The following is a 54,311-nucleotide window of genomic DNA, read 5'->3' as shown; positions in this document are numbered from 1 at the left end:
GAAAACGTAACTTCCTGTTGACAGCTGCAGCCAATGAGAGGTTTCCAGCTTCGACTGCAGTCCTAAATGAGGAAGTGTAGTGATATGGCAGTGAAAGGAACCTAGCAAAAGGAGTTTGTTCTCCTCAGTGCAGAAGAGGCTATGGAGAAATTTAACAGGCGTGTTCAAATTTATTAAGTGTTTTGATAGAATAAATAAGGAGAAATTGTTTCCAAAGGCAGAGAAGTCATTATAGTCAGAGAGCAATGATTCAAGACAATCAGAGGGAAGATTTTTTTGAAAAAAAACACAGCAAATTGCTACCATCTGGAATGCAATAACTGAAAGGTTGCTGGAGACAGATTCAACTGTAATTTCAAAAGGGAATTGGGAAAATACTGGAAAAGAAAAGATTTGCCGGGCTACAAGGAAGGAGCAGAGGAACCCATTGGATACCTTTTGTAAAAAGAGTAGGTACAGGCATGATAGAACAAGGCCATTCAGCCCATACTGTAAGATTCTACAATAATTGAATTTGGGCAGCAGTCTTGGGGTTAGACCAGTGATCGGGTGGTCTGGCTCTGATTTTACCATCTGTAATGCTAACATAATGGTGTCTCAGCAGAAGTTGCTTCTACAATGAACAGAGCAATAATTCCAGGCTCAACTGAGGAAGTGCTATATTTCACAAAGCCACTGAAGTTGGCAAGTAGGATCTTTATCAAAAAGCACTTTAGGGAAATTTACAGCACCGAAGGAGAGTGTTATTCAGCTCCTTTGTCCATAGCCCTGTAGATTACTGCATCTCAAGTGTAACACCAAACGTTTTGTTAAATATGATGAGAGTTGCTGCCACCACCAGCATTCCAGGCAGAGACTTCCAGACTTTCATAACCCTTGGGGTGAAACAATTACTCCTCAACTTTCCGCTAATCTATCACCAATTATTTTAAACCTACATGTCCCCTGGCTATTAACCTCTCTGCTAATAGAAATAGATCCTTCTTATCCAATTTATCAAGGTCGCTCAATTCTATATCCCTCAATTAAGCCTTCGGTCAACCTCTTCTTTTACAAAGTAAACACCTCAACCATCCACAACCTTTTCTTATGTCTATAATTCTCCATGACTGCATGGTAACATCCTCGTAAATCTCCTCTGTACTCTCCCTAGTACAACTACATCCTCCTTATAAGGCAGTGACCACAACTGTATGCATGCTCAAGCTGCCATCTCACTAGTGTTGTATACAGTTCTAGCGTAAGTTTAAGGGGAATGTTTTAGAGTTCAGTTTTGTTCTACAGGCAGTCGCTGTGTCTGGAAAACAGGCAGCTCAGATGCTGGGAAAGCAGGATATTTACTCATTTTAGCCATGAGGTGTTTATTTAGGAAAGAAATAATGGATTTTTGTTTATAGATGAAAAGGTCCCCTGGATTTTTTGGTTTATAGGAATGGAAGGTGGGTTTAGGTATACAGGACAAAAGATCCCTAATTTGTCAGTAGAACTACTCCTGGAGCAAAGCATCCGATCCTCACATTTATGCCAAAATAGAAAAATTGTTGGCTTCATAATATCCCTTGGTTCAGGTTCCCAACAGAAGGAAATGTGGGAGCCAAAACCAGGTGAACATTCCAAGGAAGACCAAATTTTTCTTTGCACCCTAATCTCAGTATGAGTCCAGAATCTCAGAAAAGCATCCTACAGAAGGCCCCAAGGAGAGTGGTAGAGGATATATAACCTGTGGGATCAGATTAGGGTTCAACATACCCGCTGTGTTGCGTGATTAAGCATCTCTTGCCATGCTGAATCAAACTGCCGTTCCTCATCTTCCAGCAGCCTCTGTTCAGCTAGAGCAATAGTCTCCTTGGCTGCCCGCAACACCTCAGTGGCTCTTTGAAAATCCTGAGTAGCTTTCTGGGCCTCCAGCTGTGCCTTTGGGGAAAGAAAATAAACAGGACAATTAGAAGAAATAAGAATATGCGAAACCAAAAGTCTTTGACAAAGTTTGATTCAGGACAGTTGATGGGATTCAATTTCCATTCCTTCTATCATTGGTGCACTGTGTATACAATTGATAGGACGCACTACAGTAACTCATAAAGGTTACTTCAACTGCACCTCCCAAGCCCATGAATTCTACTACCAAAGAAGTGAAGAAAAGTAAATGTCATCACTTCCAAATTTTAGTCCAAGTCACACATCATCCTGGCTTGGACATGTGTCATTTTCCTTCATTGTCATTGGGTTAAAATCTTGAATTTGCCATCTAACCCTGGGAGCACCATCACCATAAGGATTGCAACAGTTCATGAAGACACACCACCTTCTCAAAGAAACTAGCCAGGAGCAATGAATGTTTACCTTCCCAGCAATACTCATATCCCAAGAACACATATATTCAAAGAATGAAGCAAGAACGTGATGGGCATGAAACAGAGTGTGGGAGTGGGAGTAGAATAAAGAGAGTCACCAAGAACCATGACTAAACAATGGTCCATTGTCATTTTTATGGAAAAGACCACCAAGGTATTGGACAAAGCACTAGCCACATTGTGGGGATTTATTTTTAAATTCCTTTTAAACTTTGTAATGTTTCTCATGAAAACAAGGAAATAGCTACCAATGATCTGACCCAAAGGTCAGGGGCTCAAGTCCAACACCTGAGACTGAAGTACATAATTTAGGCTGCTACTCCAGTGCCCACTCCTTTTGCACTGTCTTTTTGATCGGATATTAAACTGAAGCCCTATCTTCCCTCGAGTGGAATTGGAAGACCACATTTGAGGAAGAGTTAGGCAATTTCCTAACTAACATTTATTCCTCAGCCAACCTGTAAAACTGCTGTTTGTGGGAGCGTGCCGAGTTGTGTCGTTTCCTGCATTCAACAGTGACTGTACTTCAGAAGAACTTAATTGGCTGCACTCTGGAACGTGGTGTGGTTACAAAAGTCAATTATATAAATGTAAGTTTTTCTTTTATCTAGGGCAGTATATTAAAGCACAAATCCTGCCTTGAAAATATTCAAAGATCCTGCTTTCACCGCACTCTGTGGAAGAGAGTTACAAAGACACGTGAACCTCCGAGAGAAAAAAAAATTTCATTTCCATCTTAAAATGCAACTTCCTCGGAGTGACAATCACCAGCAGATTGCCATTTCACAGCCACTTGCCTTTGCTGGAATTCCAAAGTCCCCGTCTACCTGGCCTTCCTGACTCAGGCTTGGTGTGAGACAGGAACAGCGAAGCAGCTCCAGAGCGCGCGGGGGGTGTGGGGGGGTGGGTTAACCCCATACAATGTTCAGTTTGGGTCTTTAAAATTGCTACCCTGAAGTTGGAAGTGCTTTCTTTCCTTCTAACTCTTTCAGAGTAATTATGAGCGTACAAATTGGCAGGACCATCCAAAGTTAGCAATTGAATTTGACTTGTCACTTACTGGAATACAGTAAAAAGTATTGTTTCTTGTACGCATACAGGCAAAACATACCATTGGTAAAGTACATAGGGGAGAAGGAAAGGACAGGCTGCAGAATACAGTGTTACAGGGCAGGTGAAGAGATAGATCAGCTGAATACATGTAGGACCAAACTAATTTGTTTTCTTGGATGGTTTCAAGCCCAGTACAATTCTCCAGGGGGAAGTTAGTACTTCTAAACAATTGCCAAATAAACCCTTACATGGGAAATTCCAAAAGGGATTCCCTAGTGCATCATTGGGTAACTCCCCAAGTGCAATACTGAGGAGCTAGGAAGTAGGGCCCAGGGACACTTTATTTCTTATGCTGTGTCCCTGAGTTCCAGTCTCCCCCACAAGGGGAAACATCCATTAAGCAACCACCCTGTTAATCCACTCAGGATCTTATAGGTTTCAATAAGATCACCTGTCAATCTTCTAAACTCCAATGGATACAGGCCAAATCTGTCCAACCTTTCCTCATAAGGTAACCCCGCCCCCTCCATCCCAGGTATCGGTCAAGTGAACTTTCTCTTATCTACTTCGAATGCATTTATATCCTTTCTTAATAAGGAGACAAAAACAGAACAGTACTCCAGATGTGATCTCACCAATGCCCTGTACAACTGTAGCAAAACATCCCTAGTTTTATAGTTCATTGCCCTTGCGATAAACAACAATAGTCTATTTACCTTCCTAACCTTCCTACCTGGGGAGGCACAATGGCACAGTGGTTAGCATTGCTGCCTCACAGCGCCAGGGACCCTGGTTCAATTACCAGCTTGGGTGACTGTGCGGAATCTGCACATTCTCCCCTTGTTTGCTTGGGTTTCCTTTGGGTGCTCCGGTTTCTCCCACAGTCCGAAAGACTGGTTAGGTACATTGTCCATGCTAAATTCTCCCTCAGTGTACCCGAACAAACGCCGGAGTGTGGTGACTAGGGAATTTTCACAGTAACGTCTTTGCAGTGTTAATGTAAGCCTACTTGTGACACCAATAAATAAACTTTAATTACTTGCTGTACCTGCATATTAACCTTTTGTGATTCATGTCACAGGACACCCAGATCCTTCTGTATCTCAAGAGCTCTGTAATCTCTCTCCATTTGATATTCTGCTTTTCTATTCTTCCTGCCAAATTGGAAAATTTCACATTTTCGCCCACTCCCTGAATCTATATCCTTTGTAGATTCCTCATGCTCTTTTCACAATTTATTTTCCGACCTTTGTACCATCAGTAAATTTGATTCCTTCAACCGAGTCATTGTTATAAATTGTGAGTAATTGAGGCCCCAACATTGATCCCTGTGGCACTTCACTGGTTATATCTCGCCAACTGAAAAATCATTCATTTACGTTTACTCCGTTTCCTATTAGCTAACCAGTCCTCCATCTGACCTTCGCTCCCATTTTTCCCTTGGCCTAAGCATATTTTGCTTGATCCCAGAGTCCTCCCTCGTGTTCTAAACAAAGTGCCAGTGTTGCAATGACCACACTGAATGGTTAAACAACTTAGTTGCTGCTGAAGCTCTGCTACCTTCTGTCACAGCAGAGGATTGTTTTCTGAATAAAAAGATTAGCAACACTTGCCCGCAAGTGCGCGTGAATTATGAGTGGTCGGAATGAATGGCTGGACTGATAAAAGTCAATTCAGTTCACAACAAACTTCCGGGTCACGTCATATTCCTGTGAATGAATGGGCAAATCGCCTCCATTGTTGGTCAGCTGAGCAAACTCTGTTCACAAGGGAACAGTAAATCCTGCAGAAGAGCCTGAAGCAGCAAGACACATCATTCCTACACAACTGAGTAGCAAATGCAAATTATGAATTAGTTGTTTGAGCCTTTGCCCTGCGATACTTCATATCTCTTCTCATTTCACCACACAGCACTCTCTGCGCTTCAAAAGGTAATATGTTGCATGAAGTGCGCTGATGTGATAATGTGCAATATCAGTACAAAAGCTATTGCAGCACTGAAGGTACAGCACAAGAAATGGGCTCAGCAGGTCGGTGCTGCCATTTAATCTCCACAAGATCAAACCCATTAGGATTGAGGGAAAAAGTGCTCCCACAAACTAAACTTCAAAAACAAAACATACCCAACCCACCCTTAAAAGTAACATAAATAATAGGCGGATGTAAAGAGAAGTCTGGTTAGCTTCTGAGAGAATGACAGTATGAACTACACACGAATGGCACTCCAAGGGTAGGGGACTCCCACGGGTACAAAGACAGACACGTTTTTAATAAATCACCGTTATTTCAGGAGGAATTTCCCCAGTAGATCAAGCAGTCATTGCCTACAGAAACACTCAAAAATTAAGAGAAGGACAGAAGTGGCTTATTCCAAAATAGGCCAGTAACCTAGCAACCACTTCCTGTCTGAAACCTGGGCTCTCAACCCTAAAGCCACCAATGCTCTACATATGGTTCAAATATTCTAGCAATATTAAATTCACTCTGCATAAACGCACATGCATTTAATAAAGGTGCTGGAAATCATGAGGGGGTTTGATGGAGCAGATAGAGAAAATCTCTTTCAGCTCACTGGTACTGCAGGACCTGCACGCACCAGTTTAAAAACACTAAACAATTCTACAGATCAGAAAGGTCAAACGCAACAGATCTACAATATAATGGAACTTGCATTAGGGTTCAAAGAGAAACATCCAACAAGGAGATAAAATTGTTTCCTTTTGGATCATTTACAACTGAATAATTCACCTTCCTTCTCAGTGTGGTGATACTGTGCCTTTAAGAAATGTATTTGAGTCATGTATCTTGTGCAAGATTTTCTGTTCTAACACTGGTGCTGCTCGCACTGTAACCGGCATCCTGTATTGTTACTGCAGCAGCATAATTGCTACAATGTTTGTTTTAATCTAGACTAATGCTGTACTGTTGTTCTTAGAGTTCCTCTGGGGTTTTGCAGAGTAGGGCTTGATTATGATGATGACTGACATGGAACAAATCATGTTTGTTGATTGGGTGGAGCTAGGCTTACACAGGGAACTCAAGCTCAGATGCTGGTTGGAGTTGTTAGACAGCAGTGCCTCATTTTCCTCTCAGTTGGAGACTGAAATCTGTCAGGAAATAAGTCCTTTTCTCTGAGAATCTGCTGTATGAGAGTCTGCTGTATGAGAGTCAGAAGACAGGTGTTTGTTTGGATCACTGTCCAGAGCTGGTAAAAAGCTGGAAATCTAGCTTCCAAATAAGATATCTGCTTTTGGTGCTAACTGGTTCTGAAGAAGGGATTTATGTCTGTGGGGGATACTGCTAATTTGGAACAATAGAGATTGATAGCTATTAAGGATTCTACTTTGTCGTGTTTAGGTATTTTAATTGGTAAAAAGTTATGCTTTTTTTTGTTATATTCTAATCGTGTTCTTAAGTAAATTTTGTTTTGATAATAGCTTCCTAGTGGGTCAACTGAATCATACCTGGAGTGAAACACTTTATGCTCAACCTAATACCAAAATCAAAAAGAAAAGTTGGGGTCTAGGCTAACTTCATACCCTTGGACTTTCTGATCTGGTCCCTAACAACATTATTTCTACTTTATCATTATTTTTAGTTTCAGTTTAGTTCATTTTATCATTCCTCCTCTCCCCATTCTGTTTCTCCAGCCAGATGTCCATGCTGCCTGAAGATGATCCTCAACAAGAATTTCCTTCCATCGCCCCTCAGAATTAATCCCATGCAACAGATTGGAGCACCGAGACTCATTGGTTCACACATTTTACCACTCTGCAATGGCTGCTGATTGAAGGGGCAGGGTAGGCGCACAGAGGGTAATTTTAACTACAAAAAACAAAAATGGGTGGGTCGGAATCAGGTGGGACTAAAATTTTAAATGGAGCCCAATGGCCCACTCCACCCACTTCCAGTTTTAACAGAGGTGGGAATTTGGGTGGGGGACCAACCCACAGGTAGGAGACGGGTTGATCACTAATACCATATTGAGGCTGCATGCTTCATATGTAGCCTGTCTTCCAGGTTTAGCCCTTGCCTGCTGAGCAACTGAAGAAGGACAGCTTCCTGGAAAAGAGAAATGGCCTTTTGGCACTGCTTCTGGGCCAAGAGGAGCAAGAGCGCTTTCTCCCAGTCCACCTAGCTTACATTGGGGAGAAATCAAATTTGACCAATCCACCCCAGCCTGCTTATAAAAAGCAACCCCATCAATAACAAGCCATAGACTTGCTATTAGATTCACACTCAGCTGACGGTCTGAGACCATTAACTCTAGAATCAATTCCAGTCTCGGAGGATTTAGCTCATACCCAGCTGCAATCCAGGTTCTCTCAGCCAGCAGAGATTGGCACATGGAAACATGGCCATTAAATTTACTTTTAATTTTGTGTTACTAATAACTTCACAGGACAAGTACCTCCAACCATCTCCCTCAGCAAGTTTCGTAAATCCATGTCAAAAGACAACAAAAGAGGAAATTTGAACAGAGCAGTGCCCTAGCAGGTGAGGGGACTGTAGGACGGGCGCCAAACCCATATATCCTCCGAGACCTTGACAAAGCGAGGCCCAGGCAACTTTAAGATTTTTAACACCTGGGTCTCAGCTGCCCAGGCAAGAAGAGACAGTTGGCCAGGCAGCAATGGAACAGAGATTCATTAGCACCAAAGTGATGCTCGCCTGCAAGAACAAAAGTAGGATTGGGTTTGATGGAAGTAGGCGGGAAGCGTTTTAGAGGAAGTGCGAGCAGGGGAGGCCTCAACTATCCTTTTGTCATCTGCCCACAGGAACGGGCTTAAATTACTAGATGGTGGGATTTAGGCAGGATATCAATGGGTAGATAACAAATTAGAGCAGGAATGCACCATACGCTCCCTTGAGCCTTCTCTGCCATTCAATACAATCATGATTGATCTGCTGCCTCAACTCCACAGAAGATCCCGCCACCGGCCAATGACGGGCTGCCTCTGTCGCCGTGAAACACACTGCAGAAAATCCCGCCCTATGTTGCTGACTGTTCAGCCCCTGAGAAACGGCCAAATGTCTCATTTCACATTTGCTAAGTACCACTCTTCTGTACAGCACTCCGTAATCTCACACTCAGGTCAACGTTGGGACTTTACACTGAAGAGAAGCATAGATTTTGGGGAAATGTTCTAAACTGCACATCCAAACAGTAACTAAGAAAGTCCCTGTGCAAACAGCATACAAGTCATGTCATTTCAGTTGCTCTGCGTGTGCATGTGCAGCCAAGCAAATAAAATGTAATGGGGCTGTGTGGTCCAAAAGATTTAGGAGCAGGTTGCTTAGGGCTGATCTGGTCAAGCTTACAAGACAATGAAGGAAAGGGATTATGTTTAAATGGATAGTTCTTCTCATTAAACAGGTTAGGAAGGTTCAATTTTAAGCTGTGTACTGCCAAATCTAGGTTCGATGTCAGGAAGTGACCCTTTCCTCAGTGAATTGTGGGTCTCTGGAAACAGCCATGGCTTATTTGGTGTTGGATACTGATTTGTTGAATTCTTCCCAGTGTGAATTGGACCCGTTTCTGGTTAGGAAGAAGATCACCCCTGACAAACGGTAGTCACTACAAGGAATTCAGGACCGGTGTAATCGCCTAGACTCAGTTTGATCACCTGGTGGGTGCAAGGTGTAAATTGAGGGGGCGGGCAGGAGGGGTTGGGGAAGTATTTACCAGATCTATTTCCTCTAATTGGCCCGGGTCTTTGATCTATTTTTGCCCCTCTCCCAAGAGATCACGTTTCAGGTGTTGTGCAGTTTGTAGATATTGTGACGTATGAAGTATCACAATCGAGTATGACAGACTGCTGGACGAGAGAGTCTTTTTCTATCTGGTATTGGTCGTACATTGATAAATGATCAAAGAGATGGACAACCTGTTCCATTACCACCGACAGATGCTAATCTTCATTTAAGAATCAAAATATTAAAATTGGTCCCTTCTTGAGTTCATGTTTTCACATCACCAGCCACTGAAACTAATACTGACCATCATTTGTGACATCAGTTATTTATATGTTAAATATGGTATCTATTCCGCCCCAGAATTAGAGTTTGTTGGAAAACTAATCCCGGTAGCACAGTGGTTAGCAGTGCTGCCCCACAGTGTCAGGGACCTGGGTTCAATTCTGGCCTTGGGTGTCAGTCTGTGTGGAGTTTGCATGTTCGCCCCGTGTCTACATGGATTTCCTCTGGATGCTCCGGTTTTCTCCCACACGCCAAAGATGTGCGGGTTAGGTGGTTTGGCCATGCTAAATTGCCCAATGGTGTCTCAAGATTCGTAGTTTAGGGGGATTAGTGGGGTAAACACGTAGGGTTACGGGGATAGGGCCTGGGTGGGATGCTCTGTCGGAGAATCGGTGCTTACTCGATGGACCAAATGGCCTCCTCCTGCACTGTAGGGATTGTATGATTCTATAAAACATTTTCTGCTCTATAATCAAGCCTTCATAATATATTTTTTTAAATCTCATGACGAACGAATTAATAATGTACTCCGTATCAGAGCAGTTGGAATATCAAACATTGCTCTCAACCACAGCCCTGCCGGATTTCAAGTGAAGGAGGTCACAAAGTCTTCCGCAATGTGGCACAGAATGAGATGTTAAATCAGGTCAGAGCTCCCACATTCCAGATACTTCATTTTAATTCTTCCAATTATAAAAAGGAAACAATGCGAAAAAGTAGGTCATTATTTTAATCAAACGAGGAAATAAATCTACCACAACGAGGTGACTAATTGAAATGAGATTCTGTGCTCAATTTATTTTGGGAAGTATATTATATTTCTTGCATCAAACAAAGAGGAATAATTTATCAAACAATGCTCTTCCTTTGCATCCAATTCCAACTATTTATGAATGAAGTTGGAATTTTGCATATTAGGAATATATTTGTGTACTTATTGTTCTAACAAAAAGACTTAGGTCAGAATCTTACTACCGTTCACGCCAGCCGGATTTTCCCAACCCACTGCAGTGAACGGAGATTTGCCAAATTCTCTGACCTCACTGCAGCGGGACCATAGTGTGAATGGCAGGTAAGATCGAGCTCTTACATTTATATAGAACTTCTCATGATCACTAGACATGTCAAAGTATCAATGAAGCGGAGAAACGTGCTCATTGTTGTAATGTAGGAAATGCAGCAACCAATTTGTGTACAACAAACCCCGACAAACAGCAACATTATAATAGGCACACAATCTGATTTTGCGATGTCGATTGAGGGAGAAACATTGACCAAGACACCGGGATAACTCATCTGTTCTTCAAAATGGTGCCTTGAGATGCTTTACCTTCACTCAAATAGGGAAAGGTATCATCTCTGGCAGTATAGTATTCCCTCACTATTGCATTGGAGTGACAGTCTTGATTTTGTGTTCAGGTCCTGGAATTGGATTGGTAATTTCATAGAATCCTACAGTGCAGGAGGCGGCCATTCGGTCCATTGGGTCTGCACCCAACACAATCCCACCCAGGCCCTATTCCTGCAACCCCTCATATTTACCCTGCTAATCCTCTGACACTGAGGGCAATTGAGCATGGCCAATCCACCTAACCTGCACATCTTTGGACTATGGGAGGAAACTGGAGCACCTGGAGGAAACCCAGAGATACAGGGAGAATGTGCAAACTCCACACAGACAGTGACCCAAGCCAGGAATCGAACCCGGTCCCTGGCACTGTGAGGCAGCAGTGCTAACCACTGTGCCGCCCTCTCCAAGTAAAACATGTATATTTATACATGTAAAATACTAGCTGCTCTCCCATGGCATATTGAAAACATGGATCAAGACTAACTATGAAATTAAAAAATCATTTTTAAAACACTTTTCTTGATGTTAGGACATTCTAAAGCATTTTTCAATCAATGGAATGAGTGAAAGTTTTAATAAGCTGGGGGTCATATGCAATTTGTAGGGTCCCAGCACAACTGAACATCAAGGGGCAGGATTTTACAGTCTCGCTCAAGTGAGACTGGAAATTCCTGCCCGAGGTCAACGGACATTTCCGTTGTCCGTCCCTCACCAGCTCCGATTCCATGGCAGGCGGGGTGGTAGAATTCCAGCACAAGTGTCTGAACCAGTGGATTTTGAACAGAATGATGCAGGAAACTTGGGAAAGATCAACAAAACCCTACTGTGCTGATTTTTTGTGAGGTCAGGTGAAGGATGAGTGTTCGTAACAATGCAAATGGTTCAGGACTCCTGCTCATGCAATTAGGCAGGGGTAGCTCCATACAAAAACTAAGGATGCACAGAGTGCTTCCGGCAAATTAAGAACTTTTCAGTTGCTGTCACTGTTGTAATGTAGGAACCGTGGCAGCGAATCTACGCACAGCAAGATCTTACAAACAGGAAAATGATAATGACTGGATAATTGGTTTTGTGATATTAGTTGAAGGGTAACTATTGGTCAGAACACAAAGGAAAACTCCACTGTTCTTCTTCAGTAACCTTTGGATCAAACATTCCGAAGTGTGATGTTACATCAAACTAGCAAAGAGATTGGGGGACGGGTGGAAATGGAACTGACTGCACTGCTCTACAGAGTCAGCATGCACTAGAAGGGTCAAATGGCCTACTTTGGTCTCATAATGGCTCCTAAGTCATGCTTACATTGCAAATTTATTGTTTCTTCTTACTATCCAAGCATATCTCTGGAGAAACATCATTATTGAACGGGGAGAATAATATAAAGTTCATCTCCTTACCAGTCGTGTAACTCGCCTGGCTTCCCAATAAGGCTTGGAATCATCTACAGCTTTTCCCACCTTCTTACCGGCTTCATCGAGTTTAACAGTAGCTTCGACTAAAACAGTTCGAAACTTCTGCCGGGCTTCCTGTAAGACAAACAACAGATCTGGTCACACACAAAACAAAACAGCAGCAGTAAACTATTTTAATACTTAAAAAAGAGGGGTACAAGTTTCAGTCCGCAGTAAACAATGAACACTAACGCAAGACAAGAGCAGGGCAGAGTGAATCCCTACTTCAATTTACATCAGGAGTACAGCCCCCTCCTCCATTTATAGTGGAAACATTGGTGTTAACACTACTTCTCCACTATATGCGGAAAAATAGGAAGGCAATTGTTACAATCAGGTCATCTTTTCCTTGTAACTGCCTCACCTACTCGTTAGCAGTTGCATCCAGAATCTCATCAGTAAAGTAACTAAGTGCAAACAGCTATTTTTGAAAGTACAGAAGAACCTGACTTTACCCAAAAGCAGCAGAACCCATTAAATCAGTAAGAACTTAATGAGGCAAGAACTTATTGAACTGCTCAAAGGCTTAGTTGACATATAATGTATTACGTGTGGCACCTTTGTTACTGACTATGGTGCTGGTAAGTTGTAATTTGCTGATATATGTGGCTGCCTGTAATAAGTGAAGACAAATATAAATGGTGAATTCACTATAATTCATCCAGACATCTCTCTCTAAAATTATAACTACGGTGGATGAGAGCAACTGTCCCACTTATTAACACATTGGAGCTTATCCATCTCTTAACTTTAGGAAGATCATTAACTTTAGGAAGAAACTCACAACTATCAAAATTCATGTCAATTTGGGTTATCGGTTTCATTTGGGCAGTCAGAGTACAGAATTCACTGCCACACATCATTCAGAGAAAGATGGAAGGAGGGATACAAAATTAAAGGAATGAAAAGAAAGGACTTGCATTTTTATAGAACTATTCATGATCCAAGTATGGTCCAATTAAGTATTGTTTTTAAATACTCATTCATGGGATGTGGGCATCGCTGGCTAGGTCAGCATTTATTCTCCATCCCTAACTGACCTGGAGAAAGTGGTGGTGAGCTATCTTTTTTAACCGCCGCAGTCCATGTGGCGTTGGCAGACCTACAATTATCCTTCTCACCTACACTATTGTTAGGGAGGGAGTTCCAGGATTTTGACCCAGTGGCAGTGAAGGATTGGCAATATAGTTCCAAATCAGGATGGTGATGAACTTGGACGGAAACTTGCAGGCAATAGTGTTCCCATGTATCTGCTACCCTTGTCCCTCTAGATGATTTGGAAGGTGCTGTCAGTGCAGTGTATATGGTACACGCTGCTGGTACTGTATGCCAGTGGTGGAGGAAGTGAATATTTAAGGTGGTGGATGCAGCGCCAATTAAGTGGGCTGCTTTGTCCTGGATGGTGTTGAGTTCCTCAAGTCCTTTTTTTGGAGTTGCACTCATCCAAGCAAGTAGAGTGTATTCCATTGCACTCCTGACTTATGCCTTGTAGATGGTGCACATGCTTTGGAGAGTCAAGAGGTGAATTACTCTCCACAGAATTTCCAGCCTCTGGCCTCTTTTAACTGTTGTAATGTTGAATACACACCATAACAAAATTCCACAAAGAATGAGGACATATTGACTGGATAGACTGTTTTTTTTGTGATGTTGGTTGAGCAATAAATATCGGCCTGAACACTGGGGAGAGCTCCTCTACTTCAAAATAGGGCCAAAGGACTCTTTTTTAAAAAATCCACCTGGAGATAACAAACGGGATCCCAGTTTAACATCACATCCAAAAGACGGTCTCTCTTAAAGTGCAGCAGCATTCCCTCAGCACTGCATTGACTTGTCAGTGTGGATGATGAGCTCAGGTCTCTGGAATGGGCATTAAATACTGATTCAGAGATAAGAATGCTACCAACTGACAATGCTACAGGCTGACAATTAAAGAGCACAGAAATAGAAGAGAATGGAAAGGGAGAGAGGTTAGAACAGCAGACAGAGAGAAAACCTACAACACAGAAACAGGTAACTGAAGTGCTTCCCGAACTCCTGACGACAATCCACTAATGTTTATGGCTGTCGGTTTAGCTCAGTTGGCTGGACAGCTGGTTGGTGATGCGGAGCGACACCAACAGCATGGGTTCGATTCCTGTTCCAGCTGAGGTTATTCATGAAGGCACTGCCTTCTCAACCTTGCCTTCCACCTGAAGTGTGGTGATCCTCAGGTTAAATCACCACCAGTCAGCTCTCCCCCTCAAAAGGGGAGAGCAGCCTATGGTCATCTGGGACTATGGCAACTTCACATTTACCAACAGAAAATCAGCCTTAGTTCAAAGATTTCAGTGAGAATTGAGTCATATTTGTTGCTGTGAGTGAAGAGTGTTCAACTGAGAACAATCCTGTGACAAGGACAATGATGTCCATTGATAAATGATTGCATTCACAGTTATTTGCAAAGCTCCCAGCTGTGAAGTAATTAATCAATGAACAGCACTGTTATCAGGCATTTAACTCCCAGTGGTCTCCAATGCCAAGTGGGGCCAGCTGAATGACAACCAAAAACTATACACAATGCCTCCGTATTCATATCTCAATAGAATAAGTTTCCTCAGAACAAAACTAAGATTCAAATGATTAAATTAGTCATGTTCTTGTTAGAGTAGCACTCAAAAATAAACTGCAAGCAGGCCCCAATAGGCAATCTGAACAGGTGACTGACTCAGTAAAACAAATTACATTTTATTGCAAGACATTTATTGGTATTATAAGGGTCACACTCTGCCAGTTCCTCAAGAAGGGCCACGAGTGCACAATGCCTGATTCAACCTAACCCGATTATTATAGAATTTGAAACATAGCTTTGTCATTTGTACTTTGCAATAATAGTGATATTTCAATGAGAACCACAAATCATACTCCCAAATTTCAGTGGACGACTGTTCAATCTATGGATCAGGCATCCCAGCAAAATAATGGAAGTAGTTGTGTTGATTCATTCAAATGCAATTTTGATAGATTTTGTTCAGAAAATTTGGCAGCACGGTCGCACAGTGGTAACACTGCTGCCTCACAGCGCCAGGGACCCAGATTCAACTCCGGTTTCGGGTCACTGTCCGTGTGAAGTTTGCACATTCTCCCCGCGTCTGCGTGGGTTTCCTCCGGATGCTCCGGTTTCCTCCCACAAGTCCAAAGGTGTGCGGGTTAAGTTGAGTGGCCATGCTAAACTGATCTTAGTGTCAGGCGGATTAGCAGGGTAAATATGTGTGGTTACGGGAAGAGGGCTAGGTGGGATGTGGTCGGTACAGACTTGATGGGCTGAATGGCCTCCTTCTGTACTGTAGGGATTCTGTGATTTTATGATTCTAGGATGTAGAGAAAGATCAACTTAATATAAGGTAGGTCCATTCAAAAGTCTGATGACAGCAGGGAAGAAACTGTTCTCGAGTCAGTTGGTACGTGACCTCAGGTCAAGGAAGGAGAGATTTAGGGAGGAATTCCAGAGCTTAGGGGCTAGGCAGCTGAAAGCATGGTCACCAAGGGTGCAACAATGGTCAAAATTGGAGAATTGCAGAAATCCAAGGGTTTCAGAGATAAAGGAGGTGACAGAGATGAGCTGAGGCGAAACCATGAACTAATCCAAAAGCAATGGTCAGAATTTTAAAACTGAGTCATGGCCAGGTCAGAACTAATATAGTTGAGCGAGTGTACAGGTGATGGGTGAATGGGGCAGTGCTAGTTAAGATACAGCCTGCAGAGTATTAAATAATAGCTCAATCTTATGGAGGGTGCAAAGTAGGAAACACTGGAATTATCAAGTCTGGAGGTAACAAATTCAGGGGTCAAATAAAGAACCGTTCCCTATTCATATCTCAGTTTACTGGAATATATCACATGCTGTTTCAAATGCCTCTGTAGATAGTTTGCCTCCAAGTAGGTGGGCTTCTATCAAACCGAGGTAAACATAATAAACCCACAGTGAATTTATTAAACATTGCACAGGTAAACAAACCACTTAATGAACAGTATTCGGTACAAACTAGATTGCAAACTTTACCATTCTCCTTTGAATATTAAAATAAGATGTTTTTCATGTGGGACCTCACAAGCTTCCAATGATTTTTGACACAAGTCAGTCACTTCTTACATAGGGCTTCAAGACCATGGAACCAGATTTAGTTTGGCGTTTGCCAAGATTCCTCTTAAGTGCATCTATCATCTCCACTACACCACATTCGAACCACTCCAGAGAAAACCAGGCCACTGCTAATCAAATTCCAGTTCAGCAAACATTAAAATACCCTCAGATTGAAGAATAGCCATTCAATCTCTTTGTTTATATGGAAAAGGTTGGAGCACTGCTTTTACTTTCAAGGTTGAAAATTATAAAAGGTGTTGTAAATACTGCACAAATACTGAACAGGGATATCCACTACTTGCTGAAGTCCAGGTCAGAGGCATTCAAATCAGGCGATCCTGACCCATACAAAAAATCCAAATGACCTACAGAGATCCATCAGAAATGCCAAAAGACAGTACCGGACAAAGCTAGAGTCCCAGGTTAGCCATACGGACACCCGCCAACTATGGCAAGGTCTGCAAGATATAACAAGCTACAAGATGAAGACATGTAGAATCACCGGCACCAATGCACCTCTCCCCGATGAGCTCAACATATTCTATGTCCGTTTTGAGTAAGAGGTCAGTGGAAGCACGCCCTCCACCCCAGTAGCCTCCCCCAAACCCATATCAGAGGTCACCATCGCAGACATCAGATCAGCCTTCCCGAATATCAACCCATGGAAAAGGACTGGCCCAGATGGGGTACCCGGACGAGCACTCAGATCCTGCTAGGACCAGCTGGCAGGGGTATTCACAAAAATCTTGAACCTCTCTTTATACCAATCTGAGGTCCCTACCTGCTTCAAGAAGTCGACCCATCATTCCGGTACCAAAGAAAAGCCAAGCAGTGTGCCTTAATGACTATTGTCCAGTGGCTCTGACATCCATCATTATGAAGTGCTTCGAAAGTTAGTCATGGCATGAATCAATTCTAAGCTCCCAGATTGCCTGGATCCACTACAGTTCACTTATCACTGTAACAGGTCCACCGCAGATGCCATCTCCCTGGCCCTACACTCAACTCTGGAACACCTAGATAACAAAGATACCTATGTCAGACTTCTATTTATTGACTACAGTTCAGTCTTCAACCCCATCATTCCTACAAAACTCATCTCCAAACTCCATGGCCAGGGGTTAGGCTCCTCCCTCAGCGACCGGATCCTAGACTTCCTAATCCACAGTCCACAATCAGTAAGGATAGGCAACAACACCATCTCCACGATCATCCTCAATGCCAGTGCCCCACAAGGCTGTGTCCTCAGCCCCTTACTGTACTCCTTATACACCTATGACTGTGTGGCCAAATTCCCCTCCAACACGATTTTTAAGTTTGCTGATGACACCACCGTAGTGGATCGGATCACAAACAATGATGAGACGGAGTATAGGAAAGAGACAGAGAATCTGGTGAACTGGTGCAATTACAATAATCTGTTCCTCAAGGTCAACAAAATGAAGGAGAAAGTCATTGACTTCAGGAAGCGTAGTGGGGGATATGCCCCTGTCTACATCAACGGGGATGATTGGAAATGGTCGAGAGTTTCAAGTTTCTAGGTGTCCAGATCACCAACAACTTGTCCTGATCCCTCCATACCGATGCTATAGTTAAGAAAGCCCACCAACACCTTTACTTTCTCAGGAGGTTAAGGAAATTTAGCATGTCCATTAAGACTCTCACCAACTTTTACAGATGCACCATAGAAAGCATTCTTTCTGGTTGTATCACAGCTTGGTATGGCTTCTGCTCTGCCCAAGATTGTAAGGAACTACAAAGAGTCGTAAATGAAACCCAGTCCATCATGTAAACCAGCCTCCCATCCATTGACTCTGTCTACACTTCCCGCTGCCTTGGAAAAGCAGCCACCATAATCAAGGACCCCACGCATCCCGGACATGCTCTCTTCCACCTTCTTCCATCAGGAAAATATATAAAAATCTGAGGTCACGTACCAACTGACTCAAGAACAGCTTCTTCCCTGCTGCCATCAGACTTTTGAATGGATCTACCTTGCATTAAGTTGATCTTTCTCTACACTCTAGCTATGACTGTAACACTACATTCTGCACTCTCTCCCTTCCTTCTCTATGAACGGTATGCTTTGTCTGTATAGCATGTAAGAAACAATGCTTTTCACTGTATACTAATACATGTGACAATAATAAATCAAATCAAAATCAGTACCTACACATCACAATGGCTCCATGGTTTCAGATTAGTCTACAGGCTGGCTTCTGACTTATTAACATGCCGAGTCTTATCCGCAACATGTAGGCCTACAATCAGAAACTGCTAGCCAGAGCTGTCCATCAAAGAGATGATGAGAATTTACTGGCCCTACCGCATCACGGGCAGGTGGGTAGAGATCATAGAAATAGAAACCCCTACAGTGCAGAAGGAGGCCATTCGGCCCATCGAGTCTGCACCGACCACAATCCCACCCAGGCCCTATCCCCACATATTCACCCGCTAATCCCTCTAACCTACGCATCCCAGGACTCTAAGGGGCAATTTTTAAACCTGACCAATCAACCTAACCCGCACATCTTTGGACTGTGGGAGGAAACCGGAGCACCCGGAGGAAACCCACGCAGACACGAGGAGAATGTGCAAACTCCACACAGACAGTGACCCGAGCCGGGAATCGAACCCGGGACCCTGGAGCTGTGAAGCAGCAGTGCTAACCACTGTGCTACCGTGCCGCCCCACTTCATATCTAGATATCAAGCTTGAAATATCGAAATCAGAAAGATTGTCCCTCCAACATCTTCTGGGACTTCTGGAGGTTAAGGAATGTCTTTACTTGCACTCTTAAAGAGGCTGGGCATCTAGTTTGCCTTTCCAACTATGAGAAAGCTAGTTCTCCTAAAAAAAAAAGCATTGTATATGGTTCAACATACAGGGGCCTAACTCTTTATAGGATAAATTTGAGAGAAGAATATGACAGAACATTGAGCAAACAAAGCAGAGATTAACTGTAATCAAAACAGGAAATGCTGGATAAACTCAGCAGATCTGGCAGCATCTGTGGAGAGAGGGAAACAGAGTTAACGTTTTGAGTCTGTAAGATTGCAGAGAAATGAGAGATAATTAAGGTGAGAATTGACCTGTAAACTGCTTAATAAAAGCAGTTGATAAAAGACACCCAAGGAAACAAGAGAAAAGGTCTGAAGGGAAACAATGAACAACATACAGATAGCTAGTATGGTGAAAAAGACTAAAAGGAGGTCTGGACAATGAAAAAGACAAAAATGTTGCTCGCTTACTAAATGGTGCTGCATGTGATAAGTGACCAGATTGCCAATTTTAGTGCAGTTTGAGGTACAGGTTGGCATGGGCACTGGGGACAACTCTACTCTTCACTCTCACAAGTGCCCAAGCGGGAGTTGGGAACTCAGCTTTAACATGTCATTTGAAAAACAGCATCTCAGACAATGCAGTACTCCCTTAGTACTGCAATGAAACATCAGCCTGGATTATATGCCCAAGTGCAGGAGGAGTGGGGATCCACAAATGAGGCTCTGAATTCAAAGTCCAGGTAGCAAAGTGCAATTGTCATTGATTTTTCAATCTTGTTTCAGGTCCTCCTAGTTTCCTAGACTGAAAGTGATGTGATCTGCATTAATAATGATTCCCATCAACAATTGTGAATTTTAATTTGATGGTTGCCTCGACTGCCTGTCATCATGAGATTTGCCTAGTCTGTAAAGTTTTTAGAAAGCTATTTGTCGAATGCATTAAACTTATGACCATCTGTGCCTCCAAAGCAAGCAGTAGGTTTCCTCAATAACTTCTATAATTAATTTTCAAAGTATCTTGCCCTCATTAGATATTCTGTTCCCATGAAACTGTCTCACACAAAGAACTTCCCAAAATAGCTTTTACTAATTGGAGAACAGTTTGTCTTTGATCCCTTTCATTAACAAAAGATACATGGAATCAGCCTTGACTCAGTGGTAGAACTCTTGCTTTTGCGGTACAAGGTTGTGTGTTGAACACATTATCCAGGCTGACATTCCAAAAGCACTATTGAGACAGTGCTGGATTGCCTGGGGCACGTTCTTAGGCACGAGATGTTAAATTGAGGCACCGAGATGTATTTACAAGGTTCAATTGCATGTTTGAAAAAGAGCAGGATAGTTCTCCCCAGTGTCCAAGATGTTCCAAAAATAACTCCAATTTCATTAAGAAGCTTTCTAATTTATTTCCTTTACTGGGACACAGCCATATCAGTTGCCTACGGGGGGGCGGGGAATCTGGTCCTAGTCAACACTCGGGAGTGTCACTGTGACCTGAAGCAAATAACGGTTCATCTTCAGTGGCTTTGATCATGCTGAGCAAGAGCATCTGCCAATTGATAATAACAGGAGTTTTGTACCACATAATGGGCAGTGTGTCACTATATAAATTAGAAAGAGGAGGCTTTTGTCCTTGAGGAACAGAACCAGCTTGAGCGAAGTGGTGCGCCAAGACAGAACTAGATTTAACTTTACCCATCCCCTTCAGCACAAAAGCAATAGCAGAAACCCAATCTACTACCTGCACCTGCTCCATGATGACACACACTCAACAGGTACGTCCTGAGATCAATTCGAGGGTAGTTACCATTGCTAAGAAAAACTTCATATCTAGATTGTCAACTGCTTTTAAAATCCAAGGCTCTTCCCCTGAGATGCATCAAGTAATCAAGATCAAGAGAGACATGGAGGAAGTAACTGGTGCTCTTTTTTTTTTAAAAAGAGAGGACTTTTCTTTAAGAAGTTATTTGGTTTCGATTTGTTATTTTATAAATTTAATCCAGTTTGGTTCAAACGTCTTCCTTTCAAAGTTACTTTGCGGCTCCCATATAGCACTGGATTTCCTTGGCCGAATGAAGATGAACTGAGAGTTAGAAGGAATGGCAATATGGCAGGAAGGTGGTGTTGGGAGGAAGGTCAAATCTCTTCCCCACACAATGGCATATGATCAGCCACAGGAGCTTTAAAAGCATGGCAGCCCACCACGGGCAGTCAGCCAAACCACAATGGTGCACGTAAGGGTCACTTTCTACCGCTGCAGGCATTTTGCCCATGTCGGGAAGCTTTGCTGTCACGGGGTGAAATCGCCAGGTAAACCCTGATAGCCTTCCACTGGGGTCCCTTAACGGGTGCTCAATGGCCCACAGACTGCTCCCCCTGGCAGCAACGGCTGTTCCCAAGGCACCATCACCATAATAAATCCACCACCCCAGTTCCTCCCACAATACCAGGGTCTGCCTGCTTGCCTGGACCCAGCTTCCCCAGATCAAACTGCGTCAGGGGTGCCTTGACAGAGGCGCAGCTAAGGCTGCTGAACTGCTTTGATTCGACCAACAGTTCTGGGGGGTGGGGTACACACCTGTTAAATGCCACCCCACTGTCCCGCCAAAGTGGGGTTGTCTCAAATGGTGGGACTGCTGCCTCCAAAAAAAAAAAAATCAGCCTCTCATTTTTCACACAGTCCACATCAATGCCGCAGTGAACAGTTTTAGTCATCACAGGCATCAAACCAAATCAAAAGGTTTTTTAACACTGCATGTTAACAGGAAACCAAATGAAAAAAATCAATTACAGTAAAGCATAACTTTCATGTTTTGGGGTTTGAGGTTTCAAAATGTCTTTGTTCAGGATTATGATGTCTGTGATAGCTGCCTTGAATGTCTGGGTGACAAATATCTTCCAAGTAAAAGCCACATCCTTAAAGAGAAAGCCACCACATTATAAAGTAAGTTAAAGGGTAGAACGTACAAGATGGAAAAAATATACACAGTTGCAGTTTTATAAGGAATTCCACTGGAGTCTGCCAAGCCTACAAAAATAGCAACACCTCAGGATAACGCTGACCAAATGTTACAGCATATAATCACACGAGGTGCAAACCAGTCCCACTGCACAGAATGGAGATTTAACATCATTTTTACCTCGAGCTCAGTTTCCTGGCGATTAATGGCATCTGTCGACTGGTTCAGTTTCTCAAGTTCCCCCTAGAACATAAATATGAAAATGGATCAAGATTTTGAAAGGGACCAAGTCAAAGAATTAAAAATGCAACTGTCCACGTTTACAAACATCTTGCAATCACACTGCACTCCCCACCCAAATGCAAAACATACTACAGACCATTCTGAAATGTACTTTTTTCTTCATTCGTGGGATCTGGGCGTCGCTGGCTGGGCCAACATTTATTGCCCATCGCAGAGGGCAATTAAAAGTCAACCACATTGCTGTGGATCTGGAGCTACATGTAGGCCAGACCAGGTAAGGATGACAAGATTTTCTTCCTGAAAGGGCATGAGTGAACCAGATGGGCTTTTACGACAATGACAACGGTTTCAGGGTCATTATTAGACTTTTAATTCCAGATTTTATTGAATTCAAATTTCACCATCTGTCATGGTGGGATTTGAACCCGGATTCCCAGAGCTACCTGGGTCTCTAGATTATTAGTCCAGGTACAACACTACTAAGCCACAATGAGATTTTGAACTCATGGCGTGAGGGAGAATGGGATTCCACCGAGAGTGACATTCCATTAAAGGAAGCAGTTGCCAAGTAAGACTATTTCAAAAATGTAATCTTAGAAATCAACCCTAAAAAACACATTCATCTGAGGCCTGCACAGCAATAAAATCCAGGCCAAGCTTTTGAGCAAAGGCAATAGAGCTGATATGGAAGGAGGCCAACGATGAGGCCACAGCCACAGAAATGGCAGAATCACAAATTACATGGGAGTTCTTTTCCTGAGCCTGCAGGAGAGGTCCACAGGATTTCAGCGATATCCAGGCCACAGCCGCCATGTTCACAGGCTCAGAGTCCAAGATTTAGATGTTACTGGTGCCATGGCCACCACCATTTAAATGTCCTGATTTTCCAATCAAAGTATTATTCCTGTGGGAACATCGGTCATACACAGTAAGTCGTCTCACAACACCAGGTTAAAGTCCAACAGGTTTATTTGGTAGCAAAAGTCACTAGCTTTCGAAGCGCTGCTCCTTCATCACGTGAGTGGGATTTCAGTTCACAAACAGGGCATATAAGGACACAAACTCAATTTACAAAATAATGGTTCCAACCATTATTTTGTAAATTGAGTTTGTGTCCTTATATGCCCTGTTTGTGAACTGAAATCCCACTCACCTGATGAAGGAGCAGCGCTTCGAAAGCTTGTGGCTTTTGCTACCAAATAAACCTGTTGGATTTAACCTGGTGTCGTGAGACTTCTTACTGTGTCTACCCCAGTCCAACGCCGGCATCTGCACATCATGAACATCGGTCATATCCAGAGAGTATGCAGGAAACAATAAAGCTCCAAGCCGCAGTTACGCACAACGTGGAGTTCGGGGTAGTTCAGCAGTTTGGAAGTCCTTGAATGGCCTTACGATAGATATGGAAACAGAGGTTAATGCTATCAAGCAGAAAGATCAAGGCCAGAATCCTAGGCCATTCATGCCAGCGGGATTTTCCCATCCCACTGCAGTCAACAAAGATTTGGCTGTACACCAAATTGTTCAACCGCACTACAGCGTAAGCGTGGCATGAATGGCTAGTAAGATCGCTCCAAGAGTCGTACTCAGACCGACAACACGAGAAACACCACATAGAAGATAAGGGTATAAGGGCTGAGGGTATAATTCCAGTACCTCCAGTAGAAATGAAATTCCAAGATTCACAGTTTACTTTCATTAGTGATACAGCTGCAGCCATGTCTGTTATCTCAGAAGGAATGTATAAGAAATCCCTAAGTCACGTTCTCTTATGCAAATCTGGTGTGAAAATGACTAACTTAGTTCAATAACAGTGTTCCAGTGTTAGGCCAAGGTAATGCTCGGGTGGAATATGATGATGGATCTTATTGCTTGCCACTGATAGCAGCGGGAGGGAACAAAGAAGAAAGCTTAAGAAAATACAGTTGAATTGGGTCATGTTATTTACAGGAGAGATCAGCAAGAGCACCCTATGTCATTCGGGAAGTGCTGAGAGAGCACAGAGCATGGAGGACCAAAAGATAAAAGCAGTATGTTATTAAACATCATAAATGAGCAGATTATGCGAGGGCAGATTTTGAGATTTCCTATGTGGATTAATTTCTAGTCACCAAGTTACCTGTGAACTACATTACATGTAGAACTGACATACCAGTGTCTGCCAGAGAAATTAGTGAAGAAACTCAAGGATGTGCAGCTCAGTTAAGTGCTCAATATGTCTTTCTAGCTGGCCCAGGATGAGGAGAAATTGCAGCAGCATTTCACACACACAAATAAACTGAGTGTAGATCAAGGAGGTCTCCAATGGGATTCAAGAGTCCTTATTCCGCCAAGGTTTAGAGAGAGGTTAGCAGAATGGCGGGAAGAGCGCACAGATGTAATCCATACGAAAACTGTAACAAGAAGCTATTTTTGGTACCCAAGGCTACATAGAGATATTGAAGAGTTGATGGAAAGTTAAGTATGTCTCAAAATGAGAAATGTTCCAAACAAGGTTCCTTTCATTCCATGGTGAAACACAGGAAAACAATGGGAACGAGAACACGTCGATTTCTTAGAAGTGCAAAGGAAAAAGTATTTTGTTTTGGTTGATAGAGAAAGTGGATAAATGTTGAGCCCAACAGCACAAGTGCGAAAACTATTGAGGTCTTGAGAAATTGGTTCGCGTAGCCAGAGGTTTTGGTGTTATATAATGGAGTTTGAAATGTTTCCAGGTAAGATTGGAGTCAATAACCACCATCTCACCCAACACCAAGTGGTGCTGCAGGAAGAAGCATACAGATTGTGAAGAGGTTTTTGCAGAAGTATTTGCTTGGTGATGTGCTAGGCAGCAATGTCCATGTTTGTCTTTGACACGTGCTAGGTAATATTCTGTTCCCTTACAGAATAAAGATGACTTTCAATTACTAACTATTGGGCTTATACTAGGTGAGGTCCCAGTAACTGGCCACATTGCCTTGCTGAGTGTCATGACTGTGCCTTTGTGTGTGTCCAACAAAATAATGCAGATCAAGTAAAATCTAGAAGATTAGAATAAACACTGAAAGACAAAAACAATGGTAGTTAGAAGGAATACATTAGAAGAAACTGTGTGGCACGGCGGCACAGTGGTTGGTACTGCTGCCTCACAGCGCCAGTGACCCCGGTTTGATTCTGGCCTTGGGTCACTGTCTGTGTGGAGTTTGCATGTTCTCCTTGTGTCTGCAAGGGCTCTCTCTGGATGCTCTGGTTTCCTCCCACACTCCAAAGATGTGCAGGTTAGATGGTAAATGTGCAGGCTTATAGGGTGAAGACAGTCGGGGGGGGGGGGCGATGGGCCTGGGTAAGATGCTTTTTCAGAGAGTTGGTGTAGACTCACTGATGGGCCAAATGGCCACCTTATGCACTGCAGGGATTCTATGCATTCTAAACTAGAGTGAAGATTGATGTGGATAGTGTCACACTGGAACAAGTAGATAAGCTAACACTCGCAAGGTGGCTATAACGGGGTTTACGATGGTGAGTTCTCAGTTTGAGATCTTCCTTGCCTCCCCCACCAGTGATGTAATCAGGCTCACACCCAGCGAGGGTGTGAAACTGATTACCATCAATTTAAATATTCCTAAATGACTTCAAGCCATTTCTTCCAGGGTTGTCATGTGTGCGTGCATGCGAGTGTGTGCGCGCTCCACCCTGCCTACGTGTGTGCGTGTGCGCTCTCTACTCTGCTGGCATGACATCATGTCAGCAGGAATCACTACGTTTTCAAAAACGAAAATCAGTCGTGATGACCACGCTGGGGGTTCGGAGGTGAGTATAGCCCCCAGGTGGTGAGGGAAACAGCTGGGCACTGCCCTGGCACCTTTGCAGAGCTAACCTGGTAGTGCAGGGGTGGGGCCATTAGAGAACCTCAATGGGGGCTTCCCATTAAGCAGCAGTGGCTGGCGGGGGTTGTGCCTGCATTGAGCTAGGGGGAGGTTTTGTGGGGGATCCCTGATGCTCGATGCTGGTGATGATGAGGGTGGGGCGGGCGGGACTTAAGAGTTCAATTCTGGTCAGAAAGTCATGTGAAAAACAACCAAAGTGATAAGGAGAATTGTAGCTGCTGTAAAGAGATTAACTGCATTCATTTATTTGTGAAGATTGGAGAGAGATGCCGTCAGTCTGATGTAGCTAATTTGCTTGAAAGGGGAAATTTGTCAACGGGTACACATTTCCATAATCTAAATTACAACCTAAAGTGAAAGCCACAAAGACGTTTGCTGGTATTAAAGACACCACCAATACAGCAAAGTGAGTCAGCTTCTTTCATTAAGGAGATACCCAGACAGAAAGAGAAAGAAACCAGATAGGTTAATTGAAAGTATGTAGGAAGACAACTCAAGTTGTTCTGCTTCATTATTTCTTGTCAAATAATGATATTTCTGTTAAGGACATACTGGTGTTGAGGAGAAACTTTAAAACATGTAAATCATTCTGGAGGTATCAGAGTGTTTTGTTGTGATTACAGTAAATACCAAGTATGCAATCCAACTTGGTAAGTTTTCAGGTAGTGTTGATATTAGTTTGGCCATATGATTTTCTGGGAATTTATGAACATGCACCATTTTATGCTTTAACGTGCGAGTTGTTTTTGAAGTGGGAAGAGAGTGTAGAATATAGCAAGATCTAAGCATTTTGTTACATTGCCCTCTCTGTTGGGATGTGTGAATATTTAGTTCAATAATGGTTGTCTGCAGCTGAGCACGTGTTAGTCTTACTCAGTGTAATACACAACAGATCAAATTGATTTTTCTTTCCGGCTGAAATGAATACTTTAAATTAACATGCAACTATCCTTATAATTTGCAAAAATCTGTAGACTTCCATTGCACTAAGTTTGACACTAATCAACTGGCAGTAATGATGTTATGATCACTCATTATCTAATATTAGAACATTACATGGCAAGGATTAAAGAAAAGCTATTAGGTATAATAGCAGTCTTTGGCAGCAGTACAAAATGGGCTCACAGAAAATCAGCAGCCAATTTAAATTGTTCCCCATTTTGCTTTGCACACAGCTTGATCTTGACCGGAACTCCAACTTTGAAGGGGCGGGAAGGCAGGAATGAGGTAGAATATGTCTCTTGCTTATAGCAAGAGAAAACCCATCCTATACCACCCCTCATTTCCCTCTCTATTTACTTTGATGGAAAGGTAAAAATCAGGAACAGTGGCAATGGGGACTCTTCCAAACCTAAGGATATTTTAACCACTCAGTAACCAACAGGGGAAGTAGAATTCTTCTGGTCACCACAAGGAAACAAAGAAGTGGCTATAGGAGGTAAGCTGCAAAGATATCATTTCCTTAATCTGATTTTAAAATTAAAAAAATCTCAACCAACCAGTTGCTTTTGTTACAATTCAACCATGGGTCGCTCTAGATTATACCAAAGTACTGCTATCGAAATGAACTATATCAAATACAACAATGTAGACAACTACATAACTCTTTGCTATTAAGTCTGTATTACAAATGGAATTATCCAACCATTTGAATTGATTAATGTAAACAACACAACAGTGAGAATCCAGTATTAAAAAAATTGAATTATTGGATAAATTTGTATTAGGTGATTTTGAATTAAAAATATTGTTTTTGAATACTGCACTTCTCAATTCAGTTACCAACATATAAAACTGGTTGCAATATGAAGCAAAGCACAGAATCATAGAATCCCTACAGTGCAGGAGGCAGCCATTTGGCCTGCACCGGCATTGATCCAACCCAGGTCCTATCCCTGTAATCCCATGTATTTACCCTGCTAATCCACTGACACTAAGGGGCAATTTAGCATAGCCAATCAACCTAACCCGCACATCTTTGGAGTGTGGGTGGAAACCGGAGCACCCACACAGACATGGGGAGAATGTACAAGTTCCACACAGAAAGACACACAGAGGCCAGAATTGAACCCGAGATCCTGGCGCTGTGAGGCAGCAATGCTAACCACTGTGGCACGGTGCCGCCCATGATGGAATCCAGTTCCATTTATGTCCTACAACAAGAAAATCAGGAGGATGATAATAGGCAATGAAGGATCACCTATTGACTGGGAAAATTTTAGAAAAATAGAGTCAGTAACTGCAAGGAAAAATCACACACTTAATACTATTACCAATGCATTTTACATCACACAGCAAGTATTTCCATAAAACTCAAACAGATTTTTAAGAGGACTAATTTTTCCAACGAACTAGTGTGCAGTCTTCGACAAAAATAAATGCAGCTTTTCTTCCATGAAAGGAAAGAAACATTGATGTAGTACTTACTGTTCATGACCTTGTGATATCCTATAACACTTTACAGCCAACAAAATACTTTGGGAGGAAATTGACTATTGCAATGTAGGGAACATGGGAACCATTCATGCACAGCTAGGTCCTGCTAATAGAAATGAGGTGATGTTTCCATATGCAGGTTGGAGTAATTATTGACCAAAGTACAGGAAAACCTCCCCTGCTCTATCTTCAAAGTGTTGCCATGGGATCTTCAACTATGCTACCCTTGGGTTTTATGGCATCCTCCAACTTCATCATCATCATCTTTCTGTCCTGCAACCGACTCTGTACATGCCCTGTATCCTCACATCAGTGCATCTTCCGATGATCACTCCTGAACTTCACTCACTTCACCAGTATCCAAACTCGGACAGCAGCTCTGATGCTTCATGCTGATCCCAACCTACCCAAGTCATCATTACTCCAAGAATGGTCCTCTGCTTTCAACTCTCGACTATTTTCTATTATCACCATCTAATTCTTTTCCCCATTTATGTTTGTATGCACCCTAATTTTTATGTAGCTAGAACTATATACTTTAAGCTCTCCCTACATCCATTCCTATCTGCATTCTGGTTGCCACTCCACACTCGAGCTCATTCAATCTATTTCCACTGTCACTCATTTTTAACTTCTTTTCTCTTTACTCCTCTTATTCCCCTTTCTTCTATCATTGTGCTTCCTTTCACTTCTCCACTCTCGGGTACCATGCCCTCCCATCAGTACTGCATTGATAGTGCCATTCTAAATTATGTGCTCACGTGGGACCCGAACCCACAACCTTTATTTTTCCCCACTGGTAGTAACTGTCATGCTACGGATGATATAAATAATTTATGATACTAGTTCTGTGGTCTATGTTAGATCTATTTTTTTTGTGATTTACCACTCTCCAATTTGCATCTTCTAAAAACCAGTTGTGACCTCAGAGAAAGAAAACTCACTCTTCATGGGAGCTAATGAGACCATGAGGGAGCTGATTAAACGCCAGTGGAGATCAATTACCAACTTACTAGGAAATAGATGCGAAATTATGAGCATGTTGCACTGTAAACCTATGTTTACAGGAAGCTGAGTTTGGATTGAGAAGGATGTTTCCTGTTACACCCTTCTATTCATTAGAGAAAGAGACATTAATGTTTTTTATTTATTCATAGGATGTGGGTGTCAAATGACAATACAATCTGTAGCCTATCCCCGATTACTCTTGGAAGCTGGTGCTATAGGTACACCCATACTGTTATTCCCATGGGCACTGCCCACCCATGTCCCTGACACCTGGGAGCCTCGATGACCTCCGATCCTCACGGCGAGGTCATCACATCTGGTCACCGCTGTTGAAGACTGGCTGTGATTCCTGCCAGCATGAGGACCAAGTGGCGAGAAGGTAAGCGCAAGTGAGGCCAGACGATGCCGTGCTGACTGCATTAACGACATGCTAATGTCATGAATATTTAAAACGGCTTTCCGCCCAGTTCTGCGTGTGGCGAGAAACTGGGTGCAAACCCAATTTTTTGTTCCACACACAATTTTATCAGCACGACGAGCGGGTAAGGTCGCGCCCGATGTGTCAGTGGTGGAGGGACTGTGCCAGTCAAGCAGGCTGCTTTGTCCTGGATGGTGTTGAGCTTCAGTTTTGTTGTAGCTGCAGTCATTCAGGCAAGTGTAGAGTATTCCATCATCTCCTGGCTTGTGCCATGTAGATGGTGGACAAGCTTCATTCAATCAGAATGTAAGTTACTCTGCAGAATTTCCATTCCTGAGCTGCTCTTGTATCTACAGCATTTACATGACTGGTCCTGTTAAAAGATGACACTTCTGTGGCATGAACATTACTTGCAACTCACTAACTGAAGGCTGAATATTTCCAGGTTTTGCTGCATGTAATCATGGACTATTTCATTACCCAAGGAGGTACAAATATGCAGTGTCCAGTCCCAATTGGGTAAAAATCTTCACTTTTTAAGTAATGATGGAGGGAAGGTGATTGCTGAAGCAACTGAAGATGGTTGAGCCTATGACACTACACTGAGGAACTCCTGCATGTGATGTGTTCCAAGGCTGAGATGATACTGGCCTCAAACAAACAATCACAAGAATGCTTCATGCAAGGTTTGACTCCAACCAGTAAAGATTTTCCTCCCGATTCCCACAGACTTCAGTTTTGCTCAGGCTCCTTGATGCCACACTGGTCAAATGCTGCCTTGAATTTAAGGGCAGTCACTCTCAACTCATCTCTGAAAATTTTAGCCCTTTTGTCCATGTTTGGACCAAAGCTGTAGAGAGGTTTGGAACAGAATGGTTCAGGAGCATCAATGAGCAGGTTGTTGCTGAGTTAGCACTGCTTGATAGCACTGTGTGGTGAACCATCGTTGGTTCCCACTAGGTAGTACTGAGCCAGGGTCTGGCCAGTACTACGAGTATGTATATATGTTGCTGTTGGGGTTAGGGATGGGTTGTTCTACTTGTTGCTGTTGGGGTTAGGGTTGGGCTGTTACACCTGTATCATAGTTATTATGGTACATCCCAGTCGGGCTCCGCCTCCTGGGAGAGGTATAAAGGTCACTGCTCTGTCTGGGACCCCTCAGTCTGGGATCGTGTACTATACATGGTAGCTTCGTTGTAATAGTAAATAAAAGCCTTTATTTCCTTGAGCATCTCAAGCCTCGTGTGTGATAACGCACATCAATTTTATTTACTATTAATTAAACTCACGTCGTTGAAAAAAAGAAAACGATACAGAGAGTATGGAGCAAATGTTAAAACCCAAACGTCTTACACTGGATCCACCTGCAGCGGGCGCCTCTAACACCTTCGACCACTGGTTGAAATGTTTTGAGAACTACCTTGCAGCCTCCGCAGCGGTCACCACAGACGACGACAGACTCCGGGTCCTCCACGCGAGGGTAAGCGACACCGTATATCTCGCGATCCGTGCGGCCACCGACTACACAAGGGCCCTCGAGCTTCTTAAGAAGCGTTACATTAAACCGCCAAACGAGATGCATGCTCGATACCTCTTAGCCACTCGACGACGGCAGCCCGGCGAAACGACGGAAGAGTACGCAAACGAGCTCCTACAGCTAGCCAGGGGCTGTAACTGCAAAGCAGTGTCGGCAGACCAGAACATGAACGACCTCGCTCGAGATGCGTTTGTGGCGGGAATCGGATCATCTTATATCCGACTCAGACTGTTGGAGCAAGGTAATCTTGATCTCACTAAGTCGATAGAACTAGCGGATACGTTGGAGACGGCCTCCAAAAGCCTAGTATAGTATCCCGAAGACCATGTGGAGACAATGTGGCAGGAGCAGTCACTGATCCCTCCTCGTCCCTCGGGTTCGAAAAGCTGCGTGATGGTGTGCCCACACTCGGGCCTGACGACGGCAGCAGCTCCGGGCGGCCCGCGGTGTTACTTCAGTGGGGGAGTGAAGCACACTCGGCAGCGATGTCCCGCTAAAGCTGTGTTGTGCTCCGCCTGCGGTAAGAAGGGGCACTATTCGAAGGTATGCCGATCTAAACTTACTTCCAGGAACAGCAGTGCGGCCTGCGACTCCCCGGAGCCCGGTTCTTCGTCGTCGGCATCGTCGAGGGTTTCGTCCACGTGCAAGGCCAGGACGCCGCCATTACAGTCGACGGAGTCGCAAGAGATGCGCGACCACCAGGGGTCGCTGATTTTGGCGCCATCACCCACGTGCGACCTATGGGAGCAGCCATGTTGGTCGGCACCGACCGCGAACGACCAGCAGGGGTCATCTTCATCTATCTCAGCTGCCTGCAGTGGCGCTCACGAACCAACGGTGGCGTCGATCATCCTGGACCAGGCCAAGCCTCACAGACTCGACAAGTCTATGATGGACATTCAGGTAAACAAACACTTGATTTATTGTCTGTTTGACAGCGGGAGCACTGAGAGTTTTATTCACCCAGACGCTGTGAAGCGGTGTGGCCTCCAGATCCAACCTGTCAAACAGACGATTTCGATGGCATCAAGGTCCCGGTCTGTCACCGTGCTAGGGAGTTGCGTGGTAAATTTAACGGTGCAGGGCACGGTTTACGAGCACTTCAAGCTCCTGGTGTTTCCGCACCTTTGCGCGCCAATACTCCTCAGACTAAATTTCATGGTCCACTTGAAGAGTGTAACCCTACAGTACGGTGGGCCACTCCCTCCGCTTTCAGTGGGAGAACAGCAGCTTCCAAATTGCCCAACGCCTGTAGCCTCTCGACGCTGAAGATTACCACACCCTCCCTGTTCCAGAATCTTGTGCCAGGCTGCAAGCCCATTGCGACTAAGAGTAGGCGTTACAGCGCTGAGGATCGGATCTTCATTCGATCTGAAGTTCAGCGGCTCCTCAAGGAAGGGATCATACAATCTAGCACTAGTCCATGGAGAGCGCAGGTCGTGGTGGTCAAGAGTGGGAACAAACCCCGGATGGTCATTGACTATAGTCAGACCATTAATAGATACACGCAGCTGGATGCGTATCCCCTCCCGCGCATATCTGACATGGTCAACCAGATTGCGCAGTACCAGGTGTTCTCCACCATAGACCTCAAGTCTGCCTACCACCAACTCCCCATTCGCCCAGAGGACCGACAATACACGGCTTTTGAGGCGGATGGTCGCTTGTATCACTTTCTCAGGGTTCCTTTTGGTGTCATCAATGGGGTCTCGGTCTTCCAGCGTGCTATGGACCGAATGGTGGACCAGAACGGACTGCGGGCTACCTTGCCGTACCTGGATAACGTCACCATCTGCGGCCATGACCAGCAGGACCACGACACAAATCTCCTTAAGTTCCTACGCACTGCATCTCGCCTGAATCTGACCTACAACAGGGAGAAGTGTGTTTTTCGTACGCGCCGTTTAGCCATCCTCGGATACGTGGTGGAAAACGGGGTCATTGGCCCTGATCCAGACCGTATGCGTCCCCTCCTTGAACTTCCCCTGCCCACTAGCGCAAAAGCACTGAGAAGATGCTTAGGCTTCTTCTCTTACTATGCACAGTGGGTTCCCAATTACGCGGACAAAGCCCGTCCGCTCATCAAGTCCACCTCTTTTCCCCTAATACCAGAGGCTCGATTGGCCTTTGATAAACTAAAAGCCGACATCGCGAAAGCCACGATGCACGCTGTTGATGAGTCCATCCCCTTTCAGGTGGAGAGCGATGCATCTGATTTCGCCCTGGCCACCACACTTAACCAGGCAGGCAGGCCCGTCGCATTTTTTTCCCGCACCCTCCAAGGCCCCGAAATTCGACATTCAGCGGTGGAAAAGGAGGCCCAGGCCATTGTGGAGGCCGTCAGGCATTGGCGCCATTACTTGGCGGGAAAACGGTTCACCCTGATCACGGACCAGCGGTCCGTGGCGTTCATGTTCAATAACACGCTGCGGGGCAAGATCAAGAACGACAAGATCTTGAGGTGGAGAATCGAACTCTCCACCTATAATTACGACATCATGTATCGTCCAGGGAAACCCAATGAGCCCTCGGATGCCTTGTCGCGTGGAACATGCGCCAGTATACAGGAGGACCGTTTGCAGGCTCTCCATAATGACCTATGCCATCCTGGGGTCACTCGGCTCTACCACTTCGTAAAAGCCCGCAATCTGCCCTACTCGGTGGAGGATGTCAGGTCCATAACGAGAAGCTGTCGGGTATGCGCGGAATGCAAACCGCACTTTTACCGACCTGACCGGGCACAACTAGTCATAGAAACCCTACAGTGCAGAAGGAGGCCATTCGGCCCATCGAGTCTGCACCGACCACAATCCCACCCAGGCCCTACCCCCACATATTTTACCCGCTATTCCCTTTAACCTACACATCCCAGGACACTAAGGGGCAATTTTTAACCTGGCCAATCAACCTAACCTGCACATCTTTGGACTGTGGGAGGAAACCGGAGCACCCGGAGTAAACCCACGCAGACACGAGGAGAATGTGCAAACTCCACACAGACAGTGACCCAAGCCGGGAATCGAACCCGGGACCCTGGAGCTGTGAAGCAGCAGTGCTAACCACTGTGCTACCGTGCCGCCCAAAGTCAAGGCCACTCGTCCCTTCGAAAGACTGAGTGTCGACTTTAAGGGCCCCCTTCCCTTGACAGATCGGAATGTGTACTTTCTCAACATCATTGATGAGTACTCGAGATTCCCTTTTGTTATTCCCTGCTCTGATACATCCGCTGCCACGGTTATCAAGGCATTCCGTGATCTTTTCACCCTGTTCGGGTACCCCTGCTACATTCACAGTGATAGGGGCTCGTCGTTCATGAGCGATGACTTGAGGCAATACCTGCTCTCATACGGGATTGCCTCGAGTAGAACCACGAGCTACAACCCTAGGGGTAACGGACAGGTGGAACGCAAGAATGCTACAGTCTGGAAAGCTGTCTTACTGGCGTTGAAGTCAAAAAGCCTTCCAGTCTCCCGTTGGCAAGAGGTGCTCCCTGATGCGCTCCATTCCATACGCTCACTCCTGTATACGGCAACCAACGCTACTCCCCATGAGAGGCTGTTTTCATTCCCTCGGAAGTCTTCCTCTGGGACCTCATTACCGTCTTGGTTGACGTACTCAGGACCTGTCCTCCTGCGGCGACATGTAAGGGCCCGCAAGTCCGACCCGTTGGTCGAACAGGTCCATCTCCTCCACGCCAACCCTCAGTATGCCTATGTGGCATACCCTGACGGGCGAGAGGACACGGTCTCGATTCGAGACCTGGCACCAGCAGGGGACGTAGAAACCCCTGTCGCTCCCATACCTCCTGTTAGAGACCCCCCAACTATTGTTTCCCCTCCTGACACGGCGCGGGCAGCATCGGGACCATTACTTAACCCTTTTACTCCCGTGTACAGCTTGCCTGAGTCCAGGAGATGGTCATCACTTCAGGGCGTGTTGGAACTCAACGGATTATCATCACCTCGGGGTCAGCCGGCCCGTGAGACTGTGGAGGAACCGTTGGACATCGCCTTGGGGAGAACGCCACCGCGAGTGCCTACTCCGGTGTCATCACCGGTGTTGAGGAGGTCACAACGACGGTGCGGTCCCCCTGACCGTCTGAACTTATAGACTGATGACAAATTATTCTGTTTTTTTTGTACCCCGCCGGCCTTTGTCGTCAAAGGAGGGGTGAATGTGGTGAACCATCGTTGGTTCCCACTAGGTAGTACTGAGCCAGGGTCTGGCCAGTACTACGAGTATGTATATATGTTGCTGTTGGGGTTAGGGATGGGTTGTTCTACTTGTTGCTGTTGGGGTTAGGGTTGGGCTGTTACACCTGTATCATAGTTATTATGGTACATCCCAGTCGGGCTCCGCCTCCTGGGAGAGGTATAAAGGTCACTGCTCTGTCTGGGACCCCTCAGTCTGGGATCGTGTACTATACATGGTAGCTTCGTTGTAATAGTAAATAAAAGCCTTTATTTCCTTGAGCATCTCAAGCCTCGTGTGTGATAACACGCATCACACTGTCGGCATCACCTTCCATCATTTTACTGATGATCGAGAGTAGACTAATGGGATCCTAGTTGGTGGATTAAATTTGTTCTGCTCTTTGTGATTAGGACATACCTGGGCAATTTTCCACATTGTCAGACAGATGTCAACGTTGCAGTCAGAACAGCTCAGGTTAGGAGCTCAGTTGGCTCTAGACCACAAGTCTACAACATCAGCCAGAATGAGATTGCTATGTCAGTCTTTTCTTGATATCACATGGAGTTAATTGAATTACTTCAAGACTGGCATCAGTGATGCTAGGGTCCCAAGGAGGAGGCCTCAATGGATCATTTACTTGGAACCCCTGGCTGGAAGTCAGCTGAAAATGCTTCAGCCCTGTTTTTTGCACTGGCCTCATGATCTTATTGCAATGGGACAGATTCAATCTCTGTCCCAATGCGCTGTGAAAGCCAATCTGCTGCATCGGAATTTCAAATGCTATTTCTGTTTAAGCTGCAAATCAAACCGGAGATCCGGAAGTTTGAAACATGCAAAAAGAAAAAAGGAAGGAACCAGCATGTTTTAGTGATCACAGCAACCATCAGCTGGTGGTTAATAATGAAACCAGAGTCTGTGAAACTTTGTATGTTTTGCAATTACCACATGGACCCCACTATTTATGCAGAGGATCAGTGAGTGCGGTTGTGGCCAGAAAACGTGGATGTGTCACGAATGTGGAAGTACTGTTTTAAGAAATCCATTTCCCATTCAGCAGCCGACTAGGTTTAAGACTGGTAAAGATCTGGGTGGGGTGTGGCTGGTGGGTGGCATGGAGTACAGTGAGAGAGAGAGAATGACAGGAGCACAGTGGTAGAGATAGGCAGAGCACAGGAATATGGGAAGATCACACTGGAGGCAGGGAGGGAAATCATCAGATTGCGCAGAGGATTTGCTGTTGGAAGCAGTCCTGTTTCTTCAGACTCCCCCCCCCCTACCAACCCACCTCAATGCTGCTTTAAAATATATTTAACCGCTGAATTATTCAGCTCTTGCCTCCCTTTCTCACTTGGATTTCTAGGGCCCTGGGATTCAAGCCTGTGGCTATTGGATTCAAATGAATTCTAAAATCTGAAAAATTGACTTTCATTTAAATATAATCAGTGACCCATCTCTGGGGTTGGGTGTTGAATATTTAACTGATTTAACCTCACCCCTCACTCTTTTTCGCCCATTGTCGGGGTGGAAATGAGGTAAAAGTCCCACATACAGTCTGTCCCATTGCTTTACAATAGCTGTCACATTACAGGACTGTTCTCTATCCTATGCAAGTGCAAAGCTAGAACCGATTCTGCAACATTAAACAACGGAAGTAGCAGGAGGCAGTCTTCAGCTGGTTTCTTTTCAGGATTTCACCATTAATTCTCATGGTTTTGTCAGTACAACCAAACGTTTCAATTTGGTGGAAAGCCATGAGAAAGCACAAATTCTACAGATGAGCTCATACTCATAAGATACGGTGCCTCATTTGGTACAAATTCATAGAATATCCTTGAAGCTGGAATAGTTACAAGCACAGGAGACTTGTTGTGTCCTTGTTGACTCTACAAGAGCAATTGAACTACTCCGACCAGCAGCCGCCGCCACCCACCCCCCCCCCCCCCCCCCCCCACCCCCTTCTCCCATAACCCTGCAATTTAAAAACTCTTCTGGTGCTGATCCAATTCCCTTTTGAAACGCAGAATTGAATGTGCTGACACCATACTCTCAGACACTGCATTCCAGATCCTAACCACTCACTACATTAAAAAAAATGTTTCTCACATCTGTGGTACTTTGAATAACCTCCTTAAATCTGTATCCTCTGGTTCTCAACCTCTCCGCTAAAAAGGAACAATTCTCACTATCCGATCTGTCAAAATCCCTTATGAATTTGAATATCTCTTATTATATTGTCCCTCAACTTTCTCTTCTCCGAGGAGAATAAGCTCAGCTTCCCCAATCGTATCCTTATAACTGCAGTCCCCCATCCCCGGAAATGTTCACATAAATCTTTTTTCTGCACTCTTTCTAAAGCCTTCACATCTTTCCTAAAGGCGGTGCCCATTCCTACTTCTTCCAACGCTGAATACCCAAAGGAACAAGAAGCAAACAGAATGAGATCTGCATATCTGTGTAAATATTCTTTCATCCTTTTCACTGGAAGAAATGTATCCCTTCCACCAAAGGCCACACAGTTAGATTTGCCCTACTTAATTAGACTATTTAATTGTGCAACCAGCTTAGCTCAATTTCTTTGCATTGTAATGAATGTCTCAGCATAGATAATTAAATAAACTGATAAATCCCAGCCATGTATTCTGTGGGATAACAATTCCTTCGTTGCAGAACCAGAGGTCAATAAATAATTCAACTACTTAATTTCCTTTTGGAATCATGCATCGCTTTCCTTTGGAGATTGCAAATCAAATGCAGAACACATCAGGATTCATAGAGAAACAAGATCAATCCCTGCCATACTCCATATTGTGCAACGCTATGAAATGTTCTGGTTCCACAATTACAGGACAGGGTTCTGTTTTTAACTGTGAACAGAAACAGAAGCACACTGAACTTTGCACTAAAAGTTGACAAAATTGCACTTAGTTCACCAAATTGTAATCTATTAATGGCAATTTGTAAGCGGGATACCCACACATGTAGCATACACCATCACAATCTCAATCCTGCAGCATTCACTGATACGCAGCAACAACCAGGAGGTAATAAGACTAGGGATCATAGAATCTCTACAGTGCAGAAGGAGACCATTCAGACCATCAAGCCTGCACGGACAACAATCCCACCCTATCCCCATCACCCCACATATTTACCCTGAGATTAGATTTGTTTATAAATTAAAAACCAGAGAGGTCTAGAAGACTCAGTGGGGATTGGAATTAATACTTAGCAATATCAAAAATATACCTCAAAAACTTGAGAGCCATAGCCTTTACTTAATATCTATTATTTGTGAAATGGTTGGAATTACATTCTGCAATCTTACATAAAATCTATGAATAATTTTCCACATCCTAACTTTTCTCAAACACAAAGCTCCAAAGAAGCAAGACAGGAAAACATCAACTAACAGTTAGCTACCTTCTCTCATATGGAATCAGATCCAGCTACAATTGACAAGGTTCACACAAAAAAAAAATTGGATGATAATTAGCTATCGGTCCTGACTAATCCAGTCAGATGGTGCTTTGTTGCGCACCATCTGTGCCTTCCTCAGATTGCACTCTTTCCAGAGTTAGGGTAGTAAATGCTATAACTGAATGGATAGCAATCCTAACAGGAGAGGCAGGATTTTGGTAGACAGGCACAAAAATTCACACTGCCAACCAGCATACTGGCCATTTTCCAGGAGGCAGGATCAGCAGCAGAAGGACTACCCTCCCACAAGCAGCGGGTAACTAGTTAAGGTAAATTAATTGGAAATAATTGGTCTTTTGTGGAGGCAGGCCCCCCTGGGACCAGGTCAGCTTCCTGTAGGAGGCGACCTCCCAGCGGCTTTGACGCCCTCCCTCCCTGCCTGGTCACAGGCTGCTCTGTGGAGGAATCCCTATCCACAATGATGACCTAGTTGCCATGGCCTCACTTCAGTTTAAAAGTTTTAAGAGTGGCTGAGAGGGTGCCTCCATCTTGAGGCCCCATTTCTTCCTCTTATCTGAAAAACGCAACCTGCAACTGCTTCCACGCTACTTGGAGAGCCTCCTTGTGAACCTCCATCTTCAAGAGATTGCCTGCTGTCCTTACAGTGAATCCACTATCTGGCCACTAATTGGTTCATTCAGCGATAAATCACTGCTGGAAATGGGTGGCATGGTGGCACAGCGGTTAGCACTGCTGCCTCACAGCGCAAGGGACCTGGGTTCAATTCCAGCCTTAGGTGACTGTGCGGAGTTTGTACATTCTCGCCGTGTCTGCATGGGTTTCCTCCAGCTGCCCGGTTTCCTCCCTCAGTCCAAAGATATGTAAGTTAGGTGAATTAGCTATGCTAAATGGCCCTTCGGTGTCCAAAGGTGTGTAGATTAGATGGGATTAGCTACAGTAAATGCTGGGTTATGAGAATAGGGCGGGAGAGAAGATAAGACATTCTGACAGAGAGTTGATGCAGAGTCGATGGACCGAATGGCTTCCTTCTGCTGTTGGAATTCTATGACTGCTTCCCACACAGTGCAGGGTCGTGACCCCATTTGACCCCAACATCAGGGTCCTGACCCAAAGACCAAAACACTGCCCCCAGAACTCCCAACATGTTTCAGCATGTTGAAAATTTTTAAAAACTTGCATTTATATTGCACCATTTGAAATTTCAGGACACAGATGGTTCACAGGCAAATAAAATACTTTTGAAGGGTGGTCACTGTTAACACAGAGGAACATGACAATCTGCAAACAGCCAGACTCACAAACAGCATTGAGATAAGTGATCAGATCATCTGTTTCTGTTGCGTTGGTTGATGGACAAACATTGCCCAGGGCACAGAAAACTTCCCTGTCTTTCATCAAATAGCAGATGGAATTTTTTTTACATCCACACAACAAACCACAAGGCTTTGGCCTAACATCTCATCCAGACATTCAGCATCTTCGACCGTATCCTACTGCACTGAAGTTCCAGTCTGGATTTTATGCCGAAACCTCCGCAATAGGGCTTGATAATTAAACCTGATGATTTGCAGTGCTGGAACAGATGTATCAGTACTGCAGGCACAATCTAATAAATCCGTAACACAGCAGAGTCCTTATCTTAAGAAATATAGACCACTAACAATACAAAAAGGTACAGCAATAACAAGAACACTGCATGAGGTAAGCAATAGGAGATTGGGCGGAAGAGGAGAACAAAAATAAGTATAAATTACACAGAAATTATTGCACAGACACGCACCATTCTGTTCAACTAGTTTGTCCTGACGTTTACACACAGAATGGATATATTCTGCTCAACTAATTTGTCCTGATGTTTATACTCCACGCATGTTTCTCATTCCATCTCCCACATTTTAATTTTCAGAATTTCTTTATATTTCCTTTTCTCTCATGTGCTCATCTAGCCTCCTTCTGAAAACATCTAAGCTGTTTGCCTCAACCACTTCTTGTGGTACCAAGTTCCACATTCTATTCACTTTGGAGTGGAGTTTACTGGTAACTATACAAACCCTAGTTCTGGATTCTCCCATGGGTGGAAATGTTGTCTCAACGTCTACCCTCTCTAATCCATTTATCATTTTAAAGACTTCCGTCAGGTTTCCTCTTTGTCTCTTTTCTAAAGGAGCCCCAACCAATTCAATCTTTCCTGATTGCAGTCGAATCTCAGTTCTTATACCATCCTCGCAAATCTTGTTTTGTATTTTCTCCAGTGCTTCCATTTTTATAGTATGGAGATCAGAACAATACTCTAAACAGGGCCTGTTCAAGGTGCAATACAAGTTTAACATAACCTCACTCCAACTGAATTGTATACCCCTGGAATTAAATCCCTGTACTTTGTCGGCATTTTTACTTGCTTTGCTGACCTACAATGCTTTTATTGACATATTCATCTATATCCCTGGATCCCTTTGCTCTTCTACATCATTCTGATTTTTATTTGGTATTTTCTAAAGTATAGGTGATATTTCTACCATTCACGACACAACGCTGGCCACTGATGTAGGGAATTCAGCATGTATCTTGGTCAACCCTAAGCCTGGATCAGTTGGGAGCGTTAGCGGCAGGAAGGGCTTCAGGCTGTAAAACCACCCGCAAAATCCAAATGATGATTGCTATGAATGCAAATGGCAAGCAACAAGCAGGGTCCCTGCCCAAACTGTGTGAGGAATGGGCAAGAATTACCATCCACTAGACAAGGATGGCTGAAGGAGAAAGTGATGTGGAGATGCCGGCATTGGACTGGGGTAAACACAGTAAGGAGTCTAACAACACCAGGTTAAAGTCCAACAGGTTTATTTGGTAGCAAACTGTGAAGGAGAAAGCCCAGAGGAGACGTGAAAAGATGATCAACTCAACATAGCAAGTCTACATGTCAGTAGCTCGACAGGGAGAAGTGGCAAATTGACAGACACGGGGAGAACGTGCATACTCCGCACAGTGACCCAAGCCGGGAATCGAACCCGGGTCCCTGGCACTGTGAGGCAGTAGTGCTAACCACTGTGCTATCGTGCCGCCCCGTTATTCAGCATTTCACCATTCTTGACTTGGAAATATATCACCAATTGGTCAAAATTCTGGAACTCTCTCCCCAAGCACTGTGGCTGTACCTACACCTCAGGGACTGCAGCAGTTCAGCAAGGCAGCTCACTGCCACCTTCTCAAGGGCAATTAGGGATGGGCAATAAATGCTGGTATAGTCAATGATGTCCAGGTCACATAAATGAATTTTTAAAAAATGGATTATCTGAAATCTGGAGATGCCTGAAAACTGACATTTTTATAAGTTGCCAAGAATGAATTATAATTCTTACTATAAATGAGTAAAATAATTTACTGGCTTGCTCAGCTAAATGCTGCATTGGCACAATGGTGTGCCAGGCTAGTTATCAGCTTCACATGCCTGTCCTTTCCCAAGCTCCAAGTGGTTTGAGTGACCCTTATCACCACCCAACCTGGCTCAGCCTGATCTGCCTGACCCGACCCAAAAACCAGCAAGATCCAAAATCTGGTCCGGACTTGGTCCTAAAGTTGCTGGTTTGAGACACCGTTTATCTGTAAGGACCTGACCAGGTGAATATGGGCTCCAGGTGCTGAACAAGCTATACAATTGCATTACGATGAGAGAAAATATCAACCGAATACAAGCAGTGCATTTGGCATCAATATTCAAAGGAAAGATAGACATTCAAGACTATCGAGGAATTAAACTCCTATCAAGATATGGGACAGTCATGGACCAGCGACTGAGAGAAATGGTGCAAATCTGGGGCAGTCAGTTTGGATTCACGTCGAGGCAAGTGATGAAGAAATATCGGCAACGTGAAGATTGTATTCATCAATCCAGAGAAGGCAGGTGACTGGGGTAACAAAGGAGGTAGTCTGGAGACGTGCTAGAATCTATCAATTCCTTGAACAGTACATACTATTACAGGACATATACAAGGAGTGTTAGAAAAGAGGAAGAAACAGTTGGAAGGGGCAGGGGGAGAAAAGAGAGAGAACTTTGATGCCAAAGTTGGATTGCACCAATGATTGGCACTGAGCCCTTTCTCTTTCCAATTGTCATGGATGTTCTGAGCAATTGAGACTCAAAGGGTCATGGTCAATGATGTTTGTGGATGGCATTGAGCTGTGTGGTGGGGATGATGAGAATATGACTGAGTATCTGGAGAACTGGAGAAAAACACTGGAAGACAAAGTTATGAAGATCAGTACACCCAAAGATTTAATATACGGACTGTCAGTTTGAGCCCAGGGAAGAGGATCAGAGTGAAGGTATAAAGGTTATCAGTGAAGACTTGGAGAAAGCGAGTCATTTCAAATACTTGTAGTGGCAGAAGATGGAAATGGAAGTTAAGCAACGGATTAGCTCTGGTTGGACTAATTGGAAGAAGAGCAGTGGAGTGTTATATGACAGAAAACCATTGTTGAAACTAAAAGGAAGAAGACAATTGTAAGACCAACCTTGTTATATGCAAGTATTACAGCAAGAAAAGAGGAACAATGATTGGATACTAGTGAGATATAGATGCTGAGATGAATGTGTGGAGTGAGGAAGTAAAGGACAATAATGGGAACTGGTACATCAGGAGGTCAATGAAGATTGTGGGAGAATGGAAGAAAGTAACCAAGAAGATATTGAAATTGCGTGGCTGTATGTTGCAGAGAGAGAGAGAGAGAGGAAATGTGATGAGGTTAGTGATGGAGATCAGACTGCCAAGAAGGAAAAGAGGAAGACTTAAGATGGAAAGATACTGTGGTGAAAGACTTATAGGCAGCTGAATAGGAAGTGGAATAGAAATCATAGAATCATAGAAACCCTACAGTGCAGAAGGAGGCCATTCGGCCCATCGAGTCTGCACCGACCACAATCCCATCCAGGCCCTACCCCCACATATTTACCCACTAATCCCTCTAACCTACGCATCCCAGGACTCTAAGGGGCAATTTTTTTTTAACCTGACCAATCAACCTAACCCGCACATCTTTGGACTGTGGGAGGAAACCGGAGCACCCGGAGGAAACCCACGCAGACACGAGAAGAATGTGCAAACTCCACACAGACAGTGACCCAAGCCGGGAATCGAACCCGGGACCCTGGGGCTGTGAAGCAGCAGTGCTAACCACTGTGCTACCGTGCCGCACACCGGAATGGGTGACTGACTGGGAGGAAATGAAGAGGGATGATCATCCAGCATTATGACGATCCTAAGCGAAATGGGAGAAAATTATAGAAGAGAAAATGTTTCTACTTTTCCTACCAATGTACATCATTTCACATTTATCCATGTTAAAGGTCACTTGTTAATTAATTACCGATTCTGTAAGTTTTCTAATGTGTCTTCTTAAATTATTTTGCATGATTCTTCAGTTTTCACTGGACCCACCAGTTTGGTATCATTTGCAAATTTTGATAGAGTTATTCATTCCCAAGTCCAAATCATGAATGTAACAACTTGCCTCAGCATTGGTCTTTGTGAAACACTACATTCTGCTTAACTGAATAATTACCCTTTACCCTACTCATTGCTTTCTATTTTTGTTAGCCAATGTGCTGTCCAAGTAATTCTATCTAGTTGATTAAGCATCATTTAGCTTTTATAATCCATGCTGACTGTTTTTTGTTACATTTTCTATCTCTCAATTGACTTCTTTTACTGTGGGTTCCAGTATCTTTCTGTGATGATGCTGTCCCTTTAAGAAATTTATATCATGTTTCTTGTGAGGGGTATGTTTAAAAATCAGTGCTGTTTTACATGGTACAGATTTGTCTGGGCACCTGGCAGCTCACATGCTGAGAACGCAGGCTAATAATTGATTTTAGCCAGGGATGTGTTTGCTTTAATTAATGCATTTTTGTTTACTTGTTTTTTTTTCTCCAGGATTTCGAAATAGAATTTTGTTTAGGTTGATTGACAGAGTCATGTGCTTAAGGAGAGGAACTAACCTTACAGGGAAAAGCAGGCAGATACTGCCAGGTTCTGAAAGAAGCAAGAGGTGGCTCTGTCTCTTTCTCTCTCTCTGGAGGCTGCTGTTTGGGGCCTGCTAGGAGAATTAGGTATTTTTCTCTCTCTCTCTCTCCAGAGGTGTTCTTGAGGCTCGAGGACTAGTGGCCCAAGTACAAGGAAGTAAGCCCGTGCATTGCAAACTGAATTTGAAGAGGGAGTTTAAGTCTATAAGAGGAATATTACTTAAATTGAAACTAATAGAGATAGGTTAGCAGTTAAGAATTGTACCTTGTCATGTTTAAGTATTTCAATTGGTAAAAGTTAAGCTACTTCACTTGTTATAGTTAAACTGTATTGTGAAATAAAGTTTATTTTGATAAAAGCTTCCAAGTGTGTCAGTAGAATCACACCTGTAATTAAACACCTTATTCTCATACTAATGCCAAAATAGGAAAACTGTTGGGGTCTAGGCAGGCTTCATTACATACTTTGGAGTTTCCAATCTGGTACCTTACCATTTGTTAAATGTGACATTAAGCTTCCTGGTCTATAGTTCTCATCTCTTCTTTTACAAATAGGAACAACATTTGTTACCCACCTAGAAATAAACCACCCAAAACCCTCAGTTAGGTCCCAGTCTGTCACTCCAAGATATCTGTTGCTACTGGAGTAATTAGACAATAACGGATACCTTGGAGATATCATGGTTATTTAATTGAGGTGCTCAGCTGTCAAAGTTTAGAAAAGTTTGGAGATGATATTACTGAGCTGAAGTCACCCCAGCACAACTGTTACTTGTCAACATGTTCCATATAATTTAATGAGAAACTCTGTCCACTTGCTATTTTGGTGCTGGGAACCTAGTGTGTTCATAACCTGCAAGGATACTCATACCATAACACTTGTGATTGGGATGTCATTCCTGCAATCTCACAGAAAGCATGACAAGCTGCCAGGATATTGTTTAAAAATACGAAGTCTATAAATACAGAAGATGTAAACAGTGGGTAACAGTGATTTAAACTATAAAAAATGCAGAGTGAATCTGCATAATAAATTCCTTGTTTTTAGTAAACCGCATTTAATATTGGTATTCTTAAAATAACTTTGCAATTTAGACTACTCTAGATTTTAAAGCAATTAGTACTCTATTTCAAACTTTACAAATGTTAAAACAAAGGTAAGGGCCTTCCGACCTCAAGAAGAAATTGTGAACAACCATATAACCCAAAATACCAGCCTGAGAGAGAGAAGGTTCTCAACTTGTCTGTCATCATTAGGGCTTTAAAGGTCGTAGTCAGGGTTAGAGGAGAGACCAACAATTTGTGTTACATTTAATCTGCTACAGCATCATAGAGATAGGAACAAAATTCAGTCTGCAGATTGCACTGCATACAACCCATAACCCTTCCTCATCTTGCTGCAATTGGCAGCTTACAAAAGTAACTGCCTCACTCGGTATAGGAGCAGCAACAGATTTAAGACAAATGGCAACTAGGGAGAATAAAAACAATGTGCGTGAATCCATGAAGTTCCTTTCCATGAGCACAGCACTTTTTGATAAGGTGAGCCTTAATAGCAACTGTGAGCAGATTATTTAATGATGGGGAAGGAGGAAATCACAGTGAGCCCAGTTCCTATCCTCAATGTGTCACATACTGGCAATCCAGAAGGGTTCTACATATAGCAAGCCATGAGAAGGGACCCTGGTTGATGTTCCCTCTTCCAATACAGAGACAATTAAGCGAGCTTCAGCACCTCTTCCCTCACTGATCAGATCACCTAATCCCAGGACAGGCTGACAGTTGAGCTTGGAAACTTGCTGTTCTTCCCATCTCAGATGACACACTGGAAAGACATTTCATTTATGTTATAGAGGATGGTGTGGTGATGGCGTACCGACATTTGGTGCCACAGAGCAGAGGATATAGACGTGACGGCCTTCATTCCAAATTCAAGTTGGAGGAGGCTGTATGGTAAGCATCATGGTCATTGTGCTGCACGAGCAACTCAAGAGTTCAAACTGGGTTCAACACAACTGGTCAGGAATTGGCTAGCTCCAAACCAAAAAAGTCAATGGAAGCTTCTGAGTTGTTCTAACTACTCAACTACTTCATTAACACCCTTACAGGAAGGGAATTTGACACACCTTGCCAGGTGGATCTCATGCAACACCAGCCCACGCTGGGGGTGGGGGGGGGGGGGGGGGTGGGGGGGGGTGGGAGGGAAAGGAAAGGATTCCATGTACTTCCATGAGCAAGGACCTACTCTCAGATTATATGAATGGGTGCTGAAAGATCAATACAATATGAACTGCAGCAGACATTAAGATAATTTGCTTTCTCAGTTTTGTAAACTAAGTTAGGCTTTAGGTGACGCAAAATACTGCAGATGCTGGAAACCTGAAGTAAACACAAACAGAGAATGCTGGAAATACTCAATAAGTCAGGCAGCATCTGTGGAGAGATGGAACCAAGCCCATGCTGTTGGCTGAACTACATGCTAGCCATCTAGCCAGCTGAGTTAACCAGCTCTCTTGATAGGTTAGAGAAAGAGAAATTATTTTCTCTGGTGGAAAGTCCAGAACATGGAAGTAGAGCATTGAAACGGGACATACTCATTCAGGGGTGATGTTAGAAAGCACTGCTTCACCCAAAGGGTAATGGAAATCTGGAACTCTGCCCAAAACAGATGTCGAGGCTCAGTCAACTAAAGGTTGATCAATATTTGTTAAGCAAGGGAATTAAAGGTCATGCAAAGGTGGAGGCATTATTTTCCAGTGGGCCCAGCCATACAATCTCTGTGACAACTCTATAATGATCTACACTGTACCTGGTTTTAGTATAAAACAGGTCAGCCTTTTAAAGCCAGCTATGTCTGCTCATTTTTGCTTATTTTAAATGTCAAAACTAAAGTTTAAAGGATAAAAGCAAATTACTGCAGATGTTGGAATCTGAAACCAAAAGAGAAAGTAGATGCTGAGACTTTCCAGTATTTGCTCTTTTGGTTTAAGTTTAAAGAACCTCATCACTCAAATTTTATTGGTCCAGTTTCTCACTGAATAATTCAAGCAATTCTGAAAATTCTCTCCTTTCCCAAAAGGCTGTGGGGGAAAGGGAAGGGAGGCGGGGATGTCACTGGAAAATTTTAAAACTGACATCAATAGGTTTCTATTAGGTAAACGTATGAAGGAGCAGCGCTCTGAAAGCTCATGATTTCCAAATAAACCTGTTGGACTTTAACCTGGTGTTGAGAGATTTCTTACTGTGCCCACCATAGTCCAACGCCGGCATCTCCACTTCATGATCAGGAACAAATCAATATTTTTTTTAAAAGTACAATTATACTAGGGAAAAGAATGGGGGGAGGGGGTCAGGAACAATGAGAGCCCCTTTAAAACTGATAATGGGGATATTAATAATGAAAACAAGAAAATTGTAGACACATTAATTACTTTACAGTATGGGAAGAGAATAGCATGCTTGATGTCCCAAGGAAACTAATACTGTATAGCTCCCAAGAAACAATACTTTTCACTGTATCCCAGTACACGAGACAATCATAAATCAAAGCAATGTTAACATGAGTAAATTAACACTAATGCAAGTGTGACAAATCCTGAGGCCAGAAAGTTTTCATCCTAGGCTTTTAGAGGCAATGGTGGACATGTTGCAGATGCCCTCCTTATGATCTTCCTAAGTTTTCTTTCAAGAACCATCGCTAAATAGGAAAATTGTACTTTCTACTCTTTAAGAAAGGTGAGAGGGTGAAACCAGGGCCCGGTTAGCTTAAAATCCGTTGGAAGAAAAATACTAGACACTATAATTACCTGGTAAGACCTCAAAAATTCCCAGTTGTTTTTTTAGGATGATAACGTCATAACAGATACAACCAAAATCATAAAGGCTAATGGAATGCTGGCCTTTATATCTAGAGTGTTAGAGTACGAGGGATTAGAAGTCATACTTTAGCAATAAAGCATTGGTTAGACCACACCTGGATCAGTTCTGAGCATCTTGCCTCAGGAGACATATATTGGCCTTGGAGACAGGTTTGCTCGGAATGATAGCTGGATTTCAGGGGTTAAATGGTGAAGAGAGATTGCACAAATCAAGGATGTATTTTTTGCAATTTTTAAGTTTAGAAGGTTGATCCAAGTTTACAAGATATTAAAAGGGAACAGGTAGTGTAGGTAGAGAGGAACTATTTCCACTGGTTGAGAAATCTAAAGACTTGGGGGATATAGCATTAGATTTTGAGACAGGCTTTTTAGTAGTGAAGGTAGGAAACATTTCTACATGCAAAGGAATTCTCTTCAGTAATTGGTAGTTGATGCGGAGTTAATTCTTAATTTTAAATCTCAAATGAATAGATTCTGTTTACCAAAGTTATTAAGGGATATGGGGAAAAAGGCGAGTCTATGGAGTTGGGTCAGAGATCAGCCATGATCTAATTGAATGGCAGTGAAACTGCATCAAGGAGTTATCAGGCCTACTCCTATTCCGGGTTGCTAACCAAAATGTGTAATGTCTGGGTTGCAGTAGGTTGTGTAATCCCAGCACAAAAATTTCCAAACCATTCAGCGTCTGCATCAAAAGGCAACATATTCCATAATTAAAAAGCACTTAACACTGTCAAGAAAATATCAAGCATTAAGCTGCAATTATACTTTTTGAAACAGCGCCAACATATACTCAAGAGAAAATGTTTCCTTAATTGCAGGCATTTGCGGGGTCATGATTTTTTTCTTTCATTTGTCTTTTTTTTCAAAAGAAAATTGGTAACATATTGGTGGTTTAAATTAATCTTTTAAATGTAGTGGAGAATGTATTGTTAAAAAAAGTAGTAATGCCATCTCCATCCATTTCAGCATCACCCACCTTCCAATAACCTCACTGCTTATGCTTCTTTTGAAGCTTGATTTTTCCCTTATTGCCATTATTTATTTTGAATCCCCATTAGTCCATTTAGGCGTCAGCCCCGACTCACTTGATAGCAATCTTCCCTCTCGAGTCGGAAAGTTGTGAGTTCAAGTCCCACTCCTGAGACTGGAGGACAAAACCTCGGTTGACACGCTAGTGCCGTACCAAGGGAATGCTACAGAGAGTCGTTTTGAGTGAGATGTTGAACTGAGGATCTGTCTGTCCCCTCAGATGGATGAAAAGGATTGCATGGCACAATTTCGAAGAAAAGCAGAGAGAGCTCTCTCTGGTGCCCTTGCTAATATTCATCTCTTAACTAATGTCAATAAAACAGATGTTTTGGCAATCTTCCATCTCACAAGACAATGGTTTGTGCCATGGTTGTCAAGTCAATGTTAAACATCGCCTACACCCACTCTGGCAAGGCAGTCTCTACTACAGATTAAGACATTGGGCTGAAAAGGTGCAGGATTTGCTGCCCTCTGTTTTTCCTGAGCTCTCTCCATGGCTAATTGAACTTTCCATTTCATCTCATCTCTTACAATTCCCCTCCAGTCAACCTCCCAAGGTCACAGCCGTTGGCCACATTCTCCCAACTGTCTGTGTCAATGTCTGTCATCTTCATACCTCCCTTGCAAATGTCCTTATAATGGAGGTATGGATACCGTAGAGAAAGCTTTTGGGTAGACAGTCATCATTCCCCAATAAACATGGCCGTGCCAGTGCAGATGGCTTTGGCTGAGCAATGAGCATATGCTGATGGAATTAGCACACTTCAGGGCCTACGAGTTGATGACCTTGTCCTGCCAAGAGATATCGAGGATAGACCAGAGATAACAAACATGGAAACCATACAACCTTTTCTCCTGCTTAACATTTGTTGCCCAGGACTCACTACTATAGAAAAGTGTGAAGATGCAGGCTTTGTAGATTTCTTCTTTATCAGTTTGCTATTGTTCCCCACACTCTGGTGTCCTGACCAATATTTATCCCTCAAATATCATTAAGCAGATTATCTGGCCATTATCTCACTGCTGTTTCTGGGTCCTTGCTATGTATAAATTTCCTACATTATAAAATGACTATGCAGTTTCTGGGGCCATGCTATGTGCAAATTTCCTACATTACAAAAGTGACGATGCTGTTTCTGGACCTTGCTATGTGCAAATTTCCTACATTACAAAAATGACTATGCAGTTTCTGGGGCCATGCTATGTGCAAATTTCCTACATTACAAAAGTGACGATGCTGTTTCTGGACCTTGCTATGTGCAGATTTCCTACATTACAAAAGTGACTATACTTCAAAAGTACTTAACTGGCTTTGAAGTACATCGGAAGGTTGTGAGGTCATGGAAGCTTCTATATAAAATACAGGTTCTTACTCTAATTGACAAATGTAATGAACGCAACAGGAACAACAAGTGATGAAGTCATTGTTTGATTAATATGCCCCTATAGTCACTATACTATTAATACCAAACTGAGGCAAAAAGTACAACAAATTATAACCAGATTATAAAAGATCATGCAGCAGGTTGGGATATGACAGTAAATTAGCATTATTTGTCAAACATGAAGTACTGTCTTTTGGATGAAAGAGTAGTAGGGAAAACTGGCAGGATTTTAAAATGGAAAGTTGGCGATCATGATGTGCAGCTATAGAAATCATTTGTGGAGGCAGCACAGGATAATGCCACAAAATTAAAAAAAACAAATCCTCAACTAGTACTTGACCTTGGTTAGGCTGCAGTTGGAACAGTCTTGGGCAACATGATAGGAAGGATGGCAAATCAATGGCAAGGGATTTTACCAGGAATGAGAAGTTAAGAGTATTTTTAAATTTATTTGCTGGATATGCACCACTAGAGTCCATGTTTAGTGCTCACCCCTAAGGTGGTGATACAATTGAGTTTGCTACGCCACCTGAGAGAGAATTTAAGAGGTAACCATTTTGGTGTGGCACTGGAGTAACATTATAGGGCAGACCAAGTAAGGAAGAGCAAATTTCTTTCCCAAAAGGAGTTTTTTAAAAAGATGATCATAGAATCCTACAGTGCAGAAGGAGGCCATTCAGCCCATTGAGTCTGCACCAACTACGATCCCTCCCAGGCCCTATCCCCAAACCCCATGCATTTACCCTAGCTAGTCCCCCCTGATACTAAGGGGCAATTTAGCATGGCCAATTCACCTAACCCGCACATCTTTGGACTGTGGGAGGAAACCGGAGCACTCGGAGGAAACCCACACAGACATGGGGAGACTGTGCAAACTCCACACAGACAGTGACCCAAGGCTGGAATTGAACCCGGGTCCCCGGCGCTGTGAGGCAACAGTGCTAACCACTGTGCCACCGAGCCCCCTTTCTGACAGCTTTATGGTTACTATCACTAATACCAACTTATTTGCATTTCAGACTTGGAAAATCAGGACAACTTGAATGGAGAACACTGAGCAAAGTTAGCAGGAAAACTTCAAACCCTGACAGCAGGGCGCCACTGATAAATGACAGAAGGCCTGCCCAAACTACAAAATGTTGTTTACAGAATCAAATCTGAAGATAGACAATTACGCAATTAGGTCCAGGAAGTAATTAGTAGCTGTCCGACCTGCCCACCAATTACTGAGAATTTTGACCAGAGTTACTGTGCCCCACAGCCAGCCCAGTGCAAAGCAAAACTATATGTCACGGTGCTGCATTGCCAGGTTTCCTTGCTGCAGTGTGGTTGGGCAGAAAGATCTTGTGCAAATTGACACTGGACAGCTCTAATCAAAGATAAATTCCAATTTAATTACTGGGGGGGGGGGGTGCAGAAAATCTGTTGTGTATCATAAAGCTTTGTGGGCTAGACTATTTCAAAACTGTAGTTAGCAATGGCACAGCTAAACCAGCAATGCACAGGCTGTTAAGCTAAATGTGATTGAATGTGTTGGAGATATTCATGGATAAAATAGTAATTAAATCCCACATTCTTATGCAAAGAAAAGGGCACCCAACCTGGATAAAAGAGAGGGTTCCATTCCTGGAAAGCTATTAAATCTCCTTGACACATTCAACTCCAATTTCTGATACTGGGTAATGATAACAGGAATATTATAATAGTGTAGATTATACTTACAATACAGGTGCCTTTCTGTAGATATTATAATACAGGTCTGTAAATTTGCATAAACAGAATCTAACAGTGATTCCCATCCAAGCAACTGGCTATTAATATATATTTTTTTCAACTATGCAGTAAAGCTTCACAACAAAACCGATCCACGGGACTGCAAGGACACAAAATAGAATATTTAATTGCAAAAAACAAATACCTGAATTCTCGGATCGACTTCTTCCTCCTCTGCCACTTCTAACTTCTCATTCTTTTTCGACAACCCGTCCATTTTGCTGCTTAATTATTTATATTTTACAGAAATATTGTCTTTTACAAAGTCCAAGATGGGACTGCAAAGCTAAATGGGGGCGGGGGGGGGGGGAGGAGAGGGAAGCAGAAAGAGAGGAAAAGCGGGGCAAAGTCAGTAAGGTTTGGCCCAAATATCACTGAAAACTGAGGCGGGCACGACGCCTCTCTCCCCGCCAGAAACATCTGGAATTCATCCTCTGGCTGAAAACCAGGCTCCAAGTCAACTAGGGAAGCGAAGAAAAAATCTCCAGGCGTTTTAAAACAAAAAAAAATTCCAACGAATCAGTCAAGGTTCGGTCAGATGCCCGCCCTCTCGGTCTCAGAAAGTCCTCGATACGACCAGCAGCAGGAAAATATATTTGTAAATAGACCTATCTGCACATTCTGTGCGGATATAAAAAGAGGTTCCGCTCCCGGACAACAGGGAGGTTCAGCTGCTGCTATTCCTGTCACTGGGGTTTCTCACTTCACTTCAGTGCGTCGCCGCTCCGCCCCTTCCTCTGGAGCCGCTCTTGTTCCAACCGCTTTGTTCCAGCGACCCACAGGCTCTCAAACCGTCACACGATCAAGCTCTCAAACCGTCACACCCCCCTTTCCTCCTCAAACCGACCCCTATGCCCCTCAAACACAACCACCCCCTTAAACCCATCCCTACCCCCTCCCTCTCAAATCTACCTCTTTACCCACTGAAACCTACCCCTATCCCCTCAAACCCACCCACCCCTAGCTTCCTCAAACCCACCCACCCCATCCCCCTGATATCCACCCCTTCCCCCTCATATACACCCCTACCACC

General features: G+C 43.6%; 1 protein-coding gene across 1 annotated transcript; it reads right to left on the bottom strand.

The window, feature by feature from the left end:
• Window positions 1–1,749: 1,749 nt before the first annotated feature.
• Window positions 1,750–53,992, bottom strand: LOC144487846 (SH3 domain-binding protein 5-like; the record flags this gene model as incomplete). The annotated part of the gene is made up of 4 exons (XM_078205920.1): window positions 53,424–53,992; window positions 22,235–22,297; window positions 12,135–12,263; window positions 1,750–1,914 (listed from the first exon to the last, which is right to left on the bottom strand). Coding segments are annotated over exons 1-4 (429 nt in total), but the record flags the coding sequence as incomplete, so codon positions are not given.
• Between the last annotated feature and the right edge of the window lie 319 nt (window positions 53,993–54,311).

This window comes from Mustelus asterias, unplaced genomic scaffold (genome assembly GCF_964213995.1).
Source record: "Mustelus asterias unplaced genomic scaffold, sMusAst1.hap1.1 HAP1_SCAFFOLD_1087, whole genome shotgun sequence".
NCBI classification, from domain to species: Eukaryota; Metazoa; Chordata; class Chondrichthyes; order Carcharhiniformes; family Triakidae; genus Mustelus; species Mustelus asterias.
The sequence above is the reverse complement of the archived record's forward strand: the minus strand, read 5'-3'. Positions and strand labels throughout refer to the sequence as shown.